This window comes from Xiphias gladius, chromosome 24 (genome assembly GCF_016859285.1).
Source record: "Xiphias gladius isolate SHS-SW01 ecotype Sanya breed wild chromosome 24, ASM1685928v1, whole genome shotgun sequence".
Lineage (NCBI taxonomy): Eukaryota > Metazoa > Chordata > Actinopteri > Istiophoriformes > Xiphiidae > Xiphias > Xiphias gladius.
The window spans coordinates 20539590-20600537 of record NC_053423.1 but is presented as its reverse complement, the minus strand read 5'-3'; the positions used below and the strand labels follow the sequence as shown (position 1 = coordinate 20600537).

At 40.0% G+C, this 60948-nt stretch overlaps 2 protein-coding genes across 6 annotated transcripts; both read right to left on the bottom strand.

Moving 5' to 3' along the window:
• Nucleotides 1-792: 792 nt before the first annotated feature.
• On the bottom strand, nt 793-45856 carry atp9b (ATPase phospholipid transporting 9B). Of its 5 annotated transcripts, none has more exons than XM_040121606.1 (29): nt 40239-40361; nt 39090-39263; nt 35966-36116; nt 34798-34911; nt 33423-33531; nt 32639-32697; nt 31611-31662; nt 29908-30002; nt 27968-28048; nt 25588-25663; nt 23920-23996; nt 20617-20777; nt 20251-20393; nt 18134-18246; nt 15574-15825; nt 11209-11370; nt 10795-10887; nt 9273-9356; nt 8532-8702; nt 8112-8210; nt 7887-7976; nt 7374-7518; nt 6676-6740; nt 6083-6238; nt 5727-5791; nt 5445-5553; nt 5254-5311; nt 3572-3775; nt 793-2238 (listed from the first exon to the last, which is right to left on the bottom strand). In XM_040121606.1, the coding sequence occupies exons 1-29, from the start codon at nt 40334-40336 to the stop codon at nt 2102-2104; spliced, it is 3393 nt and encodes a 1130-aa protein (XP_039977540.1). In that variant the 5' UTR covers nt 40337-40361; the 3' UTR covers nt 793-2101. The 5 variants fall into 5 exon arrangements, with proteins under 5 accessions (XP_039977540.1, XP_039977543.1, XP_039977544.1 ...); XM_040121607.1 differs by lacking the exon at nt 40239-40361 and adding an exon at nt 45764-45856 and having other exon boundaries at nt 2102-2238; XM_040121608.1 differs by lacking the exon at nt 40239-40361 and adding an exon at nt 45287-45348 and having other exon boundaries at nt 2102-2238.
• Nucleotides 45857-47311: 1455 nt separating this feature from the next.
• Nucleotides 47312-57579, bottom strand: sall3b (spalt-like transcription factor 3b). The gene is made up of 4 exons (XM_040121841.1): nt 57498-57579; nt 49910-52903; nt 49435-49772; nt 47312-48055 (listed from the first exon to the last, which is right to left on the bottom strand). The coding sequence occupies exons 1-4, from the start codon at nt 57577-57579 to the stop codon at nt 47663-47665; spliced, it is 3807 nt and encodes a 1268-aa protein (XP_039977775.1). The 3' UTR covers nt 47312-47662.
• Nucleotides 57580-60948: the final 3369 nt, after the last annotated feature.

Genomic DNA, 60948 nt, shown 5'->3' with positions numbered 1-60948 from the left:
AAGTTAAATAAAAATTTTCAGCAGATGAGAAATATTATTGCACTGAAAAGCAGATTTTATAATATATCATGAACACCACAAAAGCATATACATATTTGGTAAACTCAGAGGAGTATGCTTCAGGTTTTGCCAGTATTTTCACTGACTACACTTGGAGCAGTCTCTCAAAGTTTCTGTGCTGACTGAAATTCTCCTTTACTTGGACTCTCAGCCTCATTCTGTCAAGTATCTAGTCTCTTCCTCCATCTAGTGGCCACAGGATAAGTTTCAAGATTGGATAGAACCTCGACATTTTTGAGTTTGTGTCAGAAAATACTGAAATCGCAAACTTTTTTTTGTATCTCTCGTTTCTTTTTATTACTCATTAATCAATAACAACATTATAAATAACAGACACTGTTAGAAATTGCAGTGTAGGACATAGAAAGCAAGTTCACAGGAAAGAAAAGTTTATACACATAATGTAGATGTCGACAGAAAATACAAGAATCAACACCTGGAATTGCTTCTTGTAAGAACATAAATCACCAATTCAAATCCTAAATGCAATTTGCATTAAAGTGTCGCAGTTGCACCAACTCTTTCCAAAATAACTACATCCACCATTTGTCTTTTTTTTATTATAGTATAGCTACATTATGGTTGCAACAATTTTAAATAAAATAATACAACCATGTTTAGGAATGATCAACCTGAGTTTAACTCAATTATGATTCAGACAACCCGACTAATAAACATAGCTAAACTACATACATTTAACGGATCAATTTAACTTTCTCCCATCCGTTTCCCCCCCCCCACTGTGCTTAACACATGCTTCACACTTAAGAGTACATGGAGTGAATGATAAAACTCATTCCCCCTTAAAAAGAGCTGAATGTCAACATCCGCCACAGGCCAAAGTCATATTGTCAGTAGAGGCCTAGAAAGATACAGCCATCAGTCTGATTCAGGGTCTTTCGTTGTGACTTTTAAAGTAGTTTTACCATCTGAAAAACGTTGTCCCAGAAGAGCAGCAGGACTCAAGCTCCTGAAGTCCGGATCTGGCTAAACAGGTAACAAACCAAGCGGAAAACCAGAATCTCGGACTGACTGCTTAACATCTGATGCCGCGGGACGCGGCTTCAGTACGTCAACACACATCATAATGAGGCACAAAGCGAGTTGCCATATCCTGGCAGGAGGACTGGTGGCCACCGACAGACCTAATCAAGGCCAAATATGCAGACAACACAACATTGAATGTTGCTTCGGAGTGCTGGTTTCATACTACAGAGATTGATAGCCTAATGATGTCGTTCACTTCCCTAAAAATGTAAAATACAGAGCAGCAAATGCAAAGAAAATTCAGTTTGAAGCCAGTCCCAGGAGGTGTGTGTGCAGGACAAATACTCAGCATTTTCTCTCTGAATGTCATTGCAACTGATCTTATTTTTGGTTAGTGCACATTTTGTACAAGAGTTAGATGCAGTGAGGTTTACATTGAGCGCAGTTGTAATCAAAGCTGCAAGTAAAGGCTTTATTTACAGTAACATTGGAAAAAAAAAAATTAGAGTAAATGATCTTTTCATCCCTTACAGCAACTCAACACCTTTCAAGGACGCAGGCCGGCAACTGCAATTAATACCTATGATAAAAAATAACACTTAAAAAAATCTGAACTCCACATATAAAAATTTAAACATTGACAGTAATGCATCAGAACTGTATAAAATGACACTTGAAGCTGATTGGTTTGAAATACTTTAAAACAAAAGAAGGCAGACTGACCCTCTGACAAAATGGGGTCAAGTGTTTCAGGCCTTCTAAGTGCAGTCACTTACGCGATCTCACTCTTTTCTGTGGCAAAATCCATCCCTCTGTAGTCTTTTACTATGTGCTCCGTACTTTCAAGTAATCCCAAGTCTCAGTGAAATAAATCCAAACAGCACTTATTTAATTTCTCTCCATTCTTGATTGTTCCAGTGGTTCTTTGACCTCCACAGGTCACGTGTCCGTCACTGATGAACAGTGAGTAAAAAAAAAAAAAAAAAGCTCTGAAAATAGAAAGCTCAGAGAAGCACAAAACTACAAAACAAACTTCAGGTAATCCAAGTTTGGCTCATGAGGATAGTTTGGAGTAGCTTGGCGGGGAAAACTTGCGCTTCAGGTATTTGATAATGTAGAGTGGAAGACAGCTAACCAGCGTGATGGCGGACACCTTCCACAGGAAAGGCCAAGTCGTGATGAACGACAAGTCTGCGAGAACAAACACAGATACACCCGCTTGGTTACACGTGTCACAGTATTGTGTTCTGATTGCAAAGGATTGTAGGTATTCAGTCAAGTGATGCAAGAGTCGCCATCACTTGATTACAAGAGATAGAAAAACGACATGAGCAGTCGCGGTGCAGCTTAGGAAGTCAAATTGAAATACTGGTCATGATGTAATGAATCCAGTCACAATGTGTTGGAGTTTGTGCATTTTGTCACAGCACTAAAATGAGAACTAAACAGTGGAATAAATGGCACGACACAGATGACGTGAGACAACAAAGACCTGCAGTGCAGATGACTTTAAAACACTCAAATGAAAGAGACAGCGATGACACATCAAATATCACTGGAACATACAGAAATAACAAATACAGGGAGATGGGGAATGAGTTTAATTCACCGGCCGTACACCTACCAAGAAAAGCTCCAAAGGAGACCCTGCCTATGCCTGTTGCCAACATACAGAACCAAAAGAAGTGCAAGCAGAAACAGTGAGTGAGTGCAGTGCAAAAAAACGTTAGCATGTGAAGAGAGACACGAGGAGGGACAGGGAGAAGAGGAGGGAAGCAATAAAAGCACAAAGCTGAAGGCTGAGCTACTGTACAGCACTCAGGTGCCGGAGAGCTTTTCATCAAAGTCAACAGAAAGCAGGTGCAGTGAAGAAGACTGACGCCCCTCAAAGTGCTCAGCGCATTCAACCCTGGACTTAACAAACCAAAAAGTAAAGTTATCCTTCGACTGCACTGAAAGCTCACTAGTAGTTGTAGTAAGTGAACCTCAGGGAAAGTCAGGAAGTCCTAAACGATTTAATCCATTAGTCGATCCACTATTTTCATAATTGTTGAATCCTTCTAGTCATTTTTTAAGCAGAAATACCAAATATTCCCTGGTTTCAGCCACACATGATAGTAAAATGAATTTCTTTGGGTTTTGCTCGGTTGTTTGGTCTAAACAAGCAATGTGAATACCTCACCTTGGGTTCCCGAAATTTGTCTCTATTATCTGTCGTTTTATGAATAAAACCATTAACCGATTAATAAAGAAAATAATCAGTAGATGAATCAGTAACAAAAACAATCAACAGTTGTGGCCCTAAAAGTAATTTAACCGCCATAATTACATTACACAAAGAGCTTTGGGGTTTGCACAGTTTTAATCAGGCTTGGGTTCTTGAAACCCCTTCTGAAAAACAAGAATGAATGGCTTTCAATCATAAACTAAGCTTTTCTTCAAATTTATGAAAATTATCTTCAAAGATACAAGATTATATATACGGTTAGTACTACAAAACATCAGAAAAAAATGCAGTACCTACCAAAGTACTCATTGAGGAAGGCGAGTGAGGCGAGGTAGCAGCCAAGACTGAAGAACTCGGCCACCACCATGAGCCAGTGCCAGGTGCGAATCGTCAGCGCCACCATCAGCAGCTCCGTCAGGATGAGCGCCGTGAAGGAGATGGCGACCACGTGCACGAACTCTGACTCAAACAGCACCATTGCGCCGTACATGAGGATGCCACCTGGTGGCGCCAAAGGAAACACATCGACTAAATGACGCCCAATCCGGCAAATTAAGTTTCTTTGCTTGAGAAGGTGGAAATGTCTGAATTGGATCAATGTCAAGGGGCTGTGTCTGCGACTCGGTAAGCAGGGATTCACTTTTTTTCTGTCAACAGTGGCTGTGCACCGAACTGTTAATGTTTGTTACCTCTGCAAAGGAGGTTATGTTTTCACCTGTGTCTGTTGGTCTGTCTGTTTATTTGTCAGCAGGATTACGCAAAAAGTGCCGAACTGATTTTTGCGCCAAACCTGGTGACGGGATGGGGCGTGAGCCACGGAAGAACCCATTAAGTATTGACATGGATCCGGTTAAATGGGCGGATCCAGGAATTTTTTTAATCACTTTCATGAACATTGCGAGACGGGCATTTTTTGACATTTTCGTGAATATTTGGCCTTGGCGTAGGTACGTGCTCTATTGATTGCCATTCTAGTTTTACCATGTTTTAACCTATCAACTCAGATACGACCAAGAAACACATCACATCCACTTATGTGCACAAAAATAATTCAAAGTACTTTATTATGACTGTTAAATCTTGCCAGTTGTCATCCATGTTGGACTAGTCTTGCAGCAATAGCCTATGAGAAATCCCAATAGGTATTTTCAAAAATATAATTTGGCCCCGGTCACAGTTCTAGCACTGGTTGACTGGGAAATTGAGTTAAGGATTAATGTGTCTGGAGATAAGGACTGATCCAATAACATTGTTTAAGTGGGAAAAGGATGCACAATGTGCTATAGTGTCTCAGTCTGGTAAACTTCTTTAAGTGTTCAGACACTCACTCATCTCTTGGTGCCTACTCTATCTTGATAGCCTTTCATTTTATCATAAAACTACAAAAATTGAGCTTAACAGCCTTCAACCTATCGGATAATTACATCTTAATACAGTCTCCATACAGTGCATTCCAGCGAGTCAATCTCTGTAATAAATTACGCCAGTTTGGTGCCTAATATTTTCCTCCTGTGCTGTTGTCCTCTCATATCATGTCTTCATGTTTCTTTTCCACAGTCCTGGTATTGGCCTTTAATTAAAAACCTCGAGCTGTCAGGAAGTCACGGTCGAGCGGGAACATGGATCTTTCTCACACGCCGCATGGCTTAGCGATTAAAGAAATATCGATTTACTGGACGGACAAAAGCCCGCATGTAAAAGTGGATGGCGGTTGGAAACCTAAGATACTGAGAAACTGACTATCTGAGAGTTTGAAGGGGCCCAGGGACTGTGGTATTAGACACAGTAGAAATGATGAATGGTGATTGAAGAGTTGCTTTGACAGTTGGCAGTGCCAGACTGGTTGTACTTTAAAAATACTGTCGTTGCAGTTGGTTCAGCTAAAAGCTTTCGGGTTATTTTATTTAAACCAATGTTTTCATCTGCAAATCACAGTGAATAATGGTCAAATATAACTTGAAAGAATTTGTGCACCTTACCTTGATAGACACTGATCAAAACCCAAATGAGGAAAGTCTTGAAGGACAATGAACGCCCCTGAATGAGAGAAACACCATCAGTGAGTGCAGCTGTACTTTCACGTGGTATGACCAGCTAAAAGCCGTCAGGGGAAGAAAACAAGGCTAAAGGGAATCTGTCAAACACACAAATTTTAAAAACGGAACTATACCTTGGTGAGGTCTTTGTAAAGCTCTGGGTAGAGCAGAGCCATCTCTGGCTTCACATCTTGGTCCAGAACCAAGGAGAACACTGGAAACATGGTGTAGATAGTGGCATACCTGCACAGAACAGAGTGGTGTGCAGAGAAATGTGCAACGTTTAGATGGAGAGGACGGGCAACAAAACAACATGGTTACATCATCAAATACATCCACACATCTGTGTTGTGTTGCTGTGAGGCTGTGACGACTCTGGCCAAATGTTGATAAGATTTTAGGAAAAAAGCACATACCCCACCATGAGGAAACCCTGGTACAAGGGCACGGAGGCAAAGAAGAATATGGAGGAGAAGACCGCCTGAGGATAGAAAACAACCATAGCGTATAAAGTCAGTGAGTTAGAAACTTTATTGTCCACAATGTGGAAAACTGTCTTTGGCTTCACCACAAAGCACAAATTACAAACAAAACAACTCATTAAAATCAACAAACATGATTTTAAAAGACATGGATGCACTTATAATAAAATCATTAAAAATCCTCTAAAAGTTGTGTTAAATCATGAGGTGATACACATTTTTATTTTACCTTTGTTCAACAAAACAAGCTCTCAAAAAATGCTTTGTCAGTGTTTTAATCATTACTGTACCTGCATGGTGGAGATGATCATGCCTCTGTGCATGACAAACTGACCCAACGCTGCGGAGCGCTTGTAGCTGTTCCTGCCATGAACCATAAGCAGACGACCAATGTGCTTAAACTGAGTGATGGAGAAGTCTGCGGCCAGAGACGCCTGCTTCCCTTCCTGTTCGGAGAAAAAAATAAGTATGAGGACACAATGCCTCTGTTGGGTTATACAGCGCCACGATTTACGTGTCACATTCTCCTAAAACAACTGATGCAAACCTAAAACAACTGAAAACAAAGGCATATACGTTATATTTAAATCTAGTTTCAAAGGAAGCGTGGACAGTTAGTTATAGAAAGACATGTATTCATGCTCTTAAATACTCTTTGGGTACCCCTAAGGTAATTTACAGTCAATTAAGAAGAAAGAAAAAGAAGAAAAATATCATCAACCTGCTAAACAATTTGCTGTAGTAGAATTGACGGCTTATTATTGATAAAAAATACATCAAAGTTCCTCTGACTGAATCAGGTAATAGGGCCTAGTCCAGGATAACACTTGAGGCCATAATGAAAAAGGTCTGTAGTCTCTTATCTGTTCATGGAAGCCTTTACCTTTCCTTCAATTCCAATACCACAGTGTGCAGCCTGGATCATGCTGACATCATTTCCCCCATCACCTGTCACAAAATAGAAAAAGCAAATTAAAAAAAGCTACACGTTGTCTTACAATGTGTGCTCGAGGTTATCAAAGTAAAAGAAAGTGATACAGTAGGTGCTTCTCTTAGTGAGCTTTGGCTGCCATCTTGTGGAAGAAAGAAGTAGTACAAGTGACATAAGAAGTATATACAGTATATTATTTGCTCTGGTGTCTCACTTCGTGGTGCGTGCTTGTCCATGTGTGTGTGTCTGTGCGCATGTGCGTTAAATATACAATTAACCAGGGCTTGAATACATTTTCAGCACCTTTTTTTTTTTTCTCCCCCTCAACATTCTTGCAGTTAAATAGACTGTTTCTGGGATATGACAGGTCAGTAGCTGGTCAATTAAGTGCCTTGCTCTGGAGCAGTTTCAAAGTAATGACCAGTTCAGCTCTCTTCAAGCCAAACAAACAAGCTATCAAACAATCCGCTGTACTGGATTGTTTAATTAATCGGCCCAATGGATTGTTTTACACCTTGCTTAATATAGTCCTCCCTAAAGGACTGAAATGTTTCCACACAGGCATTTTTTTTTCCCCCACTGAAAGGATTTCCCAGGCTAACAGCCGTCCAGGCTTGTAATGCTGCTGCCAGATATCTATCAGCACCCACCTATGGCACAGGTTCTGTTGGCTGTGTGCTGCTGGAGCAGTCTGACAATCTCGGCCTTCTGAGTCGGGGAGCAGCGACAGCAGACCACTGCCGGACACTGACACGCCAGCTCCACAAACTCATGCTCGTAATACTTCAGACACACCTGCAACGCCACATGGAAAAGTATATGAAACACAGTTTACGGGACACTACGTGTCACGGACGTATTTGCATGCTTTCTTAGTATGTATCGATCAATTTGACTTGTCGACCATTAACAAATCTTTTAGACCAAAATAAATGAAAACACTGATCATTTTACCTTCAAACAAAAACTCAAAACTCCTGCTTAGCTGTTATAGAAAAAAATATCAGCACTTTTTCTATGATTTTTTACTAAAGGCCTTGGTTGAACTCCAAAGTATTAGTTTTGGCTGAGTAGTACTTTTTACTCTCTCATCGCCTGTTTGGCTGCGTCCTCAGCATCATCTGTTGTACAAGGAAATGTCACTGTGTGCTGTGTTGTAGTACCTCTAAGGAGTCTCCAGAGATGACTAGAGCACAGTCATGTTTCCTTCTGAAGGCGTTGAGCTCCAGATGGGCCTCTCCTCTGTTTGAGACCTGCTCGAGAGCCACGCAATACAATTAGCCACAAGAAAATGTAGGGTTTTTGTTATCTCCCATTAAGTAGGCGCATTACGAAAACAAAGCACTGGGACAAGTAAATCGGACAAGAGGCCAAGTAAAACAGTGTACCGGTCTGAAGACGTGGACGTCCTGGTTTCTGGAGACCAAATGGGAGCTTTTGGCGATGCATGTGGCCGTCTCAAGCTTGTCCCCCGTCAACATCCAGATCTAAGCAGAAAACAAGATCAGCATGCAGGTGGATTTAAGATGTGGCCATTAAAGTCATAAGAACTGAGTGCACTTCAATGACATTGCACTTTAAGTAAAATAAAAATCATAATTCTTCATCAAATGCCTTTACTAATGACTCCTGGTTACTATAATCTCCAAAAGCGAGACTAACTTTTTTCTCTTTCCTCTGCTTTCAGTCACACCACTGAACCATTGCTGAAGTGTAAGTGGTTTACATTAATTTCCCTCTTAGAGAACAGGCCCTTTGGCAAAGAAACCTCCCCGTCTTTGTCTGTCATCGTTATTTTCCTTGCTAACCTTGATGCCAGCGTTTCTGAGCAGCTCCAGCGTGGGCCTGACATCTGCTTGGAGCTGGTCTTCCACGCCGGTCAGACACAGAAGCTCCATCTCCCTCTCTAGGCTCTCCACCACTGCTGCAACCTTCAGGGTTCGGTCATGGATGCTCAGCTTTGCCTGGTTGTAGCGATTCTGCACAGAGGGAGGAGAAAAAGCGGAGACACAACAAGGCGTAAAAAAATGCTGCCACTAAAAGTTCAAACTTATTTCCAATTTAAGGGGAGGAAACAAGAAAGAAAAAAATGGGCTGGTGATGTTGACAAACCAAACCTTCTCGGTCTTCTCAACCAAATACTTCGATACCAATATTGTGACTGTATTTTGTGGATTACTATTTGTTTGTGCTTACAGGAAATATTTAAAACAAATAAAACATTTTGAGACAGTATTGTCTGTAATGTGGATCTGATCATGAAACCGACAGAAGCATTTAATGTTCATTTCAGCTTGCGGGTATGTTTTTTCTTTTTTGTTGTTTATCTATATAGTTATTTATCAGACAAAATGTATTTTATTTATTGACAAAATTGAAGCAAGTTTATGAAATTAGAAATAACAAAATCAAAGACAATGTTGACATTCTATTGATAATATCACCCAGATCTAGGTTCAGTTCAGAAAAGAAAACAGATTTATTGGAGGAACATGAGCAGACAGTACAGAGAGCAGAATGAAGGCATGTACATTAGGGTTCATCCGTACCTCAAAGTCCTGATACTGCTCCTCGGACAGAGACTTCTTGGCCACCACCAGCGTCCTCAGGCCTTCTCTCGCCATGTTCCCGCACTGACAGAAAGGAGACGATTTTCAATTCCAAGCATTTTTTTTTGGACCGCTTCGTTTCTTGTCTGGATTTAAGGATTTGGGTTATCTAAAATAAAAGCTTATGTATGTTTAGTTATGTCTTTTCCCCAAGCCAAATTTGAATCAAAAATAGAGCAGATCATCTATTCTCTTAGAGCAGCTGCTGTATAAGTACACCACGTACAGTAAAGTCAATAGCAGCATATTGTTACCAACACAAAAAAAAAAAAGAAAAGAAAAATCAATATCGAATAACATAGCCTCTAGTGAAATTCAGAGGACACAGTAAAACAAAGGCGTGGATGGCGATTTATTTTTGATATGAAACACCAATGGGCCGAATCTGTCCTGTTGATTGGTTATTGACAAGCAGAGTAACTGTAGCGCCGGCTAATTTGACAGCGGGATATTACAGCCAACAGGACATCATTAGCACCATTGTTCAAGAATATGACATACTGTAATTACTTCAACTTTATCTAGGTCACTAATTAAATCAAAAGCTGCCTCCGGTGCTAAATGACTCAATAATGCCAATATAATTATGAACATATGCACACAGGACCTTCGACCACTACACTTGTGTAGACTCGGCCTGTTGATCTCTCGATTAATGTCCTGATTTAAAGAGGTTATTGGATGAAAAATAAGCACTATGAACAACTATTCTTACATTAATTTGTAGTATATGCTTTTCCACTTTATAATAGTTTTCAGTTTTTCATTTTGCTGACACTTTCATCCAGGGTGGCTCATTTTAAGTGAGCAAATAAGGATTCAGGGTCTTGCTAAAAGAATCCCCAAAGTTATGATTCTTAAGATTTTCATGAAACCAAACCGTTTGTAAACCATTCAGCAAATACATGTATATCTTTCAGCAATGGCCTTTCAGTGTATGTACATTCTGTAATTACCTCTCTATACAGTAGCTCTCATTGTTCCGCACCATTCCAGCGCAGGGTTCAAATTGCCTTAATGTGCACAAGGGATTTGTGTTTCTGTTTTTAATTTCATCCCTTCGTTCTCGCTCTCAGCAGCTGTATCAGAGCTGTGTGAAGTTCCTGCTAATGCAAACCAAAAACTACCTACTGCTGCGGTTTGACACTAAAAGAATTAATTGGGCAAAACACAGGTGGCCTTTTATTGTGAAGCTGTCAAATAAGTTTTGCTTGTTTGAAATATATACACCAGTTGCTCTTCTGTTTTAGTTCTGACGAAGCAGCTGCTCAAGCCGCTGTTTTCTGTAGTATTAAACCAAAGTTGCACATACCACCACCAATCACGGATTTCCGCAAATCAACCAGGACTGAAATCTGAAAGATTTCATCATCAAGAGGACACATGACTGCTGATGAACAAAGTGGCGGCAAGGGTTCAAATATCTGACTTTAAGTTGCTATTCTTAATGTGGAGCCTTTACCTCTTCTTCCAACCAGTCGTTATACTGGACGATGCTCGCCATGGCAACATCAGCACCCTTCATGTAGAAAGTAATGTCTCCTGTTGACTCCTCCTAAATCAAATTGCAAATGACAATTAGAGCTTTTTCCCTTGCTATTAAACGTAGTGCGGCAGTAGAAAAATGTATTTCTACACCAATCATCATGCGGCATGTAAACTTCAGAAGCCAGTTTCTGTGCCAGATAATTCAAATTGGTGATAATGGGTTCGACACTAAAAGGACAAAAGGCATTTGCGGTAGATAAAATTCAAATGAGAAAATGTTGAGGACTAACGTAAATGGTCACCAAAACACTGAAACACGATTCAGCGACAAAAAGACCACACAGAAAGCAGCATCAACACATAATATTGTTGTGCGTAAGGTCCACACCCTGACGATGATGCCCATCCTTTTGCTCTCGGAGGTGAAGGGAAAGATCTGCAGGATGTAGAAGGAGAGAATCTGTCCTGAAGGAGTCTTCAGCTGCAGGGAGGTCAGGTCTCTGTTCACCAGGGTCAGGCCAATGCTCTCTGTCCACCGCACCAGTGCCACCTGAGGAAAACATACAAATATAACAACGACTGTAGATGATCATAAACTATGACATTTTGACCCTTACAATGAAAACTCTGAATTAATAAAAACAAACGTTTCCAGGGTGATGGATTTAGGCTTTACGACGATGTAAAAAAAAAAAAAGGCTCAAAAGTGACTTCTGAAGACTGGAGAGATGTAACGCACTCGATGCAGATTAAATCCATTTTCACACAGTATTCTGGCATTTCACATAATTACACTTGCATTGCAATAAGAGGGTTTTTATGATAAAATGGCACATTTCTTGATATTGACAAAATATGGTAGGATTCTGGAAAATAAAAACAAATTAATGACTGAAAATAAAATGTATTCCTTAATTTATGATGTAGTAAGGAGTCTCTACCAGATACAAAACAGTTTAATGCAGAACAATGAAAAAAAAAAAAAAAAAACTTTTCTGAAAACTTGAGACCATAAGCTGATCGAACTAATTTCACTTTCTGTTGAAAAACAAGGCATCAGAGAGTTAGGGTATCTCCAGAGCTGCTGAGCTCTTCTCATTCAGCTCAGGATAAGTGTTTTTCTGTTTCTCTTTCCTCTTTTTCTCCTCAGCAGGAACTCCGGCCCCCGAGTGAGCGTTCAGCTGCACACGACTCAATTCTCAATGGGTTCATTTTCAATTTGCTCACTCAAAGGTTGTTATTATACTCTGACCTACAAATTGGAACTTCCTGGTAATACCCCATCATTTCTCCTGCTCCCCCTTTGAGCTCCGTAAAAAGGGCTGCCTATATTTACTTAACACACATCTGTGTGTCATTATCCTGGTGGGTGTGTATATGTAGCTACACACACGGACACACACACACACCATGTGCTGAGGATCCTAAACCTAGCTCTTGAATCTACTTCATCAGCTCTACTGAAACTATTTAAAGCTTTGTCAACTTTGATACAAACTGCAAATGAATCATGTGTCGCAACAGTAATAGAAAAGACTGCTGCAGACTACTTTACGACAATGGCGGACTGGCTTAAACAACCCGATCAATCACTTCAACTGTGTTCACAACATTCTAGTGATCATGTAAATCCCAGTGGCAGCATTGCCTTTAAAATTAACAGCAGCTAAAGCATGTCAACATGCAAACGGACCCTTAACAGTTAAATTCTTCTTCTGTAATGTCACTGGCAATATAAGGGGTACACACACAAGAGCTGAAATAATTTTGTAATGGTTTAACATTGTTTTACAATATATTTTGAAGAAGTAATACTATCTCTGTTACTATAATCTTTATAGTCTATTTCTATTTTAGTTTAAGTTCAGTGCTTAATGGTGACAGACTGCATGTCTGGAACAGTATGAACCACTCTGTGCAGTCTGGCCACGCCTGTTGGTAACCACTTACACTGTTATTAAAAAAAACAAAACAAAACAAAAAAAAAAAAAAAAGAAGAAAAAAAACAACTACATTTTTTGCCCTTGATTCATTTTCTTGCAAGCGTCTACACTGAGTCACTCATTACAAACAGCAAAACAATCTAAATCTTGAGTGAGGAATGAAAAGGTCTAGCATAAACCTGTTAGCATCACAAATGACTAACGTGACAATACTTGAAGAGTACTGCCATAGAAAAAGCAAAATAAAAGTAGAAACTACAGGGCGGAAGGCAAAGTATCTGCTATTTTGGACAAACATAAACTTTCATCACAGACCAACAAGTTTACATATTTCTGGAAGCACATAATTTTGGGCTACAGCAGAAGAATAAATGGGAGAAGGCAGCTAAAAACAACATCAGAAGGAAGACAACGTGACAGCAGGAACACACAACAGCCAATTGGCGTGGCACTTAGGAGTATTCTGAAAATCCGGCAATCCTGGCAAAACTTTTAAACAGTTTTTTATACATTGTGAACACATTTTAAATTGTTTTTATTGTGGAATATAGCTTTATGTTATTTTACCTATTTATTTCCTACATTCTGTAAGTAGCAGTGGCTAATTATGATAGAAACACTAAAAATCAATAGCTTTATAGATAAACACAGTTAAACTAAAATCATTTTCAGCCTTTACCTTGAACATCACATCTATCAAAAATTAGCCTGATTCAACACTGGTGAGCTACAGGTCTGGTTACATTTGTAGGAGGTCATTATTCCCCCTATTGTAATCAATATATTACCTTAAAAATCCTCTAATCTAAATTTAACATTACCAACTTTATTTTGTGTTCTCTGTAACGCTCTGCCACTTCTCAGTCAAATCAATTTCGTGTATGTGTGTGCACGTAGGGTTTGTGATTATTTCTTTAAACGTTTTTGATATCAAGCTGCCATTAATGAATTCTGTTGCCTTTATTGCAACGGGCCATTATCAGTCCAAGTATAAATGCTTAAAACATGGCACCGTTTTTTTAATTTGGGCAATCATGTGCTGATGCCTTATATGCATATTTAAGATACTGTTGTCCTTCCTTATGGTACAAACTGTATGTCTGTTACACTCACTGAGGCTGCCAGGTTACATCCAATTGGGAATGATGAAGCACCCACTTTCCTGGACATGGCAGTCATTAAAGGCTACAGTCAAATGCTCTTGTCTGATATTATGAGGGTCAAAGGTTATTGGAGGACTCTGTTCAACTCTTCTTTCAGATGACCCATGTTCTGACCTCAGTGGCCGGCCCATTTCATCTCCTTAATGATGGCTCATTACATTAGAGATCCAAGACAAAACAAACTATCACTGCCAGGGGTACGGCGGTCAAGATCCGATGCAGCAGTCAATGAGACTGAGGAGAGAGCGATGAGGAGAGAACGAGAGGGAAATAAAAGGATAGAGAAAGAACAAAGAATATAGTAGAAGGGGAAGGGAGAGCCCCACCAACAATCACAGGCCTACACCTCTCATCGTCTCTGAGAGAAAATTAAATATTGATCAATCCAAGCAGTGTGAGACAACAGAGAGAGGAGAGATAGAGCGGAGCGAGGAGAGATATAAATAAATATATACATCAACTCGGGGGTGGTAGACAGACAAAATGGAAAACAGAGATTTATCTTTCGCCACCTTTTTATCTTCATTTTGACTGCTAGACCTGGCTGAGGTTTGACAAAAAAAGTATGCAAGTCTCACCAAGGGTTTATGGAGCTTCACATGTCATGGGTGATAAACATGTCAACGGTCTTGAACTGGGTTTGTATGGGAAGATGAACTCTCCCTCAATATACATTCAACCACTCTTATTCAGATACTGACTAACATTTCCTGATCAGAATCTTTCCCTGTGTTCACAGTGTTCAATTATAATAAGCATTCTCCTTGGAATTCTTTAGTGATAAATTCGATAGAACCACCAGAAACGGATATATTAAAAGTCTTGAGGACCCTCAGTCATAAAAGCTCCAACTCTTGGGTTACATGGAAAGACGGCCAGAGGAAAGGAAGCTATGGAGGTGCCTTTGGGGATCGTTTTTGTGCCGCATTCTTCCTTCAGTTGGAGCAGTAAATTCTCAGGAAGCAAATACAGATGATTAAATAGCTTAACCTCTACAAGGAGTTCATGACCTCTGACTTTCTGTGCATGAAATGACTATTATGACAAACCAGGGTTATTTAGGATCACCAATAAAAGATTAAGACGGAGAGGAGACTGTAAGGGGTGGGGGTTAATTCTTTATTCTTGCCAGAATAAAGAATTAACTTGAGGAGCAAAACCCATTGGTCAGCGTTAAACAGCTGTCAACAACTGGTTGTTTATGGTTTGTCTCACAGAAACTTATCATTGTGCTGTTTGCTAAACCTCCACAAATTCTCAGCAAAACTGATCTGAAACCTTTTGAAATACGTCAGATATAATGTAACAATTTTCTCTTTCAGCATATTTCCCCAGCAGATCTGCCTGAGGTTTGGCTGAGTATAGCGCATAGTTTGGGTTTCAGCGCTTTGCTCAAGGGCACTGAACCCACTGGACATCATTCAACCTGCTGGTTACAAGTTGCCAGTAGAACTAGATTCTAATCTTTTGGAGCAACTAGTGAAACACGCTTTTAAGTATTGCTGACCCTCTCTATGTTTAAGCCAACATTATGACTTTTTATTTATTTATTTATTTATTTTTTAAATCAGTCCATTTTCATTTTGACTGCTGTTTTCTATTAAAGATGAAGGTGCTAAAAAGATGTTCAGTGAATCTCATATCTACCTCATCAGGGCTGGAGGCCTGGTAGGTGCGGTTATCATCACTGAAGTCCTGGTCAGCCTCGGCAGACTCCGTCTCTCCATTTACGCTGGCATGTGACTCGTAGACGGGCGTGACATTGTGACACAAGGCGATGGCCTTCACAGCCTCGTGGATGCGACTGCTGACGCTCTTACGAACCTTTGGGCCGGACGCCTGGGTCTTCCGCGATGGAGTCGAGCCACTGGTGCTACTATTGGAAGGCTGGGAAGTTACCTGAAATAACAACAAATAGTGTGAGCGTTGGGTTCTAGAAATGCTCTGTAACTTTTTTTAATGCTGTTTCAGTCCAATACATTTATGACTCATGTATGACGGGAGGACAGTTAAACTCTAATTATTTAGCGAGGGGTTGTGTACCAAATCTACAGGCAGCAAGTTTTATTGATGATTCATTTCTATGATCTAAGCCTGCAAAAGGTATCTAGAAAAACTATGACAAACCAAACTTACCTAAACCAAATTTGACTAAACAAACCAAGCTTATCCATGTTTCTGAAATCTCAATCTGAAATATATTACAAAACCTCTTCACACCTAGAAATTGTATTTCAAATCTTGGGACCTTTCCAGTTATTTCCTAACTACAGGATCCCTGCACAAGATAGAATACTCGATCTAATCCCACACTTGGCGCCCATTCACTCTGACACAGCGAGGGGAAGCGGTGTATTGCTGTCTTTATCGTGTCATATCTGGTCTGAGGGCCTTTCATTCGCTCTGCTGTTTTGACATCAACCATCAATTTAACTGGGTGGTGACAAGCGAGAAGGCAGACAGCGCTCTGTGCCAGCTGCGTTTGACAGGGGCGACGCGCTCTACTGAAGCATTTCATTTTGGCTTATTATTAAGCCTCATTCGTGCCAGGCGGGGAAGGAAGGGCAATGGGGAATACAGTAAGGACACAGGATGACAACCTTCATGCAGAGTGACAGAGTGATCTATAGACAGATCATTAGGTCATTTTGTCAGACAAGTGTAGTGTAGTGTAGTGTACATGCAAAAGAAAGAAAATGACTAAATGGTGTGTTATTTATTAAGCTTTTTAAATACTTATGTACATGTAATACCATGTATATGTAAAAAAAGAAAAGTTTGTATGAATTAGCAGAACTATTATTTAGAAGATCTATATACAGTCCTGTCACTGCAACTTAATTTTTTTTTTTCCAACAAATAGGTTGATAACACAACGGTCACTGAGCTGAACCAGTGTTGTCAGTTGGGAGAAAAAAAAAAAAAAAAAAAAAAAGACTTTTTTCGTCATTTAGAACTAAGAAGAACTACTTTATTCCAGAGGTGTTCATACCATTCATACCGTCTATACTATGAATACAGTTTAAAGCAGTTAAAGTAGAAATAATTATTTAAATTTTAAATAAATACAGAAATAATGAAGCAGAAATAATTAAAAACCTATCATACTTCTTGTATTCAAATGAATTAAATCATGTTGCTTATAAATGTCTCCTCATATTCCGTTATTGAGGAAAAACACATTATTTGATACATTTTGATGTATTGCTTCCCTAAAGTTCTTCATGTGATCCTAAATTTTTCCGCCTAGGAGCACATGTACTCCTTGGGGAAAAAAAGTATGCATCAAGACTTGATTTTGGTAATTTTTTAATGAAAAATGCCAAACATTGGCTCTTATCTGTCTCTCGTCGCCTTAGGCTCTGAGAAATTTAAAATTCATTGATTAAATCAACTAATCATCAAAATAATGAACTGACTTAATCGATAGTGACAATAATTTACCAGCTGGACAGAGACACTGCCGCTCCGCCTCGGCTGTGCAGCGCTAAAAAGACTAGTCATTTTTCATTAGCTGAGATTACACACAAGTGTCTCGGGCAGATGGTTTCAGTGTTGACCAGCTGTTTGGAGCTGGCGGAGAGCAAACAATATCATTCTGTTAAGACTGCAGCCAGATCTGAGCCACCCAGCCGGGAAAACACTTACTTACAGTACAGGGAGTCGCTCAGGGACACTGCATGATGAATGAACAATATGGGTTTCTTTCCTGGAAAACTTGTCCTTAGCTAAGTATAAAAATTGATTAAACTGATCTACAGGGAGAGGCAGGAATAAGGCGAAAAAACCATGGAGTGAGATGTAGTACGTATTTATATTTTAGTGTGTCCACTCCTGTACTGGACACAAATTTTCATACTGAAAGTGACAAGTTTGCTTAACTTTGCTCGGTTCTGTCCAGTGTTGCATACTGGATCATATACATTTTATATCATTAATGGGAATTTAATGACTTTGTATTGTTAGAAGACAAGAAAAAGACAAATGAAAATTCCACCACACATCTTTCTGGATATAAAGCCTCATGTAAAAAATTATAATAATGTGAAATTTGACAATGCAGAGGTTTTAAAGACTTGAATCATCCAAGTTCTTTTTGGGAATTTAGTTTTTTTCTTTGAACACTTCTTAGATTCACATTGCCGTAACAACACGGGTGACAAACCTTGGCTTCCTCAGTTACATTTTATATTGGATAGTAACTCACCTGCGCATATGACTGGAATATGTGGCTCTGTATCTCATCCATGGTGTCTGTGCCATAGGACACTGTTCCCAGGTGCAGCCGCTTGAAGATCATTTCATTCTGTGTCAGAGTTCCTGCAATTGGAAGACAATTTTTGTGATTTTTGTGGCTGTTACTGTAAAAATACACTAACGATATATCTTTCAACAATAATTTTTCTGACATAAACACACAACGTAAACAACAATTTTGGTACGAATCTCTCTAGATTTTTTTTTTTTTTTTAAAGAACTGTGACCATGGTACGTACTAAGTGGGATATTTTACTGTTGAAAAATCAAGTCATCAGTGCTCTCTGGTAAACAAACTATGTAACTCAAATGTAGATTGGCATTTTTGTGATTTTTGTAATTTCTTGTTCCTTCTCCTCCAACGTATACGTTGATATGATATGTCAGCGATAAGCTAATATCAGCCAATATATCAGCATGGTTAATTTGTTGGCCTAGCTGAGAAAATCTGTAAAAAATAAAATAAAAATCTGTCTTTCAAGGATGTATGAACCGTATATAGTCAGTCTGCCACACTGGCTGGTAAAATTCTGAGACAATAACATTTGGATTCCTAATTCAATTACTCATGTAGATGTAATCTTTATGTTTGCTCTCCAATGCTTTCTGGCTAACGTGAAACTAAGAAAATTAAATCAAAGCAAAACAATAACTTAGGATATTCTGCTCTGTAAACACAAAGCTTTGAAAACATCTGCAGTAATATAAAGTATTTGTATAAAAATGTCAGCTGCTTAAGTCTGTTCAGGGGTAAAAATACATAAGAGGTATTCTTTTTTCCCCAGCATTTGTCCTCAGAGGACTGCCTACAATGCATCATGGGATGTGCAGGGTGGTGTGACTGCCTTCTCATTGACCCAATCTTATTACCAATATGGACTGCATTTCCTCTCTAACTAACAGACAAGACACAACATTGCATACAAAAAGACTGAGTGAATTTTCAGACACTACAAGAAAACTTTGAAAACCAGGGCAATGGCTTTGTTTAATGGATGCCGGTTGTGCTGATAGAGCGTAAAGCTGATTAGAGGGCATCTAACTTCCAAAAACATTAGAGCCACAGGGTTAACCAATTCTAATGGATTGATTGTTTGTTCTTCTTTCCATGTGCTTTAACTATCAACCTGGATAAATTGGCTGTAAAGCTAATCTATTCCTACCTAGATCAGTGTGGTAAGACAAAGAAGCATGTTAGGACCACCATGAGAGTTTATCACTCTGACACATTGTCTAGTAAAGAGCAGCCATTTGTTATTAGAGAATCAGGCCATGATAGTGAAATGAGAGAAGCTGAAGGAGAAGGAAATAACACCTGGAAATTCATAAGACTTTTGTAAACTCTAGTCCTTGGCTCTGTTCTTCCCCTTATAATATTGACAGTCTCTGAATTTAAGCTTATCATCACTCTGCATCATAGCTTCAATTAAATGTAGAATAATGATGTGGCTATATATAAAGCTTCTTATTTGTCCCATCATTTATAGCTGACTCACCATCTGGTCAGTAAGTTGTGGAGATCTGTTGTGCATTTCATTGGGTTTATTACATGATTTTGTTTTTAACACGTGCTTCTATTTTAAATACATTATGTCAGTGGAAAATCAGGTTCCACTTCTGATGACGTTGTAGCCCTTTTGAGTGTCACTATGCCTCAATGTTTCTAAAAAAATTAACTCCAAAGAACACATGATATGCATTCATAGCTGCTACAGAGTAACATGTTGTGTATGCTTGCTAACACAGCCGTGATCAAGGATTGAATGAGTGCTACAAAAAAAAGGCAGTGTCTGATGGAGCATAAAAGTGGACAGTTTGTGTTTTGTTCCCAAAAAAATTACTGTTGAACATGAAACCTAAAACCTACAGTATAAGCACACTATATTGTCACGCTGTGCATTCAAAGATGGATCTTTTATGGTATGATGCTATCAAGTAGAACATGTACAGCCTATATTTGTATGCAAACCAGTTGCCCTTTTTCAGTGAATTATGATTTTGCTTTAATTTAAGTACCAACCAATCTGGTGTAAATGTAAGCTTTCTTCACTATGTTTGGACTCCTACCTGTCTTGTCTGTCAGCAGATAGACAAGCCGGCCCAGTTCTTCAGGGATGGTGCTGGTTCTCACAACAGTGCCGGGGATGTTTTCGTCTTTCATGATCATCCAGCCGTAGGCCGACTTCCCCATGTCCAGATTGACACGCAAGCTACACATGGGAGGGGGGTGAAATCAGTAATCCTCACAAGAAAAAAATGACAATAAAACAGAAGCCAAACTGCAACAATTGATAGACGATATGTTCATGTAAAAAAAAAAAAAAATAAAATCCCTGCCCAGCCTCGCATTTTGGTTGTGGGCACTAAACCACAGAGAACAAAAAACAGCTCCATCTCAAAGAATGAAGAGAATCCCAGAGCACAATGAAGTACCTGATGGGAATGATGTAAGAGAAAAGCACGATGAATCGGAAAAGGTTGCGGAACCAGGGACCCACAAACCCCTGCAGCGCTACCATGACAACAGACAGAACCACCTGGGCCAGGAACAGGGCCTTGGTGAGGCGATTCAGCTCCAGGTCCAGCAGGCCAACCTTTGGGTACAAGAGGTCAAAGCTCAAAAAAGGCTGATATTGCAAAGTAAGTGTGCTACTTATTTCCTCCAAGCCTGTCACATATTATGTATTATATTATGCTGGGTGTATATTATGTTTGATACACTCTGCACTCTGTAGCTCAAGGACAGGTTTGTTTCCACTGAAAAACAATTCCTAAACTTACATTATTAAGTCAAGACTAGAGATTAAGAGTAAACTTCTCATTCCTTTTTTGACGACTTGTCCTGGTGAAGTCTCTTTGTAACTTTCCCCATCTGCTACCAAAACCTTACAATATGCCGCACAGGGAGAAAAACAAAGCCAATGAAAGACATTCTTTGCTGCGGCCTTTTATCATGCAAACCGTGTGTGTATAGCATAAATACGTTTATTGGTGGCATTATTCTGTGGCCAACTGCAAACATGTCATGCTGAAGAATTGTCCTTGAATGCAACAGAGAGTCACAAGGCTTCAAAAATAGAGAATGTTCCCATATTGAGATGGCTCTCTGGAAAAAAAAAAAAAAAAGACAAAAAAAAGGGGTCAGAGTTGTCTTATTTTTCGAGTGTATCTCCCAGCCAATGGAGCATGTGGGAAAAAGATGTCAAATAAAGAAGCGCCCTTCCCCTTTCTGGCAGGGCTCACAGCAAAGCCCTGTACACAGAGGGCTTTCATCTGACGCACCACGCTTACAAAAACAGCAGAACATAACATCTCTCCCCCCTCAAATAAAGGAACTGCTCTGAAAAGGAGGGGAGGGGGCAAGCACATATAAAAAGCAGCAAGTTCCTCCACTGCCTAAACCCCCACCAAGCCCATTCCCCTGAGGGCTGGGAGAGCTGGGAGACCAGTGTGACTGATTTATCAGTTGCTGTTAAAGTCCCAGTAGCAGAGTGTGGAGAAGGGAAGGTTAAGGGGAACGAGAGGGTGGTATCTCCCCACCCCAGTGCCTCACTACATGGTTCATGGTTGAGCTATTGAGAAAAATAGGGGGTTTGGGTGGATTAAAATGAAGAAAAATTAAGACAGAGAGCACAGTACATGCCTGAAAAGCAAAGGATCCCCTTCTGCTTGAACAATGGCTAGTCTAAATTTTCCAGGCCTTGCCGGGGATCAGATGAAGTCATTAGTCATTCAGTCGAGGGGGGGGGGGACTCAATTACCTCAACCTAAAGATGCTATCAATGAATAAAAAAGTGCATATTTTACTCCATTCATCTCCAAGCCATTAAAAGTGAAAGGAATAATTCAATCTGCCTGTGTGGCTTGTATTTTAGAATGTGTGTGAAATCTGATGATGAATCGCAGCTCCAGGACATGAATATTCATGAGTTAAAACCAAAGAATATCAGGACCTCAATCAGTTAGTGGTGTACTTTTTAGTGCTTGTGATACTGGCAAATCGAGGAGGTCAAGAAAATGAACTGGAATTGGTTTTTGAGATCTTAGTAAACAACTTTAGGTTTCCATTTTTAGTTACACAGCTTGAGATGTATGTGCAGAGAGCACTGGGGCTTGGATATGTACTTTAAACAAACGATCTTCATTGAAGAGAAGCCTCTTGTCAAATGACATTGCTCTGTCTCTTTACTCAGACAGTGGTCTGTCAAACAATACTGAGACAAAGAGTGAGTCTATGTCTCACGTCCTGTCAGACTGATCAAGTACAGGCATTGTCCTGGCTGGTGTCACAACAGATTATATGAGGCCAAAACGTTCTTGCGACTTTAGCCGCACTGTATCGACTTTCTCCCACAATCTCCAGTCTCCATATTGGCACTTCTGACATCATCTCCTTGAAATATTGAATTCCTCTCAGCTGGTGAGCTTACACAAAACACTGGCCCCTGCAGTTCGACCAGCCACATCAGCGTTCTTAATAAAAGACACTGGTGTCAAAACTGTGCTGCAGTAGGAAGGGTCTGTGTTGTGCCAAAGAGAGCTTTAGAGGTGCAGACAGGCTCTGGGTGATAACTTTGTGTATAAGAGTCATTGCATGGCAGATGCACTGTAGCAAAAAAAAAAAAAAAAAAATACTGCCTCTGAGATCCTGCTGATGCCTGCCTCTATCAGTTGACCTGTGTCTATCTAGCCCAACCATCTTCCAGGTAAAATCTTATATTTAGAATCAAATTTTCATTAATCTCCTCAATCTGGGGACAAAACACTCGATGGGGATTCTGTGGGATTAACTTTCTGCTGAAAATGTCATTTAAATCCTTGGTTAGTTAATTTCCCTTTTGGTTAATTAGCACTTGGCAGTGACCTTTAGCATTGACAGGTCCAACTTTATCTAGAAAGTCAAGGTTAAAAAACCACCTTGCCATAGTGACTGATTAGTGATTAGGGGTTGGAGGAAAAAAGATGGCATGAGGGGAACTTGTAACAGATGTTACTTTGTGTGTGCGTTTTACCCTCTGCAGCTTTTACAAAACATTTATGTTTATGCTGGCATCACCTCACGGGCCTTTAGTATTTTTGAGTTTGTTAATGCTTTGGGAAAAACGTTAAATATCTTAATTTCTAAGGTATGTTCAGGATATAAAACCAAGATATCTTTATTAAAATGGTTAAATGGTTTTTTTCCCCCACAATCCCGGTAAATGTATCAAAGTGCTGTCAGCATTGTGAATCAAATAGTGCCAGAAAAATTAGTCAATCAACAGAAAATTAATCAGCAACTGTTTTGGTAACTAATAAGTTTCCTTTTTTAAACATAAATCTGAAACATTAACTAGTTCCCTCGTTCTAAACTTTGACAGTTTCTGCTTTTCTTTGTCTTTTGTGATAGACAATGTAATATCTTTGGATGTTGGACTGTTAGTTGGAGAAAACAAGACTTCTGAAAATATCATCTTGAACTTTAGTAAACTGTTGTGGGCTTTTCTGACATTTTATACACCAAACTATTAACTGATTCAGAAATGAATCAGAAGATTAATTGATAACGAAAATAATAATAGTATATCATTCCAACATCCTCCTAATCACATCATTTGCTATTAAAAAAAGTGGGAAAAAGAAACCCTAAGATTTAAAGCATCAGCAATTTTTTGCTCAAAACAAAAAAAAACTCTCAAACAAATCACAGGACTTGCCAACTTTCCTGCAGAAATACAAAAACTAAAAAGTATTCACCTTGTTCTTGGCATAGGACGTGTTCAGTACACTTCTGGTCTCTTTGCCTGTGTAGATCACCACCCCTATCACCGTGCCTGCCAAGGAGAGAGAGAAAGAAAGTAATGCTGCTCATTAACTGAACCTCACCCCCACCATCTCACTCACACACCACACACACACACAAACATACATGCACACACCCTTCTTGGTCAAGTAAGATGAACTGCATGAGAGGAAACACAATAAGGCTGAGCTGAGGCAGTTTTGTCTCATTGCCACTCAAGCCAACAGACAGGAGTTTAATACGCTTAGACTCTCAGGGCCTTCAACCACCCTATGGAACCTCATAAAACCTGATCAATATGCTTCCATCTTTATTTGCCAATTCATTACGGTTGCCTTATTACAAAGGATTAATGAGTCATTAATATTAAATGAGCTAAATGGAAGAGCAAAGGCACTAATAAACCTAAATACTGCCCCTGAAATCCCCGAACTATAAAAACGGCAAGAAAGTTAAAAATGGGCAGTACACAAAACGAGGAAAGTCAAGTGCAGACAGAGAGAAAGAGAAAAGCAACCGGTGGTTAAAGGACCTGAGGAGAAAAGTGATAAATTGCTCTTAATGACTTCTAACTTCAGAAACATTGAGCGACATGACAAATGGTGTGTGGCTCAGCATGCTGTGGGGCTTCAATTTGAATATGCGGGCATCTAATTCTCTCGTCACTGCTGGACGGGGGCCCATGAGAGAGTGAATACATGGTGAACCGGGCCAGTTCAAGTGCCCAGAATGCCACTGTAGAGGCGATGAAGTGTCTGTCAAGGAGACGCTTGTGAGGGACAATGACATTCCCAAGCAGAGATGATGTAAGGCGTCTAAGTCAGGCGTCCGTGTTTGTGTGTGTGTGTTTCTGCTTTTGGTCAAGGTCAGGCCAGAGGGGAGTGCAACACCACAAATCAATGGTGTGGCCATCACCGGGAGCGTCACAGACACTCTCAACTGACACGACTGTTTCCGTGGGGAATTGTTTAGTTGAAGCGAGGGAGGATTACCTCAACTGTGGGTTTTCTCAGAGTTTGTCATACACGCACAAAGCAGTATAAATCAAACGCTTTCAAGGTTTAATGCCATGGATCCTTTGTGCTTGAGTACAAGACTGAGCAGAATCACTTAAATCATAAAGTACAATGATGAGCAGGGACTGGTATCAGTGACTGCTTTTCATTCTATTGAAATGTTGCACAAATTATAAACAAAATCCTAAGATCTCAACAAAATAAAACGTGAATCGCTGTGTATTTCCATCAACGACATTTATCTGAATAGAAATGTGCCTACTCTGATCCATGTTTACCCTGCTGTGTGCCACCGGATGGGGTTGACATTCAACAACAGCCCCTGTCTGGACTCGAACCAGGGTCATTGAGGTTACGTACACTTCTGGCAACCCCACCCGTTTTTACTAGTCTTCACTTTCTTGGTGGAGTGATAGCATGTAATGGTGAGCGTCAGGATGACATGAATGGTGTGAGTAAAATTGATGCAGCATGGATAAACACATCAGTCATTCTACAGTGTTATTGGGAACCTGCACGTGTTGGCTGCAAGGCATCATCTGGAAAAATCTTATATCTCATTTTGAAATAAAAATGGACTTGAAATAACAGTTGTCATTCACTTACCAGATGCAACAACTGTGCTCGCCCAAAGAGTGTTTTCAATGCTCAGACTCTCATGGATCTGTGGGTCCGTGTCTTCCTATAGCAAAAACATAAAACAAAAAACTTGTTTAACTTTGAGTGAGTTTACCTGTTTTTTCGTCCTTGGCAGTAAAGCATTGTTTTTTTAGCGTTGTTTCAGACCCCGTTTGGTACAAATGTGTCGGCCATGTCGGTGTTTCTCTGAAACTCTCTAACAATATAGCCAATGAGTAGTACCTAGTGGCAAAGGAGAGATCTGCTTGGAGGGAATACATCAACGTCTTTAATTTATTTCTGCAATTAGCCAACATCTAATTAGTGCTGCTCAGCATAGCCCTGGTGCACATAAGAAAAAAAAGAAAAAAAACAAGACCAGGAGGTCATGAATTTTGCTTTTAGACTGTATAAGACAATCGATGCGGTTAAACTGTGAAGGAATTTTTCTTCTTTAGGTCTAGTTTCTTTCATTAAGTCTCCTTTCCTTCATTTAGGCAGAGTCTCCACGCAGGTCACACTCACATGTCACTTACTATAGACAACAGTTCATTGTTTATCTCTAGCATAGCTGTGAAGGCACATCTGCTCATTCCCCATCAGTAGTGGCCATAGCAACCAAGGTTATGGTGGGGGCCCTCAGACGATATGACGGACAGGGTGACCGGTGAAGGAGGTAAACAGCCATGATAAGCGGCCGATGCCTTAGGTTTTCAGGGTCATTTGGTTACACAACTTCTTTCTCAGTGAAACAGAGCTATTAAGATATACAACGTAAGTTAGGTAATGTGTGTGTTAATGTTTAGAATTATGTAGAATCTTCACACATGTATGGATGTGACATGTTTCCATGAAGACTAACCTTATTAGAAGGTGTAGTAAGTATGACATAGTTAAAGTCAAATAGTTAAATGTGGTCAAACAGGAAGGACTCCTTCAGATCTGGGGTGGCGTTACATTGGTTAACTTGTTAACATTTGTATTGCACATCACTTTTTTCCTTGATGCAAGTTTCATAAATGCTTCTGCTTAAGAAATCTGAAGATCTCCCGAAAACTTCTTTCTTCAGCTTCCTTCATGTAAACAACAAATTCACTTTTTAAAAAAATAAATAAATAAATAAACCAACAGAAAATTTCACTGAATCCAATTCTGAGGGCTCTTATGTGGTGGTGGTTTTAAACCCCTTTTGACCTTTCATACAAAACGGTAAAAATTGTACAATGAAATAGCCTCTTTTGACATTTTATTCACTGTTTTGGCAAAACACGTACTATAAAATACATATTTTTGCTCGAAAGAAATGAAATAACTGAGCTGAGTAGAGCCTGACAAGAATGGCTGGGCTCTGCTGTGCCATTAATTTTCACAAGTACCTGACACAGTTGTGCAGACCGTAGCGATACAGTAGTCCCTTAATCAATACTTTGACTAGATTTGGCATCATGATAGAGGCTCCTTTTAAAAACAGTATAGAGAGTGCACATAGATGAGATTTCAGTGATAAATAAGCCCCTGGAGAGCCTCCTGTTTCACCCTCCCCGTTTTACCCCTCTCGCTTAAATAAAGACGAATGCTGAAAGTGGCATGAGTCAGGAGTGCAGAGTCAAGGCTCCAGTTTCGGCTCAAATAGCTTTCCTGATATGATAATTATGATACCTAAGCACCCACATCCTGTCAGTCCACTCAAACATGGGAAGAGGTGCATGAAAAATAAATGGCAGCTTGCAGAATGCTTGACCGCTCTGACATTGGCATCGTACTATGGTGTTCATAACTGCAGAGGGTCTCAATAAAGACCGCAGAAACAAAGCCACAATATCCGCCTCAAGAAAAAAAAAAAAAAGAAAGAAAAAGAAACCCTCATAAATAGGTAAGTTCATTTGCTGCGGATCTGTGGGAACCCATTTTTTTCCCATCCTGCTCAGACTAAAAGCACACGCTATGCAAAGGAAGGCCGCAGAGGATGAATGAGCGGAGGAAGTGCTCGCTCACTAAGCCTGGTGTGTGGCCAAGAGTGAAGACGGGTTACAAAGCCTCCCTTTGTACTGGAGCTCTCCTCTCTGTGGGGGCTGCGCTAATCTGCTATTAATAAAAAAAAAAAAAAGAAGAAAAAAAAAAAAATCACTGAGCAACAAGCAAGACGGGATGGATGGAGCTTGAGCTGCGAGAACCTGCCTGTGATGTAAGAGGCATGCCTGCTGGAGATAACAACAGGCCCGGATGGACACACAAGCTCTCATTGTTGCCACTTGTCAACACATTGCAGCGATACACATCTTCTATGTCCATCCACTTTCCATAGGAAAATCTGCACACGTTCAAGATTTGTTTTACAGGTTATAAATATGTCAACAAGCTACTGTACCCTTGTGAAGTTGCCCTCAAAACTGTGGATGTCCAGCTGAGGCTTCTGGGCGTAGACGTAGGCGCTGATGGAGAAGAGGTCCTGAGACAAGGAGACATGACAGAAAACAGAGGAGATAAAACACTTTAGTCCTGACAAACTATTGTAGAGACCCAAAAGTCTCATTTATCTAAATTACTCGTGTTTTACCATAGAGGATTTCTTTTCTTTAAGCAGAAAAATATCAGGGTGATATGTATGATCTTTGCATGTTTTAGCATTCCTTCATTTTCGCAGTCTATACATTTATGCTCATACAGCTGCTGCAATAATTTTAAACCATTTTAGATGAGTGTTAGCCAAATGCCTGAAATGAAATGAAATATCATACAATATATGAAGCTGAGAAAGAAAATGAGTACCTGACCTTGGAAACTGTAGTTTGACGAAATAATCTTAACCTGAGGTAAACTTACTATCAAACCATTGTCTCAACAGCGAATGAAGTTTCAGAAAGAGTTCTCACAGAGAAAACTGAAAAAATTCTTCCAGAAAAAAGCAGGTAAGTGGACCTCAAGTTAAGATCTTTTTGTCAAAAGATATAGAAGTAAAATACAGTTCATTTTTTTTAATTAGGTGTTTTGTAGAATCTGAATTTAATTGGACCTATGTATGTTTTAAAATAAACCACTGGCATTATTATTATTATTATTATTATAAGCAAAAGAACAGAAATGACATAAACATAACATGTTGAAGCAGCTTGGAATATCAACAAAAAAGAAACAGAACCTCAAAGAAGACACAATATTACGCATCGAACCATCAGTCTTCAATCATCTGTTTCTCTCACTCATACCAACAAGTTGGACTGCAGCCCATGACCTGTCAAGCACCCAACACCAGCCCCCCCCTCCCATAGTGGAACAAAATTGATTGTAAACATTAAATTATTCAGGCAGGCAGGCAGGCTGCCTCTGCAGTGACCAGGCAGCCCTAAATCATGCTCAGATAGTGTTCTCCTGGTGAGAACATGGGCATAGCGGTTAAAGAGGAGCAGGGAAGATTATTTTACTGAAGCCCCAACGGCGAGTGGTGTTGCTCCGGCATTTTACAGGCCATGGCTCAGAGACTCTGAAGAATTTTGACGCACTCAGAGATAGCACTTCTGCTGATGAACGCATGCAACCCTGATGAAGGCCACAAGCTGAAACACGTCGGTCTCACAGTTAAGTTTATACTATAATGTTGCTGGAGTTTTGACCCCTTTGAACATATACGCTCAAACAAACGAAACTTTTTTTTAGTAGTTCAGCAGACACAGGAATATAGGACACAGAAAATAGTTTCATGGGTGGAATTGGTGCAGAAACTCTGTCGTTACTCATTATTTAATAGTTATGACCTGGTCTTCTGACCAACAATCTGAGGTCATATGTTGTTGTTGTGAAAACAATCTTACAAGTTCATCAAACTGATTGATTTTGACACCTGACAAAAACACTGAGTTTGGGAGAAACGCTCAAACACTCTGGCAAACCAGCAGTCCTTTCCGCGGTATCAAATTGACTACGAACATGGTAACAGGGTAAATACTGGCTAAACCAAAGACAACTCTTGCTATCTTAAGGTTTCTTGAAACCCAATCTGGATACCATGTCTCTTTCATCAAATGACACACTGAAACTTTAATCCTCTCATCACATTAAGTGGCAACAAAAAAAAAAAAACCCATCAACTCAACTTAAATCTTAAGAGTTGAGTATCGGCTCCAGTTAAAAGGAAGCTGCTGTCAGGTCCAGATTGTTCCTGCTGTATGTCATCAGTGATTAGGTTTCCATCACAGCACAGACAGCTTCCTTTAATGAGCAATGCTTTTAGTGATTACAGAACACTCATTCACTCATTCACAGTCGGTTTGTCTGTTACCAGAGATTCACTACAATGTAATGCGTCAATACCCCCACTGCTGGTAGTCGTTGTGAGCAGCCAACAGCAACTTTCAATTTCCAGTCTGTTTCGCCGTCCAGCTGATCTGTTCTGATGAAACACGAACCTGAAAAAAAAAAAAAAGGACAAAAATGCCATCAAGATTGTTGTGTCCGTTACATGGTTTGCACCGCTCCCTTACACTGAAAGTGAGGCCTTATTCTCACCATACCGTACTGTACATTCTTGTATTTCCATGCCATTTGGAAAATAAATAAATTCTGATTCTTAAATAAATACCTCTGGGGTATCCATGGGTAGCCACTTCAAACCCAGGTCCCTGTGCTTCCCTTAAATTTCCCCCCTAAATTAATATATACTACCCAGATAAATCGGATTTCCCACACTGTAGGACAAAATAATAATGTCAGTATGAGCTACTGGTCAGACCGGACCAAGTAAGGCTGTAGCAGCAAAAACCCTGCGTACACTGAATTAACGAATAATGCTTTTTATTGCCAGTAAATTCAACTTTTCATTTGTAAGAGGAACACTATTTTAATTCTTCTTTCAAAAACTGCATTGTTTCGCTTTAAATCGAGGACAAACATTTTTATGCTCGTGTCACTATTTTACCCAGATAACTGATGATTTTGCAGGATTTCATACATATTTCAACGAAATTCAGTAATACATATTTGCATTTTTGGAAACCCTGGAATACTGACTAGATTTTAAAGGAAGTTTTGAAGGCTTAAACAATGTTGAGCCAACAAATACAAGACTGTTTTGATCTATTTGGTAGGAGCTTGTGTGTAAAAGTTATGTTACTATAATAAACTGGCATGTGTCAAAGTGTAACACCGACAGTACAGTAAATTACTACAGAGCCTGTAGCACAGTTTCTGAGGCTGCTGCGGACACCACAAGGTCCGATAAATGTTGAGCAGTCATGACCTGCATTGATCTGAGGTAATATTACATATGAAATTGATGGATGAGAGCAACTATTTGACAGAGAGGGTAAAGGGCAGCTATAAACCATCCCTGGAGGGTTAACAATGATGGAAAACATTAATACAAGGAGGATGATTCATGCTTTCCTTCTGCTGCAATGGCAGTTTCAGCTCCTCACATAACACCACTACAATGTGTATGTGTGTGTGTCTGTACGTGAGAGACAAAGTGTAGGAGACTGTGCGTGTGAAAGAGTGTTCATGTATGTTTGTGTGTGTGTGTCAGAGGCATAAAGACATCAACAACTCGCTGGCAAGCATATTGACACATCAACGATTGATGGAAATGATGTCCTCAGAACATTTCCCACCGATGCCCCTCAGAAAAGAGGCAGGATCTGACGCAGCCCATTGATTAATAGGAATTTGCATCATCAGTCACTTGAACAATGTAACATAAATTATATGAATCACAGGCTGCCTTGGTCAGATGATGTCAAAGGACAGGAATTCTGGGGAAATGTCACATTTCTCACTCAAATGATCTTGACACAGGGCAAACAAAGTTCAAATGTACAGCATTCTTTCTGTTTAACATACAGTATGTTATTTTTGGATTACCATTACATCTACTGGAATTATTTACAAATGTTTATCAAGATATTTTTCACCCTTTTACCATCTTGTTTCAATCCACGAGGAGTTTTACTGAGCATGAAAATGTCTTTTCAGCACTGTCCTGCTTCACAATGAATTACACAAACACTATGCCTGCTCACCATTTTTCTCTGATGTTCTCAGGAATATCATGTCTGCAGGAATCCTTTGGTTCTATAAAAAGAAAGAAAAAAAACTAAAATGAGTGCAAAAGGCAGCGTGTTATTGAGCACTGTGGCAAAACCCCTTTGAATGTTCCTGAATAATTAAACAAGGTCAATTCTTTGACCATAGGGTGAAGGAGAGTCAGTTTTTTAAAGTCTGTCTAACGCAGTAAAGGAAATTTAACTTGTCACTTTCCAGCAGCAGCTAGATTTCTTGTCGGGTGAGCTGAATCCCAACATTGCAAGCTGAACAGGAGAGTGAGAGTTTTATAGTATGCAAAGTGCATTATCAGTTTCACAGTCTCAGCTACAGCATAACTGTAATTAAAACTGTGGACTGTCATTTAAAATACAGTTATGTTTTTCTGTCTACTTTAAAACAGCTTGTCAACTATTGAAATAGATCCCGTAACATCCTCTTGTTCTTCTTTTAGAGGTGGGGAGAATGTGTACAGTTTGATAAAATCATATCAACACTAATGCAAAACTAATGCGTGGAAGAGGTAAAATACTCCTTATATGAACACAACCTTGAGGAGCTAGTGAAGTAATGCAGAGTAACTCTTAAGTGACAAAATTCTGCATTGCACCCATTCACTTTTTTGTCCTGAGCAACTCACATTAGAATGGGGTAGTGCAGTCACTACACACCAGTAATGCATAGAGGTGCTTCAGTTTCAAAATAGAGACTCATTCAGATATATCAAAACAACCTGATTTAGAAATATTTGGGCTTTTAATGGCACTTGGCTATGATTAGGCTCCTTGAAAATGTAGGTAATAAATTCTAAGCTGTCTACTTCCTGTTTATTAAACTATTTTTACTACTGACCTTCACCTGGAGCCACATAAGCAGCTATCCACAAACAAATACATATATGTGGTGGCAGAATTTGTAGCAGGGAACTCTGGCCAATGCCTACAACTGATCCCTTTAAAATCCTTGCATGGAAAGACATCTACAGGACGAGAGAAGAAAGTTTTACCTTCTCAACGATGATCAGATCTCCAACTTGTATGTCTGAACTCTTCACTTGAATTTTACCTGTGGAAAAAGACAGGTTGGTTGAAGAAAAATGTGAAAGTCAACAAAAAAAAAGCTTCACCTTAAAATCTGACTTTTAATTTTTAAGATATGCTGTGAATTTTTAAATAGTGATGACATAAAATGAAGGCACTGATTTTCTGTCCTTGGAAAGTCACGCTGACTCTTAAAATCACAACCCACTTTTTGCTGTTGCTCTTCTTTTTCACTCACCTTCTAACAGATTGATTACCTCCAGCATGATAATGTAATACCCTTCTGTTTTTATCTCTAATCTGAGGCATAGACAAAAACAGTGGAACAGAGGGTCACGCTCAATTATATTGCCTAAATATCCACTACAAATATCCCTCCTTCTTCTTCGACCGGGCTCACAAGCACACATGACTGTGTACATGCACATGAGCACATGAGCACACACGGGGTGTGAAAGCTACATCTTCAGCCATGGTCACAAATATCACACAGGGGGATTTTACCACACATTCAACAAAGGGACAGACCTTAGATCATACAGTCTTGAGAGATCTAGAGGAAAAAAATCAATGCAATTAAAGCGAGACGAATTACTTCAGTTACAAGTGTAGATCCAGTGGAGTGCTGTCTGTAAATTGCACGGGGAGCAGCTTGACTCTGCACTGGAATATCCGTTATCATAATGTCAGCAAAACAATTACTGGCACGACGAGGAGAGTGCATAGATATCTTTCAGTCCCCTCACTAACCTCTCACTGTGAGCTTGCTGTAGAGTTGGGAGTTCATCTCTTTGTCCCGCTGGTAGCGTCGCACTTCATCCACGGCCTCTCGCACCATTGTAACAGCTAACACAAAACCCTGAGTAACAAAAGAGCATTTTAAAAACACATCTATCACACCATGATCATTTAGAAAGCTTAATTTATTAACATTACAGTATACTTTTTGTTAAATATTAAAAATCATTGGAGTAGGTTCTAACTGAAAACATTCTGAACTTTCTGCAGGCAACGCTGTCACAGTAAGTAACTGGAAAAATACTGAGCCTATTCTCTAGTGAGAATACAGAAACTCAACTTGTCTGTCGTACCTCTTTCCCTAAGAAAAGTCGCGTAACAGCTTGACAATTAGTACAACATGAGCGAAATTTAAAATGGTTTAATTTAATTTCAACTGTCTCCGCGGATGAAAACATAGCTCCAGTCCAAAGTGTGTAAATTAATCTTTAGATTATTTTTTTCATTTACCAACTAACTGTTTAGTCCATGAACAGTCCAAAAAACTGCAACAAATGTTCATCACAATTTCTCTGAAACCAATGCAATGTCTTCAAATTACTTGTTTTGCCTGACCGAAAGTCCAAAACCCAAAGATATTCAATCTTAAAAGATTTAAAACAAGACTACGTCAAAACCTAGTACACAGATTGACCGCCCTTTATCTGTTTGCTTCTCTCTACCGTCTGTTCTCACATATACAGTAATTGAATACAGCCGAATTCCAAATAAAGCTGTTGTGATTTACATGTTTTTCTGTTTCTGTTGTCAGACAACGGAACAAGTATGAAACAGTGACTGAAACCCAGCCCATTAAGACCACATGTTAACCAGCAGTCACTTCCAAGCCCTTTCCAAGCTGCTGCTCTGCGCTGCTAAAATCCTGATCTTATAACCGTGACGCCGTCTGACAGAATCATCAGGCGCATAAGGTAAAGACAATGGTTGTTCTGTGATTTCGGCTATATTTAAAATGATCACTCGGACGGAAAGTGAGAAGCTCATTTCCTTCTGCGTCAGCTGCCGTGGTGTCAACTGAATGAGATGCGTAGAGAGGTGTGCCTGCGGAGGGAAAGTCCGACCTCACGTTCGTGGGGCAATAACAGCGATTCTCTACAATAGAAAGTAGCCAAGGTTTGTCCAATCTTTGTCCATCTTATAATAAACTAATCGCTTTAGGCATATTGATACTTTTTAAATCACAATAAATACAGTTTTAAATAAAAAATAACACCACCTACAAATAAACATGAACACTTGTGGCATAATCCAGGTCAGACATCATTTGAGAAGACCAAAATTTTTTTCAGGCAAATCATCTGCTGGGTAAAAACTTTAGTGCATTTACCAGAGGTGCCCAGTATGTGTATAAATATCCAATTTTCAGTGATGGCACAAACTGGGAACAGGCCACCACCAGAAAGTAGAGATTGAGAAAGAACTTGAACTGCTGGTAGAGAACCTGAGAGGGAAACAAGAAGACAAGGATTCAGTGAGGTGAGAGATATTGTTGAGTGATATGCTGCCAAAGAAGACAAAGAGGATGCAGCAGCAACAAAGCAGGTAGGATGGGTTACTGTATATGTTGTGAGGTGGAATAAGATATATATTTTTGCTGTCAACTTTACATTAACCTAATGGAAACTCTGAGAGTTTGAGAACTTTTCTTTCAAATGACACAGGTATAGTTTTCACGTTGCAGGTACAGTGTCGGTTGGTGCCTACGCTTTACAGAATAAACACACAGTACAAGACCAACCGGACTGATAACCTCAATAATGAATGAAGAAGAAAAACGGGACGACTTTCTTAATTCACACATACCAAAGGACGACCTGTAACTTACTGAGGGCTCTTTGCTAATGGGCTATCCATCCACAGGGAGTCCCTAGTATTCTATCCATCTAAGGTCAAATTTTGAATAATGTTTGCAATAATGAGAGTCCAGTGCCTAGTCACAGATTATCAGAGACAATGGGATCGATGGACGATGCCCTACAGTTAATGAACCCCTTGACCTTTAGGGAAAAATGCACACTGCTAAACTCAATTTGTGTGTATTTAATAATTCAAAGTGGAGGGAGAAAAACAGAGCTGTTTTGTTCACCATCGATGAGAATATCTACGTCTCTAATAGACAGTTGACATTTTATGTCCTGGGCAAAAGGTGGCCCTCTTAATCATGGGAGCATCTGGTTTTTAATAAGTAACTCTGATGGATCCCTAATGTCCCCTACAGTGTAAACCCTTAACGTAGTGACAGAATAGTTAATAATTACATCCAGTTAATGCTACTGTGCTTTACATACTGTTAATCTGTGAAACGATCAGCGTATTTGAACTGAAAAGACGAGCTGCCACTGTAGGGACTGTAGAAAGAGTGGGAACATAGACTCATTGAAAGCCATAACTGCTGTATTTGGAGCAAAGATCGGAGCTTAAAATGTGAATATTGTTACATAAGAAGGGCAACTTAACACCGGCTACATGTCTATGTTCTCTGAAAGCTGACTCACCCCAGGCACAAAGGTGAAAATGTTGTACTTCTGGTTTTTAATGCCATTTTTGGGGTACTTCTCTTCACATTTCTCCGGGCAGCCGAGCCAAACCGTCCTGGCCTTCAGCTCCTTCTTCCTCCGACATACATGGACCAGGCAGTCACAGCAGCTGAGAAAGGAATACATCAATACGATCTTGTGTAAACATATTACACCAACCAAATGCAGCTTAATATATGGCTGTGTTTAGATTGGTTGCCAACACCAGTGGTTCCCAGTCTAAGGGATGCACACCCTGATAAGAGGCCACAAGATGAATTTGAGTGGTCATGAGATGATTAACTGGACAGGAGATAGAAAAAAATATATCTGCTAGACAAATATTTCCTCTAATCTTTGCCATTTTCTAGTGAATTAATAAATTATGAATTACTGAATAATTTTAATCACTTCTGGCCCCTAAAAATGAAATAAATAAAAAGACAACCCTGTGGTTGACCAGGTTGCTTTGATTTAATGGGTTTTAGGCAAGTTTAAGTGACGTAGTAAAATAAAGAAAGATACTGAATGAATGATGCATACAAATGCTGTACAAGCACCTTTGCAGCTGCAGAGAAGGGCTGCTTTTGTCTGTTTTGTTTGCTTTTGTTGAATTACATATGGAAGTAGAAGTACACTGCACAAAAACTGATTTTCAAGTAAAAAAAAAACAACCATCTGTTTAGTTGATATTATAATAAAAAGGAAGATACAGATTTTTTTTTTTTATAAAAAGGAGCAGATCGCCTTAGGCTGATGTTCACATGGAATTTATGGTGCTACATTGAAAAGTTGTACTGTTTACTCAACACACCCTTCACCACAATTAATAGTGAACACAGTCCTCGAACTGGCAGAATAAGAATAGCTCAGAACATGCTACTGGTTATCTAGCACATCAGCCGGAGCTGAAATTAACAAAAAATTATGTATTTTGAAGTGAATTAGATTTTCATAATCATAAACTATATTTTTGCATTAGTGTTATTTTTTTCCGGGTGGTTTTCATCTCATTTGTAATATTTATGCCAATACAATAATAATGACCTCTTGTTCTTAACAAATATTAAGACTTCAAAATTCAGCAACCTCATTCCTCATTAATTTTCCTCAGCTGTTAAATCAATTGTGGCCACTGAGCGCCACAGCTATGCCCTGCTACATCCCACAGTACTGATGTTAATTATATCCCTGGTCTTGTTGCTGTTAATTAGATCTTCGAGGCTTCTTTTGACACAATTTTATAAAGAAGTCCTTTGCTTCTAGCCCCTTTGAATGATCAAAAAAAGTCAGTATCTCTCCAGGAGGGAATTCCCTTGCTGATGCTGTGGGAGTCAGACGCTTACGCCGAATAAGACCGTAAACCTTAAGAACCAAGCGTACTGTATGTATGCAGACAACCATACTATGTGGAATAAGAGAATTATATTTTATATTATATTATATATTATATTTGTCCTTGTGTCCTCTCTAGTTTTACCTCATGTTGAACAATTCTAACATGACAGCCTCCGCCCTTTCCTATAAAAAAAATATGGTTAATGTGATATTATCAAAACTCTAAGAAGAGATTAGAGAAGAGCTAGATCGTAGATTGACGATTACTTTTTAAAAAAGTATTTGACTTTCTATCAACCTGCTAATGACTACATTGGAGCTTATCTAGCATATCTGATATCAAATGCAAACAGCAGTGTAGTGTGAGGGTAAATTACAATGAGAGCAGCTAGATGTGAGCATGACCTAAACTGGCACCTGGGGGGGCGGAGGGGGGAGAGTGTCAGTGTATACCGTCATGCTGATCGACTTGGCTTTTCCACTTTTTAAGCAAGTTGGCAAAACATAAAACTAAATAAAATCAACTTTGGTAAAAAGTCTTGTTTATATTGGCCTCGATGTTCCCTGTCTCTCTGCACTCCGAGTCCAGATTCATAAGAGCGATTATTTGAGCAAATGAATGCTATTCAAATAATATGCCATTTGAACAGTCAGGGCTTATTCAGTGTGAATTATTTGTGTTTTATAATCCCACACTAAGCACACATAAAATTACTGGAAAGCATCAAACTGGTCAGCTGTGAAAAATCCGATTTGTTCATTAGTGGGGGGATGGGGAGGGGGGAATCAATATGCACTTCAACTGGAGATGCACCACTAACAACAAAACCACACCAAAAACAGAATATTCTATGAAATTCCTCCATCAGTAAATGTCACATTTATCGGGCATTGAAGGTCTGCATAAACATTTATTCCTAAATGTGACACTTCATTGTTCTGGTATAAACAAACACCCCTCTCTTAGCCAGAAAGGAGCATCTTTAGAGGGCAAAACCTGTCGAATTAATCATTAGCTGGATAAACCGCCTCGTTCTGTTTGACCTGAAAATCTTTTTGGACTGATGGTGCGCATCAAGGAACTCAACCAAAAATATGCTCTTATCCTCTCTTTTCACTTCACGCACAGCTACCGGTGCGTTTGAAATCCAAACTGATCATCACAAGCATACTTACTAACATTATACACTACACATACATTCGCTGAATGACAAAACAAGGACAACATTCAGGAAGAGCAATTACTGTAATCTAAAGATAGAAAACTGACTCACTTTGAAGTGCAGCAGAGTAAATTATTTAGGGTTTAAAGCAGTACATATGTATTTGTGTATTTTTCTCTGAGAAAACCTGACCTGGCAACCATTCTTGGACAATTATTGACACCAACTTTAGAGCAAAACTTGAACGGATACTCTGTGCCCTTAAAGTGTAGAGAACTGTTACTGACAGGATGCAAAGTATATGTCCTATACAAGTAGCATAATAACAGTAAGAACATTATTTTAATGTTTACATTCAAAACACCAAGGACTCGGTGCAGTAGGTGGTAGAAGGTAAAACTATGGTAGAGACAAAAAGCATAAATAGAAACTTTCTTGAGAATATTTGTGTGTTTTTCTTTATTTAGAAAGGTTCAGCTACACAAGACTATAATGTGATATGTGCATCATTTCTTTGAGTCATTATGCACAGATTACCGACGTAAGTCACTGAGTCATAAAAAAACACTATTAACAACAATAATGCAGTTTTGCAGAAATACCTGCCACAGAGGACTTTCCACCCTCCCAGGAGGAACCACCCGAGGCCCCTCTGTCTCTGATTGACTCTCGCCCGGGGCAGTGTCTGATAATCGCTCTCGTCATTCTCAAAGCCTTCCTCCGACATCATCAGAGGCATCTCGTCCAGGTTAGAGGGCTCATCTTCTAGAGAGTATCTGTGAGGACAGAGTACAGTAACACATAAGCAACCCGAGATTTGAAACGTAATGTCTTATGCTAAGAGGAACTCATTATTTAGGAATTAGGACACTACTTTGGATAAAATACAGAAACTCTTTCTGCCTTACACGATAGATGTGACAATATTGCATTTAGATAAATAAACAGCGATGCAAAATCATATTGATGATAAGTGTTTGCTTTTGAAAAGAGAATTATCACTTATGTAAAATGAGAAACTTGCCTTTTAAGTTATTCATACTTTTTAATCTAAACTGATTCTGAATTATAAATGTTCATGAATTTGGACATTACAGTTGGGTCACGATGGAGCGCCTTGCTACCAAATGGTTACAGTGCATGCCCCACAACTACAATGTCCAAGGTTCAATTACGGCCGGGGCCCGGTGTTGCATGTCATGCCCTTCTGTCTCCCCTGATGTCCTGTCCAATAAAAGATTTAAAATGCCGAAAAATATCCTTTAAAAGGGAAGGAAAAAAAGCTGGGTGACAGTTAAGATTCAAGAATGAGAGAATGCTCTTCATAGCACCAGATGTGCAAAATTTAGTGAAGGACTGTAGAAAAGCCAACATTAAAATTAGAACAGTTGGCTCAGTTCCTCTTTCATTATGTAGCATATACTACGTCTCCTATTCACATTATAAAGAAACAGTCCTGAGAAGAACATAATGTCTTATTCATGAGGCCCCTCTAACGAATTGAGAAAGTCCGTAGCCTTACAGGAAAAGCTTTCATGTCACTATACACCCAGGCTACATGCACACCAACGACACACACTGTAGAGAGATTTACAGTGTGTAATGTAGAACAATAAAGCACTAAAAGAGAAGATGCAAATTACATACAAAGATTAACAATCTGGTCACAGACATCAATAGAACTGACATCAATCATTAAATAGAAGTACAGTCTTCCATTGAAACACAGATAAATGTGACATATAACCTACTGTGGACCACAATGAGTATTGGGTACCCAAGAAGATATCAGGTTCACTCTATGTAGTGCAGCTTCCTTGGTTACTATAAAGTCAAGGCCATTTCTCATTTTGCTGGCATGTAGCTGAGACTGTTATTCTTTACCTGCTTAAAAAAAAAAAAAAAAACAGCAACAGCCATATTCACACCTGCAATATTTTTTGAGTGCACAACCACACTTCCAATCACTCACGGCACTCCACAGATGCCGAGTCGGGCTTTGCAGTTTGACATTTTTTAAGTTTTCTTCTGTTTTCTCTGAGCTTAAAAAACACACTAAAGCAATACACAGCACACTGTTTTCTGAAGTAATGTAATACATTTTAGCCACTGCTGTCACTGTTCAGTACACCGGGGGCGGTGTACTGTGGCTCATGAGGTAGAGTTTCTCCAGTAATCGGAAGGTCGATGGTTCGATCCCCGACTCCTCCAGTCCGTATGTTCCAGTTTCCTAGAGCAAGATACTGAACCCCAAATCTCAGATTTATCACCGGTGTATGAATGCGGCAGTTGTGTAAAGTGCTTTGAGCAGTCAATAAAACTAGGAAAGCACTATTTTAAGTTCAGTCCATTTACTGTCACATCATCTGTTGAATGTCTGGATGCAGACCAACTTCATTTTAGTCTATGGGACAGATCTTTTGGTTAAAAACAAGTGAGAAAACACCTACTGCTATGAAATATTTATTGTCAGGAATTTTTGGTCAATTTGGTCTTAATAGGATGTGAGGGAAACTGTCTATTTTATTACTGTTGAAGTTGATCACACTGATCCAGCACAATAAGACATTTTAGACACTAAAAAATAAATAAAACAAACAACATTCCCATCTGATATATTTCAACAGAAAACACTGAAGGACCTTCAGTGCCACACTACAGTACACGCTACAAAGTGTGTCAAGACTAGTGTCTATCTACAATGCCTGACCACTTCCACTACTAACAACCACTTGTTGAATGAAAAAATCATTGCAACACACAGGGGGAAAAAAAGAAGATGGTAGCTGCAGGTGTGGAGACTTGCTGAATATCTGCTGATTAATATTATGATGAATAGTGTTTTCTATACACAGGGTGTGAATTTGAAAAAGCCATAGGCCGGTGATAAAAATAACCACGCATTTAATGTAATGTTACTGTACAAAGACTTTTCGTGAGAGCGATTTAAGACACAAAGTGTAATTAACTGAACAACAGATGTGTACACAGGTTGTAGATCTAGCGCAAAACTGAATAAACATTTTACTGCTGAGTAAATAATGTTTTCCACAGGTTACATATTTGCGGAAAGGAAATTTAACACCCAAAACTGGAAAGCTGGGTGCAAAACATCTCTGCTACCCAAAAAAACAATCTAAATTTGGAAAACTCTGGATTATAAAGCAGCATGAAAGGTCACTCCACTGTACATGAATCAGTGTCATGTACCTACCAAAAACATGGACATGTGAGCAAGCATCAAACTTGTGACAGCCAGATTATGAATTTAAGATCCAGCATCCACACTAGTTCTAACAGATACGACCCTCCAGGACAGCTCAATATGCCAAAGCAAAATATGCTGAAGCTAGAACAGCCTGCTTTTCTGTTTCAGCTAACAGCTCCTGCAACTTTAATTTAAGAAGAGAAAGAGATAATGACACTCCGGTGATTAAGAGGACTTTCCGATATGAAAAACACCTATATGTGCACCCTGTGAGCCAGTGTTGACTGTGAAAAAAGAAAGGCTCGGCATCACCGTGATCCATGCAAGTACTGGATGGTGTGTGGATTCCCGATTCTTAAAGTATCTCAACACATCATGTGATACTGTATGTCTCCAAATATTCAAACTTATTAATATGATCTATTGCAAGTTTCACCCAAATTAAAACCAAACCCTTATGAACTTTACAACAATCCCAGAAAGCATGCATTACCTAATCTGTAGTGCTAGACACAAGACAGGGCCCTGCTACTACTACACATTAATTTATATGGGTTTATTTTCAGACCTCTGAATCACTGCCCACGTCTCTAACTTGTCAGCGACTCAAACAGTGAAATAAATGATAAAGTGAAACAAAATGGGAATTCAGTCTGATTACCTCATAGTATTTATATTAAACTAACCACTTATTTTCATTAATTTTAACATCTCCGTTGAATTCCAGCATTCTCTCCCCCTCAAACTGATTTTTGGTCTCAACAAGTCCTAATTTCAAGAGTTCATTCTGGATTCTGAAAAAAAGCTTTAACAGAGTATGATTTTTATGACATTCTGTAAAATTCCCAGCCAAATTATTGTCAAATTATCATTTCCTCAACTGCTGTCTGAATAAAAGTAGATCAAATTTTGTTTTAAACTTATTATGTAAATGAAAGATTTTGCATTTCTCAGAACCCAATTATTTTACACATCTTTGCAGGGAATAAACCTTTTTTTTAATCTGACTAAACTTTTAATTCTAAATCTGGAACATTAAATCTTCCATCTTATTGAGAAAGCTGTCTGTAAAACCTTCCTTCCTAATCCTATCAGTTTTATTTGTCTATATAACTATATGTTAAGATGGAATATGCTTTTTAAAAAATATTTTTGGTGGAATACCTGGAACAGGCGGGAAAAACACTGAAAACCTTAAAAGTAATTCAATTGTGACTGTATTATTTCTGTATGTAGAGTTTGTTCGGAATGAGAGGATCGTGTGATTGACTTTCTGAAACATTATCATACACAACCTCGTCAATCACTCATAAATACAGTAAATCCATGTGCAAAAAATATGAACATAGTCGATGCTGAGAAATTTTCTAACAATAATGTAACAACAGTAAAGTCAACTTTCACTAAACTAAATAAACAACAAATAAACAGAACTCCTATGATGCAAACAGTGGTTATAAGGTGGTTATGAGGGTCTTGGGGACGAAATGTTTGTTGGTCCACCTTTACAGAGTAACCTAGTAGTTCAAACCATGTCACATGCAAGAGTATTGATCGCTATGGAGTCCGAAAGCAACCCCTGTTATTTCTACCAACAAGATAAAGATTATAGAAATGGCTCCATAACTGAATGTTGAATTGCTCCAAGCATATCTACCATCAAAATAATGGACTTCACCTAGCGAACCTGGCTCCATTCTAACCCTTATTTCTTCTGGTCTAGGCCTAAGATTTAATCAGAACCAAGGTTGGCTTAACGCTGCCAACATATAAGCCTAAAATTGTTCCCTGGCAGTAAGGAAGACAGCGAGCAGCAAAAAGAGAGGAAAAGGTTTATTATATAGGTTATTATATCTGAATATGGGAGGAGAGTCCCCACAACAAGCGCAAAATTTTAAAAAGACTATAAACTTAAGGGATTACACACATTGAATACTCAAAAAGCAGTGTTGGGTAGTGCAAATACTGAGTAATTTGGGCTGGTCAGATTTGGTTCCAAACCTGTAAATCAACACTTTAGGCTTTGACCTCAGCAACCACTGTGCTTGAGGCAATGTATGCATCATGAGCAACCACCAACTTTTGGTTTTTATGTATCGTTTACACACTGTTGGAACTTGCCAACAAGGTACATTAATAGCCCCAGTGTTTGCTGCTTTGGCACTCCCACATCTGATTACATAATAATTCAACTCTTAATCCAGTGAAAACGTGGGTTGGTTTGTAAAAAGGTTTGCTGGCTCTCCAGTGCAGCACAGGCAAAATTGCCAACAGTTGTCCACGCTGTCAATGGAAAAGCTCCATCAGTCCATCCATTCTCTACCAGCCTCACGGCCACTGCTCTATAGGTGCAGTCTGACCTCCAGAGTGAGGCCAGACAAGTTAACTACAGGGCCCAAAAAGCTGTCATGAATTTCATTCATGAGGGCAGGGGAAGGGAATACAGAGTGGCAGAGTTGTTCCCCTTACAATCGACATTTAAAGGTGATTTTGACAGAAGAAAAGAAAAAAAAAAAAAAAAAAAACCACTTCAAGAATCGCAGTTCTCATCTTCTATGATTCTGAATCGATTTACCAATGCCAAAAATCGTTATTTGTAATAATGTTGGTTAATAGTATTATGCTGATGGACGAAAAAGGCAGGACTCAAGATTGAGGGGACGGCAGCATTCAGCAGTGTACAGCGCACACATACTAGAGTCTTCTTGTAGTTCATCTTCAAAAAACCATTTAGGATTTATTAGCTTTATAATTAGCTTTGCAAAACTAAGGTGAAGTATTTTGGTAAAATGTTCGTAGCCCCTGACCTACAGACTAACAATAGCAGAGCAGAGAACTGGACTCCAGCACTAACAGACAAGACTGATCAATACACACTACAGCACTTTACAAAACTTCAGTCAACACTGGTAGGTGAAGACATTAACTCAGTCGAAAGCCTATTTCATTTCAAAAGCTCTGGATAATGATGCTTTCTCTGGTAGCAGCACCGCATCAGAGAGGCTTTGCTCCACTGCTGGAGATATTACGTTAACAACATAAACACAGCTGAGCACTCCGCTTTTTTCCTTTTCCCCCACGTTTACTCCAGAGTACACACACACACCAACTTCTGTTTTAACAAGAAACATTTCATCGGTGATGTTGGTCAGTAAGTTTCACTTTCATGTCATTGTTTTCATACGAGGACTATAAGATGCTTGCAAATTATTGCATTTAACTTAGTTCAATAAATCTGCATACTCTCACACATCTTTCTCTGCTTTTTTTTCTGTTTCTAAGACTTTCTTCAAGGCCAGTTAATTGTTTGTAATGTTACATTTTAGGACCTGAGTAAATGGTCTGGATCAGAAAAAGCCCCCCCCCTTAATTGAATCAAGACTCGGTTCTGAACCGAATCGAGACACCAAGAATCAAAATCGGAGTCGTATCAAGAGATGGCCAAAGATTCCCAACACTAGATATGTTTGCGTTGGGCTGCTAATTAAACAGATTTACTTATATTATTGTAATAACAGTAAGAGCCAAGGTTGCTACTGGGTCTAGAAGTACCTGCTCATGTACCTACTTCATGTCCTGTCCAGTCCTCACCTTTAGGGCTTTATTAGCTCATCTTCGCCATGTCTGAAAAATGAACCAACTGTTGAGTGATGACCACAGTGTGCAACAACACTTTCACAACATGTGACGAACTTGGATAGCACAGAGAAGCCGTCATGTGACTTTAAATTAAATGCCAGTGCAGTGGCAAAGATATGTCACTAACCTTCGCTAACGCACACTGACAGCTTGTACAGTTGGTTGGTTTGGACTAGTAAAGGTAGATTAAACATGACATGGGTTTTTAAGCTTTATGCGTGATGGTAAGAGCAAAGGAAGGAGGTGTCAGATGAGTACATACGAAGGAGCTGTCAGCAGCAGTGCTAGCAACACAAGCTAACAGCCGCGAACCTAACACAGACACAGAGCCCGGGAGCAAGCGAGGCAGCCTACTGTAAAACCTTTTAGACAAACGGCTGCTTTCTTCAGTACTCGACCGAAGGAACAGCCCAGCTGGCCCCTCCATACCTTGACTGTCTTGCTGAGTTGTAATACGTGATTCTCTTCGAGTTCTTCCGCACCGGATTTAACGGGATGCTGTCAGCCATCTTGGCTGGGCAGTACACGTCCTGACGTCACACTGGAAAAAAAAAAACGTTTAAGATTCTATGCTGCATTCACTTACTGCGAAAAAATTTTTAGCAACTGTGACATTGGTGGCCCGAGAAGACGTACTGTGACGCTCGCTTTAAGGTTAGAGAGCGTAGAGAGGTTATTTTTTCTATTCTCCCCCAGCTATTATGTTACAACGTAGCTCTTGGGCAACACATTTCTAAAACAAAGCAAATAAACGAAGAATGTTTGTTTTTTTTTACCGAAATTTCTCCTGATTGAATCTAACATTGTGGAGTCTTAGTTTTCCAGGAGCCCCGAAGGAAGCATATGTGATCGGTTACCGACATTCGTCACGGTCGCTGTGTGGTCAAGTAAACTTTAGAGTCTCTGATAAAATGAGACTGTGAAGCAATGTCCAGAGCGTTAACAAGACTTTTATTCTGCATAACACATAGTGTTACGCACTACAAACAAAAAACAAATTTAAAGCTTCCAAAAAGGTAGTAAGGGGCGTTGGGACTGTTTTTCCCCCCGTATAGTTAATCGTCTTCCTTAAACCCACACATTTTCTCATCAACAAGTCTAAGGATGACCACTTTGTCTTTACTTTGTTTATTTTTCATTTAAGTGCCCGATAATATTACAGATAAATAGGCTTAACGAAGCTCTTACTTGGTGTGTATCTCCAAAAATCATTCGCAACAGCCATTGCCCAGGAAATCGTGATTTATGTGGAAAAATTCCCACTTCCTGATGCGCTCCTGATAAAGGAATTCTTTTGCCTCTGAAAATTATTCATCCTCTCAGTGGAGATAGACAGCAGGTCGTAGAGTCATAAGGTTTGGAAAGAAATCGTTTTAAAAAACGGATTTGTACTTGTGCAAACATCCTCAAAATGGAATCTGATTGCACCAAAAATCAACTATTGTTATTATATGATGATGATGATGATGATTATTATTATTTTTATTATTATTATTATTTTATTATCATTAGTAGTAGTAGTATTATCTAGAATGTATTGTTTTGGAAAAAGCTGCAGCTGGAGAAGGGCATAGTTTTACTGCAGCCCACAACAAGAGAATGAAACAGAAACAAAATTTCAACAAATGCATTATGTTTGAGTGCACATAAGTAAACGCTTAGGAGTAATTTCTTTGGGTTAAAAAAAATTAAAATCCTTCGATTACAAAATGCGTACACTTGCAAAAGTATTTCTGCAGATGAAGCAGGGTGACATGAAAGAGTTCGGTCCATGTTGAACTTGTAACTCTGCTGTAATATGTATGAAGTGATGTGTGAAATGACATCAAGACAACTAATCTCTTTCACTGTTTAAACAGAGCGTGGTAGTGAACTGAAGATACAGACGGTTTGTTCTGTTTTTTATTCGGTCCAATTTCTCACCATATCGTTGACAACAGACCATTGCAGTTTGTCATTGTGGGTATTCATGAGCATATTTTGTGCTTTGCACCAGCTAGCAGCATTGGGCAGCTGTCCGGAGGAGATGGCAGACTCTTTGCATTATTGATTTAAACATATGTTCCCTTCTTCAGAGCAACCATACGTCAAAGCACCGTAGGAATTCTCAGGTACAAGTTAAACAATTTATTTAATGTATAGAAAAAAAAATTCACAAATGACTGCAAAGTAAAACAGCAAAATGTCAATACCCTACTATTCTCTGTCAATTGATAAAAAGTTCTTTTTTAAGTCTATATATGATACATAAGAGCAAACAAGATTTTTTACAAATACTTTAACGTCCATAATAGTTTGCATAAGTATTTCATCACCATTCAGCTTTATTCAATTGATTCCAATTTCTTTGCTGTCATCAATTAGCATAGAAAAATGTCTGTTATTTCCCAGGTCCATGCCTGTCTTGGTTAGACTGGTTATCGGACTTCCTGCAGTGCTCACTCTGTCCATGCCCGTAGTCAGAGGGTGGAGCTGAGCGATGCCTCTGTTCTGAATCACCGAGATCTCATTGTTTTTCATGGCCAGGCTGTTGGTGATAGCTGTTGCGTAGCGGTTCCAAAATCCAGGGTCTACATTCATCGCTCGAGCTGCCAGGTCCTTCTGAAACATCTCCCCAAACTTCACGGCCTCCCCACCCAGCAAGGCCATGGGGTTCTCCACCGACAGCCGCCTGCCTCTCCTGGCTGGTGCGTTGTTCCACATGTGGGTTCCCATATGAACCTGAAAATGACATATAAGATATTAGATTTGGTGGATGCTCTTATTCTAAAAGGCTAACATATTTAGCACGGACGGCCAGAGTGAGTATCAAAACCCTTACATCAAAACAGTTGGTACTTTATTCACACTGTTAATATATACTCACCTATTCTATATATTGATATGCTGATAGGTTTTTTTGACTGTTTTTATGTTTCATAGGGAAGTTCAACTAGTATGGGTTTTGAAAGGATTTAGAACCAAAATGCTTTGTCAACTAATCAAGCAGGTGGTGAATAATAAATTGATCAGCAATGATTTTAAAAAATCCTTTAAAATTGAAAACATTTTTCAAGGAAAAATGCCAAATACTCTTATATACTGTCTTATGTGATAACTATACTGTTTTATGTGATAATAAGCTCAATATCTTTGGGTTTTGGACTGTTGGTTAGACTAAACAAGCAATATGAAAATGCCCCCGTGGGCGCTGAGAAATTTTGATTTATCACTATTACCTGACATTTTATAAATAAAATGATCAATCAATTAATCCAAAAACTTATTGGTATACCAATAAATGATGAAAATCATTTTTATTTGCAGCCCTACTCTGATTTTTTGAGAAGTAAGTTGTCAATAACACACATTTTGCTAGTGAATCAATTGAAAAAAAAAAAAGGGAAGGTTTCAGGGTCTCCCTCAGCCTCAGCCATGGGACACTGCACCTCTCCAAACATGCTTCTGTTGTAGTCAGTATCTTGTTGCACTACATTATAAACAGGGCATTTTAAATTCCTGTAGAATCCTATGGGGACTTAGCTGAGACTTTTATTTTGACAGGTGCACATTAACACCTCTGGTGTAATATTTCTAATTTTTCTTACATTTCCTAAAGCGTAAATGTATTCTTTTGAGAATAAATATGTTGTAATGTAGAATTTGTACACTTTTGATTATAAGGGAATGTTCTTTGATTTAACGGGAAGTTTAACAACTGTTTTATTTTACAAACTGGCTTTACTGTCTTTTTTCATTTTTGACTTTTCCCTGGAATCTATGCAAGATAATTCCTGTGAATTAATGATTTGTTTCTCTACAACTGCAGAGAGGTTAAGCTGTTACCATGTATGATGCCTTCCATTAAAATGCTGTACTACACAACACAATGCAGTTTGACCCACTACACTTGTAGTACCAGCACTTAAAGTTTTAGTTTTAAGATTTATTTATTATTCATTTGTTTATTTAGCTGTAGTTGTGGAGGTCCCTCCGTCATCACATGAGTAGTCAGGATCTAATATTTCATGAAGGCCGTTATTTACCATTAAATATCTCAACAAAGCCATATATCAGCCTGAATCCAGACAGCAGAAAAGAAAAAAAAATCTGTTATCTACCTTCAGATTGCCTTTAGTGGTGAAAGCTCTTCCACAGATGGAGCAGACAAATGGTTTTTCCCCGGTGTGTGTGCGCTCATGAATCTGTAGAGCGCTGGCTGATGAGAAGTTCTTCCCACAGACATTGCAGTTGTGCTGCTTCGTTGTTCGCCGAGGGGGCGCGGGGCCGAGCAGGGAGGTCATTCCTTGGCTGCCAACTGGTGGATAAGCCCGAGGGATGTGGAGGCTAAACGGTGGGTGCTGACCTTCATTTGGGTTGCTTGTTTGACCGTGACCGTTCACCTCGGTTTTTATGGTGCCCGACGATGTGCTGGTAACCAGGCTGGAAATGCTTTGACCTGCAGTTGAAATCAAAGTGTGAAAGTTTCTTCCCTTAAACTGTGACATTAATCGAAGAAAAATATTTGAAGAGTATCTTGAACTTTTGCAGGTTATGACAGTTTCACTAAATTAATACATGGCATGCTAAACATACCTTTGTCTCTGCTCAGTTGGAACGACATACTGTAGGGAGTCTCTTCTTTCACACATAGTTTGCTGGGTTGTAATGCTCTCTGCTCTTGGGCCACTGCAGCTGCTGATGCAGAGGTAGGAGACTCAGATTGCTCTCTCTTCACTGAAGCTGTCAGAGGCTCTTGGGATTCTGGCCTGTTGTTGTTCACAGGAGGTGATTTGATCGTCATGCCTTCTGGGTTGCTTTGACTAGGGGACGCAGATGCATGAGGTGAACAGGAGGATTCTGACACATTTGGGCTGTTTACACTGGAATTCCCAACCCTTTTCTCTGATAAAGCGCATTTAATATTGAGCTGGCTGCTTTCATTAAAACCATTTGTTAGGGGTTTTATGCCAAAGGAGGGGTTTAGGTTTATAGTAGAGTCAATCATCCTCATTTGGTTCTCCAGAGCCGCTAAACTTGAAACAATGGTAAATGACTTAGGAGGAGAATTACAATCAGAGATCAAGGGTTTAGAGGGACTCACGCCTTCCTTCATATTTTCGACCTCCTCTTCATCTTCCTCATTATCATCCTCCATTGAAATGTCATCAATGAAGTCATTGCCGTTGCTGCTGAGACTGTCAAAGTTCTTCTCGTTGGTAGAGATATCACCGTCCATCTCCTGCAGCCCGTCTACAAGGGTTGAGTCTGGAATCTGCCCAACCATGTGCATTCGGATATGCTGCTGAAGAACAACAGCGTTGGTGAACTTCTTCTGGCAAATAGGACACGAGTGTTGCACCTGAACTGGAGGATTTTCTCTGTGAACACCAATGTGTGTCTTCAGGTTACCTTTGGTGGTGAAAGCCCTGCCACACACTTTGCATTTAAAGGGCCTCTCCCCGGTGTGAATGCGGTAGTGCATCTTCAGCGCACTCTGACAGCTGAGGACACGGTGACAGAGGACACACTGGTTGGGGTCTATAATCTTTTTGTCGATATTCTCCACCAGCTGCTGAAGCTTTGAGGTTTCAGATGTTTGCATAGAATCCAGGAGGCCACGTGATGGGTATTTAGTTTCATCTGAGTTGAGCGAGACCGGCGGAGAGTTGGGGAGAGGGGATGCTGAGGCGACAGGTTCAGGTGTGGTGGCCACAGATGTGATTGTAGTGCTGGTTGCTTCGGTTAATGGGTTGGCTCTCAGTCTTAGGGTGCAGCTTTGGGGCAAGTGTACTCCCTCTGTTTTCAGTATATTGGATGCTTCTGTCTCACGGTTAGACTGTGGAGACTCTGAAACAGGAGAGAAATGAGCCTCACTGCCTCTGTTGTTAGGTGACAAAGATACACATTCACCAGGAGCTGGCTGGTAGGGAGACTTAACGGATGGGGTTACACTTACAGGGTCATTTGAGCCTCCGATACTGGTAATAGTGGAGGAAAGTGGAAGACCCATCGTGGCTGACAGAGTTGTTACAACAGGTTTGCTATCCAGCCATGAGGAGACAGGTTTTTCCGGAGGCACGGACATTCCATAGGGAATCCCAGAACTTGTTGGCACATTGTCTAGATATTCTGGCACCGGGTAGGGGTTCATCTGAACATGAGGATACTTCTCTTTATGCCTCTGGAAGTGCACCTTTAAGTTCCCTTTCGTGGAAAAGCGATTGCCACAAATGTTGCATTTGAAGGGCCGTTCTCCTGTATGAGAGCGCAGGTGGATCTGCAGAGCGCTGTCGCTGCCAAACACTTTGGCACAGAATCTGCATTTATGCTTGAAGAAGGGTTCCTCTGGGCTGGGCTTCGTTTCAAACAAGGACACGTTAGGCAGTTTCCCTTTCCTGTGCTTCATCAGGGCTGCGAGAGGGTCAAGTGCATTAGCTGTGGCAGCGATGCTAGCCAACGGATTGGGGAAAATTACACTGCTGGGGGGGCTGTGAGGTAGAAATGGCAGGCTGGAGGATGAGCTGAGGAGGCTGCTCTGCCCCAGGGACAGCGGGCTGGAGGAGCTCAGTGTCTGAGTACAGCTAATGCTGCTGGTGTGTGGGCCTGTGTAAGGAGGCAGTAATGTGGAGATGCTGCTGCTGCTGCTGCTGGAGAGAGATGGAGTTGAATTTTTTGAGGAAGCCGAAGTACATGTAAGTTCTCTAAAGGTGGACTTCCCACATACAGTTTGTGAGGGGGTATTTTGTGACTTTTCAAGCACAGATGACAAAGACACAGCAGCCTGTCCATTAATGGTGGAGGGCATCGTTCCTGACAGTGGCAGGATGGGAGGAGGGATGATGCCTTGAGAGGGGAAAGGGTTAGGTGCCAGAGACAGGGATCTGGAGACTGGATTTAATGCAGCTTGTGTTGGTTGTCTGTTCATGATTGCTACCTGGCTACAGATCTGCTCAATAAGCTGTAGCTGGTGGACCTGTTGTTGCTGCAGAGCCAGCAGGTGCTCTAGGATCACTGGGATGGCTGTTGACGCTGCCTTCCCTCCTGTACCACTGCCGTGGATCCCCTGGGAGAACTGGGCAACAGCCACTCTGGTGCTGTGAAGGATCTCCAGCGTCACATTTGTACTCGGCACGCTGTAGCTGCCAGATGCTGACATCTGGGGGGGAGTGGACTCAGCTGAGTCTGGAGGCTGAGGGCTGGAGGTTGTAGTGTATTTGTCCTGCGGGCGATGCTCGAGCTCCATTGCTTCATCCTGCTCCCTGCTTTCCTCTAAATTATCCAGACTGTCGTTGTCATTCACCAGCCTCTCTCCCAGCTCAAAGCCAGCGTCTGTGGACTCCGCTCCAGATGAGTCGCTGGACGCAATGCTAGGGACCGGAGAGGGTCCCACAGGAGATTCCTCAGGAACAGGCATCCCTTCATTGTCCTTAACTATCAACACCAAGGGATCCTCAGTGCAGACTTTTTGATGTTTGCTCAGTTCAGTCCAAGTGAAGAACTCAGCACAGCATTTGTTACAGATGTGTGTTTCTTCACTGCTGTGGCAGCCTCCATTGGCCTCCTCTCTCTCTATGATTTCCATAATGCCTGGAAAGGAAATAGAACAAGATTAAGAAAGCAAAATTAATAATTTATTGTCCTGATATTTCAACACAAGGACCAATTTCCCTTTATCACATTGTATTTAATTCCCCACATATCCACTGTTGAATCCATCTCTCCAAACAACATATGTTGTGTGGACAAGCATTGTTCAAGCTGATCTTCAAATTCCACAAGAGATCCCAAAGTGTCCAAACATAACAGACACATCAAGATGAATTACAAGAGGGTTTGCATAAAATTATGCAAAACACTTCTAGAAACAGGTCATTTGAAGTAAAAGAAAACATCTTGGGTTTTTGTATTTCACCCATTACAATTAGAGTAGATACATATAGGTAACACTGTTATATTTTTTCTAACTGTGAAGCTACTTGAAGGGGAATCCCAGTTAATCCCAGTGTCTGAAGTTAGATAATAGAAAAGATAAAGTTTCCCCAACTATTTAAATGTTTACAGATGTTTTCCCAACTATTTAATCGTTTACAGTGTGCGTGCACTTGTAAGAATTCTTATTCTGTGAGCCCACTTAAAAAAATAAAATTTAACAGGCCCCATAAAAACATGGATTTAAAGTGTTGACAAAATGTTGACAAAGGTTTTTAACGCACACCCCTGTATTCAGATGTTAGCAAACTTTCAAAGTTCAATGAAAGTATTCTGACCTCTCGATTGTGCTTTCAGACAGATAATGAAATTCCATACAGCATTTTGATTCTCTGTGCATTCATACATTTCAGTAACGTGTCCCATCTTTAGCCAAAAACAATTGTGGGCTTAACATGTATTGATCAAAAAGTACAACATTTTGTCTTTATTCTAACTAGAAGTTTACTGCATCAGGGCAGTTCAGATAATGTGAGTTGAGCTGAAAAAAAATCACTAATTTGATTCTCAAATACTTTCCTATGATTCATTTTTTATTTTATCTGTTCCGAATCTGATCTGAAACTTAATTGTTTTTTTTTCCCATTTTCAACAACACCAGGCAATTGATAGTGTATCAATCTTAATGATATATCTCAATCTATATATCACAGCTTCAATAGACTGCATGGTGCTGTTTCTATTACAGTAAATACCAACGCGATAGGTGCGAAGTTTGCACAGTTTGTACAGGAAAATAAAAGTAGAGGGACCCAATAAAAGACCCAGAATATCGGATGTGAACAGGATATAACATATGGATTTATTGCTCTTATTCCTAACTTATGTGGCTGCGTAGTGTCAATCCACTGTTACTTTTTTAATCAAATTATTACAGTTTGTCATACCTGCAAAAGTTGCTGTGTACAGTACAACACATTTCAGTAACACTCTTTTTTGTTTCAGTTTCACATTGATCTTTAGACACCCAGTTTCCCTTTGTTCTCTTTCACAAACTGGTATCTGACATTCAGTGAAAAGATTTCAAGACTTTAGAATCAGTGCTGCATCTGTTCAGGCTTTGCCCCATTAGGAAACAGACAGCAATACCAGATGGAAATTATTGTTACAAACAGTCGGGCTTCCCTACACCAATTTAAGAATAACAATTTAAAAATTACAAAGATGGATATTTTACTATGAAATTTGATTCCTGCAATATTTTTGCAAACATTTTTGTTTCCAATTTGACAATAATTTGCTTATTTTGTGAAAAATAATTTACTTTCTGCCACATAATCATTAAGCATAAATTAAGACACCAAAGGGTGTGTGTGTGTGTGTGTTGTTTGTTGTGTGTGTACGTGTGGATGTGTGTGTGTGTGTGTGTGTGTGTGTGCGCGCATGCGTGCCTGAGTGCGCGCGTGTGTGTGTGGTCTACATATGTGCTGCACCTTGTTCTTAAACACAGTAAATGTGGACCTAAAGCAAGTTAAACACGCACGTGGGTTTGTGCTGAACTTAATATGAATGTGTGTGTATGCACTCCCATATGTGCAGGTAGTTTGTGTGTATATGTGCATATGTGTGGGTTTGTGTTTGTGTTTCCAAGTGTAGTCAATACACTCCAATTATCACTATGTTTCTCCTCCCAAAAGAATTAGTCCCAGTGTGCTCAAGCTAAACAAGGAGTGAGACGACTGTTATATTTACAATTATACGAATAAACCCAACAAATCCTCATGCAAACACACAGAACGTCTGTATTATTGATGAAATAAGTTAACTAAAACATTACAAGGTTTAGTTCTAAACTGTCTAACATCTGACGTAATAAAAACTGATTTTAACGTGTTTCAAAAGTGTTGTGAGAGTTGAGCGATTAAACCTATTTAAAAGTCCAGCTCATCAACAGTAAATAATCAGAGTCCTCGGTTCACCAAGTGGGTGGTCTGGAGATCACCAAGGCGATTCAGCAAACACAGGAGCGAAAACACTTTCACTGTTTTAGCTCAGGATTATTTGCGCTTTGTAAGGTTTACTTCCAGTGAAAGCAAAGTAAAGATCAGATTTGATTTAAAGCTCTGAGTATATTTCCAAATATAATAGCACAGATAGAAATTTATTTTAAAATGTCACCCTCACTCAATCCATAATGTCAGGAGCAGAAAACAGATTTATGAACGTTTCTTGCTGTGTGGTTTGGCGATGAGAGGAGAAAAAAAAAAAAAAAAAACCACGAAGCTGCAGCTGAAAAGCAAACAGGCTCTCGACCCAGCGTTAGCGCCGCTGTGCCTCTCTGTGTGACCTCTGGGCTGCAGAGGTCAATGGTTCTGATGTACTAATTGTGTTATGATCCAGACACGGAGCACTTGCCCCTCGCAGGGTGAGGCTCGCAGAGGTTAAGTCAGCAGGCTCAATCAAAGCCCATCTCAAAGTGGCGGAGCCCCCCGCCTGGCTGCAGGGCTGTGGGAGGGCCTGAGCAAGGAGGGCCTCGTCCACACTCAACACCTTCTCGCAGCCACAAATAATAATGTATTCGCATAACTCTGTATCTAAAAAACCCGGAACAAGAGCTGTGATGGTGATGTTTTAAATTAATGCATTAAAATGGCTTGATCTTTTCCAGGCCTTTTGCCACGGAGAAAAAAACCGACATAGTGCCATAAAAAATGTATAAAGCCAACATTAATATATATAAACGCAAAGATGTGAAACGAATCATATTACATTCGGATAATTTTGGTTCATTTCAATTACCAGACTATCAAATAGCATCTGGTAGGATGTGAAGCCTTTTTGAAATTTGTTTTAAAGTTTTCGCACCAAACGTAGAGAGCACAGGCCAAATTAATTTTAAAATTCAGTCAGTGTTTGGATAAACATTTTAATCTGATTCATCAGTTCAAAGGTTAATTTATGTTTAAATATTACTGCTGATATCAGTTAGTGCTCAGCTGGTTTGAGCTGATTAAAAAGGTTCAAATAACATCCAGGCTTTCCTGCATGTGCATGAGGAGAAAATGAAATAGTTGAATTAAATATTAAAACATTGGAAAGTAAGTAAGGCTTCCGCTGTATCATAACATAGCCTGGCAGAATGATTAAATAAGTGAGATGTTGTTGTAAATTACATGCATGATGCTGATAATTATCAATAATTATTATAAACAGTCCAGTGCAAAATGTTAAGCTTGAGAAATACGGGACACTGGGAGCTTAAATCTACACTATCGCTTGTTATTTCTTATATTTAAGAAAGGATTTGCACGGGATATATGGGTCATGTTAGTGAAGTATTACACTGAAATGCAGAAGTCCCCATGCATGTAAATACACTGGTATAATAATAATAAAAAATAATTACAAACATCCTGCTTGCGTTGAGGCCACATTTTCATTTCGCATCATTTGCTGCCGGTTTATGACCAGTGGTTCTCAATAAAAACTAAGTTTAAATAGTCGTCAGGAGGGCCACGAACCAAAACACGGAATAACCTCTAAGGTACGCTGGAGAAATAAATGCTCAACATAAAATACACCAGCAAGTGGCTTTTTCCACGAGTTGGTTCTGTATTTTGAGGGAGTTGTGCCGGCACAGCAGTCGAGAGCAGGCCCCGTTTCTGCCCATCGCCCCTGAAGCTGCTTGACATAGATGGAACTAAAATATGATAATAGTTTGGATTTGGTTAACTCATGGGATGAGCCATCGATTTGTCAGGTGTCGTTTGCTGTCTGTGGTCAGCACTACAACACAGTCCCGAGTCGCTATATCTGAATTTCGGCGACAGGGCAATAAGTAATTAAAAGATGCGCCAATCAAGTCCCATTTTGTGTCCTGATCATAAATCCCTTTTGGACTTTTTATAGTGTTTTTAGACAGACGCCGGACATGTGGAGGTCCCCTCTGGAGCTGGGCGATGTTAAAATGTAAAAAAGAAGAAATCATTAGAAAACAGGAAAGTGCAGCCACCTAAGTCGATTTGTCATCTGTTTAACTGGCAGGACGGAGTTTTGTCCACCCTTTCTGACATTTTTATACCTAAAGCCACCATCGCCGTCAGTTTTTGACACATCCCTGCACTTCATCGCGCTCTTCGCGATGAGATCCTTTACGACAGTTAAATGACAGTTCCTCTTGGGTTTACCAGTGGTCCGTGTGCAGCAGAAGTAAACCCCGTAAAATTCGCAGAAAGCCTCCCCGGACACCTACCGTTTCCGCAGAGGAGTCCGGTCTGTGTCGCGCCCTCGTCCGACTTGAGGTGCTGCGGTTTGGCTTGCTTGCGGCGGGACATGTTGATCCTTCTCTGCGACTCGCTGCCGCCTTCCGCCGAACCATCTACGAGCGGCGAATGGGACCCTTCGGAGGGAGCGGGGTCGGTGAAATAGGCGAACGGTGGCTGGCGTTGACGCCCGTGTGCAGATTGCGCATGTCAGTGTAATTATGATGGAGGAAGGATAAATGCTTTTACGACTCTTGCTGCCCTTCGCTGGGTGATTGGCCGCGGTCCAGCCAACTCACGCTGGATATGGAAATGAGGGATGGGGTTTAATAATAATTAGTTCACTTCCTGTCCGGTGAGCGGCTGCTTTTACGCGCAACTCCGAGCAGCTCCAACATGGTTCAGTCCGGCGAGCGTCTCATGCGTTTTGGAGCAGTCTTGGGTTGAACTTCGGTGCCAGATGTTGCGTCTCGGTATCGTCCGTTTAGGCTGAAAGTGGACTTGTTTCCATTGTTTCTTTGTTTCCGAGCTCTTTGGATGAGTTTGAGTCAAAAGAGACGCTCCGGCCGGACCTGACTTTTCAGGCTGCGGATAGGTGGATGTCCCGGTTGAATCTCTCGCCTCGCGCGCGCACACACACACACACACACACACACACACACGCACACACACTCAAGACAGCAGATGAAAACTAGGAGCTAGTTATCCTTCCACAGGAGGAGAGGCTGTTTGAGTAAAACTGCGTTAAGTCCAGAATCGACGGTTTAAAAGAGGTGACTCTTACGTGAAAAGGTGAAACCCCTCACCCACGAGATTTCGGCGGATTAAATGCGTGCGCGAAGTCAAAGCGTGTGCGTAAAAAGCTCGCTCGGGTCGCAGATAGGTCCGGTCTCGGAAGTGAGACTCCCTGGTTTGTCCGAGGCACCGGCGCGCTCCTCGTTTGCCTCCGCCTACGGTCCATCATTAGATGCCCTTCAGCCGGCTGCGATAGGCTACTGCCAGGATACCACAGGAGGTGTCGGAGCCCTCGCTTCATTTGTTAGCGACCTCCCACAATTTGGCGCTATAGCAGCCTGAAAAATGTCTCGGTGCTGGAAAAGAAATCTTCGTTGGAGTTATGGTCAGGGATGTGCGGATGGCAAACCCACTTTTATATATAAAGGGGCAAAGTTTAAGTAGGATAGGGATTTGAAATGTATATAAACAAAAACTTGTCCTCCATGTTTGTAGTTTTTGTACGAGTTGTGGTCGTAGGTTGACACACAATCACCAACCACAGGTCATATTTTTCACTTGAAACTATTATCTGTAACTTAAGCTGGACCAAAATAAAATAGGGAAAATATATATATATAAATGGTAAATGGAGCCAGAAATCAGAGTATGAGGTGTATAATGAAACCTATTTGGACGTTGTTGCTTGATTCTCCCTTTCCACAGACTGTAGCTATTTCAAAGCTGAGAGAAGAATGAAGCATGCCTCCCCAAAGCTCTAATCCCTCTTCAGGCATTGTTCCAAAACTTGTAATTATATGGTATTAAAAGATGCAGCTGGGGGAGGACAGAAATCAGCTGTTGATAATTGCAAGTACTACACAACAGCCTGGTATTGATCAGTATGTCTCCTATACCTCTGCTACGGAGAGATAAGGAGACCCCAATCCTGCCGGAATATAATTTCTTCTGACCTATCAGGTTCCTACAGACTTATGATGAATAGCCAGAGTGGCCAAGAGTGCTTATCTGGAAACTCAACCCTCCTTGATTCGATATTGATTCTTTGTAACCAGCGTCGGCACACAAAATCAAACCAGCAACTACTTGACCATGATCTCTTCCAGATTCTAACTTGGCCTACACCAAAACAGGCTCCACTCACGGTCTCGAGCACCACTCGAATTTAATCATTGTGTACATCTGTTAGAGGAGCAAATGTATCAGGTTGTATTGTTTAGTATGATAAAGCAATGGAAATGTATCTGGACAAGGCCAATTCAAGTTAAATAAATCATATTCAGTGATGAATTATTCTAAATGTAACATTTCAGCTTGTCAAAGTGTTGCGGGAAGTAAAAGAATACATGAAATTACACCAAAAATAGATGTTCGACATAGCACTTTAAGAGTAAAAGACATACAGGTGTTACGCACAGTAACAAAGGTACCTGTGAGAACAGTCTAAAAATTTGTGCTGGGGATGAGCAGAACAATGCAAACCAGTTTTATTGTAGTGTACCGAACTGAATGAAGTTCAATCAAAACCCCTGACGCACTCTCAGAAAATGAAAACTTAAAGCCTCACAGAATTTTGGTTAATTACAACAGACTGTCGCTGGATTGCATTAGATCATGTGCATGTGTTCGGGGTATTTTGTCCGCCTCACCAGGCTGCCGCTACTTTAATTCACCTAAAAGCCAAAAAAATAAATGGGGAATTGTACTCCAAGATTCACTGAGCAATTGCAATTAATATGAAATTCAAATATGAATAACTCGGTTGCTCTCACTCAAAGCCAGCAGATGAAGTTAAAAAAAAAAAAGCATCAGCCACACTGTAATAGTCAGCTGACAAACTTAGTTAGAGTTAAATATTTATTCTGTAATGCTCAGGTTCTACTTTCTATAAATACGGTCTTGTGTGTGAGTCATTTTTGAGCAAGGGACTTCAGAATGAAGCACTGTCCGCACAGGATTAAGAGGATTCCCTGCAACCAATTGCTGCCCATATGAAGATTATAGTACAGCCTGTGATGCATTAGCGGCTGAACGGAGGAGCAGGTACGGCAGCGTCCTGTCCGCCAGTGCCAGCGGAGGAATGTGAGTGCTGCTGTATGGTGCACGAGGCCTCAGATGGAGATGTGACGAGCTAATTGGCCCCTTACCTGCTGCAACGTTTGTCAATATCCGCAGGGCACATGAGGAAAGAAGTGGTGTTTCCTTCACGCAGCGAGGCTGAGAGCATATGGGTGTGTTTTGTCGGTGGGGTGGATGAGTGTGTGGTGTATCTGACTTTCACGTTGGTGACCAGAGTTTTTGTTCCATCAGACTAACAGCTTTTTCCCACTACCTTTTTAAAGATGTAACCATAGTCATCCCCTATCCTTAACCATATTCTAGTTGCAAATACTGGACTTTAAAAAAATGTTATATTACAGTGTGATTCAAGCTTTTGCAAAATCATCCAATATAAATGTTCTTTCTAGCAACAGAAATGAAAAAAAAAATCACCTCCATTGTATTGAGGTGGTGGCACAACTGTATGAGTTGGATATCTGAAAACCTTGGTAATTAAAATCTAAACGACATGAATGAGTTGATACCACCGATCGCAAGTTTTCCTGTTTGAGATTCGGGTCAGCTGACACTTTAAAGTATATTTTGGGGAATTAGACAAAACCTAAGCGGGGTAGATATTCTAAATTGCCAATGTTAGATGTCCAA

Coding starts and splice junctions, on each gene's coding strand:
- sall3b (XM_040121841.1), bottom strand. CDS start 57,579: ATGTCCCGCCGCAAGCAAGCCAAACCGCAGCACCTCAAGTCGGACGAG. Junction 52,904..57,497: donor CGGACTCCTCTGCGGAAACG/GTAGGTGTCCGG, acceptor TTTCCTTTCCAG/GCATTATGGAAATCATAGAG. Junction 49,773..49,909: donor CCAACTGAGCAGAGACAAAG/GTATGTTTAGCA, acceptor TTTCAACTGCAG/GTCAAAGCATTTCCAGCCTG.
- atp9b (XM_040121606.1), bottom strand. CDS start 40,336: ATGAGAAATGGCCTTGACTTTATAGTAACCAAGGAAGCTGCACTACAT. Junction 20,394..20,616: donor TCTTACATCATTCCCATCAG/GTACTTCATTGT, acceptor TCCCATGTGTAG/CTTGCGTGTCAATCTGGACA. Junction 2,239..3,571: donor CTTCCTCAATGAGTACTTTG/GTAGGTACTGCA, acceptor TTGTTCTCGCAG/ACTTGTCGTTCATCACGACT.